Source organism: Cricetulus griseus, chromosome 2, assembly GCF_003668045.3.
Source record: "Cricetulus griseus strain 17A/GY chromosome 2, alternate assembly CriGri-PICRH-1.0, whole genome shotgun sequence".
NCBI lineage: Eukaryota > Metazoa > Chordata > Mammalia > Rodentia > Cricetidae > Cricetulus > Cricetulus griseus.
The window spans coordinates 156,142,834-156,214,922 of record NC_048595.1 but is presented as its reverse complement, the minus strand read 5'-3'; the positions used below and the strand labels follow the sequence as shown (position 1 = coordinate 156,214,922).

The window sequence follows — 72,089 nt, the reverse complement described above, 5'->3', positions numbered from 1 at the left end:
GCCAAATTCTTTGCACATACTCCGCCCAAATTTCTGGCAGATTCCTGACATACTCCTGTGTTGGGCAGATTCCAAGCAGCCACAGGTAGGCTAAAGGAACCTCTGTATGAGGCAGCCCACCAAGGAGGGATCAGGCTAACCAAACAAATAGCTCAACACTCTTTAGAGCAGTGGCTCTCAAACTTCCTAACGCAGAGACCCTTTAATGCAGTTCCTCATGTTATGCTGACCCCAACCATAAAATTATTTCATTGCTACTTCATAACTGCAATTTTACTACTGTTTTGAATCATAATGTAAATATCTGACATAACCAAATCACGAAATTACTAGAAACACAGTCAGTTGAACTGGCAAAAGGGTTCTGAAAATGGTGCACATGGAATGAACAACTAAATTTCAACATAGACAAAAGAAATTATTAAAAGATATGAAGGTTTGAAAGTTAAAAATATTTTACTTGAATGAGGCATTCCATAGGCTGGGGACGTGGCTCAGGAGAGAAGCTTGCCTTGTATGCATGTGACCTTGGCTTCTGTTCTCAGCACTGCAAACAGGTAAACGAGCCGAAATACTCCCCTAAGTATTCATTGAGAGCTACACAAAAGCCTGAAATTCTAAACCATGATTGCAAAGCACTGTTGCTGTGTGCATGGGTATAGGAGGTGAGAAGTGAAGTGTGGCTGTGCTGTGGGGAGTGCCTCCACTGGTGGCTCAATCGTCTTTGTCTACAAATAAAGGGAAAATTGGGCATGGTGAATGATAATATCAGAGGAAAGGGGTTGGAAGTTATGGATTGGATGAAAACTGAGAAAGGGCCATTAGAATTCAAAAGGGTATGTGGGATGGTTAAAAACTATAAACTTTTCAAAACTAAGGCAAGAAAAAGGGAGAATAACCTTTAAAGTCAGTAATACATATATAAGAATAAAACCAGAATCTAGGTGTAAAGGAGCTTAATTAACCCATTAAACATCAACGATGGTAAGTGAAATGTGGAAAACAAAAACAAAAACAGTTTTCTCCCCATCCCTCCCCTTTCCCTTCCTCACAGGTCTCTCCCCTCGTCTTGTTTTTCTTTTTCACTGAAAATAGATTTTTTTTTCCTCACATAATATATCCTGATTATGGTTTCCTCTCCCTTTACTTTTCCCAGTCCTTCCCACGTTTCCCCTTCTCCAGATCCACTTCCTTTCTGTCATTCGAAAGCAAACAGGCTTCTAAGGGATAATAGTAAAATAAAAAACAAAAACTAACACATCAGGATTGGACAAAACAAACAAACAGAAGGAAAAGAGCCCAAGAGGTCTGCCAGATGTGTAGTTGGTAAAAATCTTTTCACACTCTGAAGGCTACCACTCTGTCTAAATGATGGTGTCCTTTGTCATGCAGAAGCTTTTTAGTTTCTTGAGGTTACATTTAATAATTGTTGATCTTCGCGCCTGTGCTAATGGTGTTCTGTTCAGAAAGTCTTTTCTTGTGCTAGTGAATTCAAGACTATTCCTCACTTTCTCTTCTATAAGGTTCAGTGTATCTGGTTTTATGATGAGGTCTTTGATCCATCTGTAGTTCAGCTTTGTGCGGAGTGGTTAAGTGTTGACCAGCACTTTGTTGTTGAAGATGCTATCTTTTTTCTAGTGTGTACTTCTGGTTTCTTTATCAAAAACCAGGTTCCATAGGTATATCGATTTATGTCTGGGACTTCAACTACATTGACCAACAAGTCCAGTTTTGTGCTAATACCATGATTTTTTTTTATTACTAGAACTGAGTAGTACAAATTGAAATTGGGATGGTGATACCTCCAGCAGTTATTTTATTATTATTCAGGATTGCCTAAACTATCCATTTTTGTTGCTGTTGTTTTGTGTGTGCATGTTTCTGTATAAAGGTAAAAATTGTCCTTTAAAGGTCTGTGAATAATTGTGCTGGAATTTTGATGGGGATTGCATTGAATCTGTAGACTGCTTTTGGTAAGATAGCTGTTTTTATTATGTTAATTCTACCTATCTACGAACATAGGAGATCTTTCCATCTTCTGATATCTTCCTCAATTTCTTTCTTCAAAGAATCCAAGTTCTTGTCATACAGGTCTTTCACTTGCTTAATTATAGTTACTCCAAGATATTTTATATTATTTGTGGCTATTGTGAAGGGTGTTATTTCCCTCATTTCCTTCTCAGTCCTTTTGTATATATTTGTTTTTTAGTAACCTTGTGTCCTGCCACTTCACTGAAGAATGTTTATCAGCTCTAGGCGTTATCTGTGAGGTAGGGGAGGAGGAGACAGAGAGGGAGAGGGAGGGAAAGAGGGAGGGAGGGAGGGAGAGGTGGAAAAGAAAATTTGCTTATATGTTCATAAGGAAAATTCATCTACAATTCTCTTTTCTGGATCTTTGTACAATTTAGTTGTCAGGGTAAATGTGACCTCATAATATTTTGACACATTGACATTAACTCATCTGTGCTAAAACGGTCTGTCTGGCCCTGTTTTTTTTTTTTTTTTTTTTTTTTGCGGGGGGGGGGGGGGTGGGGGTGGGGGGGAGGAGAGACTTTTAATCACCGTTTTTATTTCGATAGGGGTTATAGATCTGCTTAAATTGTTCATCTGATCTTGATTTAACTTTGGTAAGTGATATGTATTGAGAAATTTATCCATTTCTTTTAGATTTTCTAACTTGGTGGAATACATGTTTTTTTTAAGTATGTCCTTAGGATTCTCTGGATTTCCTTGGTGTCTGTTGTTATGTCCCCTTTTAATCTCTTTGATAATTTCTGCCATTTAATTAATTTGGGTTTGTTAATAATACTGATTTTCTCAAAGAAGCAATTCTTTGTTTCATTGATTCTTTGTATTACCTTTTCTTTGTATTTTATTGATTTCAGTGATGTTTGGTTATTTCTTACCCTTTGGGCTTGATTTCTTCTTTTGTTCTAGAGTTTTCAGGTGTGCTGTTAAGTTACCTGTATGAGATCGTCCAGTTTTCTTTTATAAAGATACTTAGTGCTATGAACTTGCCTCTTAAAGCTGCCTTTATTGTGTCCCATATATTTGGGTATGTTGTGTATTCAATTTTGTTAACTTCTAGGAAATCTTTAATTTCTTTTTAAGTTAATTATCTTGATCCATTTTTCATTCAGTAGAGAGTTGTTCAGTTTTCATGATATGATTTTGTAAGCTTTCTGTTGTTTCCTTTGTTGATATTTAGCCTTAACCTATGGTTATCAGATAGGATACAGGGAGTTATTTCAATTTTTTTTCTTTTGTTGTATCCATTGAGACTTGCTTTGTGTTCCTGTATGTGATCAGTTTTGGAGAAAGTTCCCTGAGGCGCTGAGAAGAGGGTATATTGTACTTGGATGAGAAGTTCTGTAAATGTCTGTCAGGTCCATTTGGTCAGTTAGCTCAGCATTTATGTCTATTGGTGGGAGTGGGATACTGAAGTCTCCCATTATCAGTGTGTGAGGGTCAGTATGTGATTGAAGCTAAAGTAGTATTTCTTTTCCTTGAATGTCCTTGTGTTTGATGTATAAATATTAAGAATCATAATGTCCTCTTTGTGGATGCTTCCTTTGATGAGTGTGTAGCATCCTTTTCTACCTCTTCTGATTAGTTTTGGTTTGAAGTCTATTTTGTTAGGTATTAAAATGGCTACACTGGCTTTCTTCTTAGGTCCATTTGCTTGGAATATGTTTTCTTCCTTTGAACTCTGAGCTGATTTCTTATCCCTGATGTTAAAATATTCTTCTTGGATGCATCAGAAGGATGGATCCTGTTTTCACATTCCATTCTATTAGTTTGTGTCTTTTTATTGAGGAATTGAGAACATTGATGCTGAAAGATATCAATGAACAGTGTTTGTTGATTCCTATTATTGTGTTGTTGTTGTTGTGGTGGTGGTGGTGGTGGTGTGTGTGTATTGTGTTGTGTTGTGTTGTGTTGTGTTTCTCCTCTTTTGATTTGCTGGTTTGGGATTATTTATTCCTTGTGTTTCCTTTGATGTGGACTTTAGGTTGTAGTTTTTCTTCTACTACCTTCTGTAGGGCTGATTTGTAGATAGATACTGCTTACATTTGGTTTTATTATGGAAGATCTTATTTCCTCCATCTATCATTATTGAAATTTTTACACCCGGTGGTGCTGGCACATGCTTTTAATACCAGCACTAGGGAGGCAGAGGCAGGTGAATCTCTGTGAATTTGAGCCCAGTCTCGTCTACAAAGTGAGTTTCAGGTCAGCCAAGACTGTTTCACAGAGAAATCCTGTCTGGAAAAACAAACAACAACAACAGAAAAAAAAAAGGAAAGAAAAGAAAAGAAAAAAAATTGCTGGGTACTGTCATCTATGGTCTCTTAGTCTGTAAGACATATGTGAAGGCCCTTCTGGCTTTTTAGAGTCTCTATTGAGAAATCAGGTGTTACTCTAATAGATCTGCCTTTATACATTTTTTGTTTTCTTTGTGCTGTTTTTGTTTCAATTGTTTGATTATTATGTAGTGAGAGGACTTTCTTTTCTGGTCCAATCTATTTGGTGTTCTGTATGCTTCTTCTACCTTCATAGTCATCTCCTTGTTTAGGTTAGGAGAATTTTTCTTCTACGATTTTGTTGAAAATATAGTTATTAAGCAAGAGATGAGTTTATAGAGGGAACATACATTTTCCAAAAATGGCTAGAAAACATCTTAATTACTAAAGCCATCTCAGTTAACCTCAGGAATAAGACAACAGTGCTTATTGTCATTATTGTTTAATATTCTCTTGAATTGCCACAACTCCAGTGGAAGCTCCCTGTTCCACCAGAGGCACGTTGGTCACCAGAACCCCAAGTAGGCTGCTTGTCCCTGACTCTTTCAGTGCCTGTCTAACCTACTTCCAACCCGCCCTGCTCTCCTTATCACCATATGCTGCCCATCAACTCCAGCAGTGGTACAGGATGGACCAGAGGACATGCTGGCTGCCAGAACTCCAGCCTTCAACTTTGGCTGAAACTCTCTGCTCACCAGTGACCACCATGGCCATCAGATGTCCAGCCTCCAACTCAGGTGGAGACCCTCTACTCAACTACAGGCCACTCCAGCCAGAAGATGAGAGGAAACAGGAATCAAGAAACAAAACACCAATCCAACAAAGTCAAACACAGAAAGTGGCACCTATTCTACAATTATGCCAAATTCAGATGCCTAGACCACAGCATAAGAACATAATCAACAACATCTAAGGCACTATGTTACCATCAGATCCCAGCTATGCAATTACAGCAAGCCCTGAATATTCCAACCCAGCTGAAGCACAAGAAAATGACCTTAAAACCAATTTTATGAAGATGATAGAGGTACTCAAAGACAAAATGAATAAACCCTTTAAAGAAAGCAAAAAAAGAAGGCTGGAGACATGGCTCAGCGATTAAGAGCACTAGCCACTCTTGAGAGGTCCTCAGTTCAATTCCCAGCAACCACATGGTGGCTCACAGCCATCTGTAATGAGATCCAGTGCCCTCTTCTGGCCTGGAGGCAGAACACTGTATACATAATAAATAAATAAAGCTTAAAAAAAGAAAACCAAGAAAAAACAAATAGTTGAAGGAAATGAATAAAACTGTTCAAGAACTGAAAATGGAAATAGAAGCAATGAAGAAAACACAAACTGAGGGAAATATGGAAATGGAAAATCCAGGTAAATGAACAGGATTTACATATGTAATCATCACTAACAGAATACAAGAGATGGAAGAGAGACTCTCGGGCGTTGAAGATACAATAATCAAAATAGGATACATCAGTCAAAGCAAATGTTAAATCTAAAATATTCCTGATGCAACACACCCAAGAAATATGGGACACAATAAAAAGACAATACCTAAGAATAATAGGAATAGGAGGAGAAGAATTCTAGCTCAAAGGCCCAGAAAACATTTTTAGCAAAATCATAGAAGAAAGTTTTCCTAACCTCAAGGACATGCCTATAAAGATACAAGAAACTTACAGAATGCCCAGTAGATTGGACCAGAAAAGAAAGTCCCCTTGCCCCATAATAATCAAAACACTAAACATACAGAACATAGAATATTAAAAGCTGCAAGGGAAAAAGGCCAAGTAATATATAAAGGCAGACCTATTAGAATTACACCAGACTTCTCAGTGGAGATACCATAAGCCAGAAGGACCTGGACAAACGTGCTGCAGACTCTAAAAGACCATGGATGCCAACCTAGATTATTACACTCAGTATAACTTTCAATCACCATAGATGAAGAAAACAAGATATTCTGTGATAAAGTTAAATTTAAACAATATCCATCCACAAATCCAGCCTCGCAGAAGGTACTAGAAGGAAAACTCCAACCCAAGGAGGTTAACTACACCCATAAAAACACAGTAAAATAATTTCACATGAGCAAAACCAAAAAAGAAAGAAAGGGAAAAAAAGGAACAGGGGAGAACATACACACAACCAACGATAACAAAATAACAGGAATTAGAAATCATTGGCCACTGGTATTTCTCAATATCAATGGACTCAATTCCAAAATAAAAAAAAATACACAAACAATCACAGAATGGATGCCAAAACAGGACCCATACTTCTGCTGCATCTAAGAAATACACCTCAACATCAAAAATAGACATTACCTCAGAGTAAAGTGTTGGAAAAGATTTTCCAAGCAACTGGACCTAGGAAATAAGCTGGTGTAGCTATCCTAATATCCAACAAAATAGAATTCAAACCAAAATTAATCAAAAGAGATGGGGAAGGACACTTCATGCTCATCAAGGGAAAACTACATCAAATGATCTGTTAATTCGTAACATCTATGCCCAAATGCAAGGACATCCACATTTGTAAAGGAAACACTACTCAGGTTTAAATGACACATCCATACATCAACCCTCACATGCTGATAGAGGGAGACTTCAATACCCCATTCTCATCATTGGACAGGTCATCTATACAAAAACTAAACAGAGAAATACCAGGACAAAAAGATGTTACAAATCAAATGGACCTAGCATATGTACAGAACATTTCACCCAAACACAAAAGAATACACCTTTTCTTCAGCATCTCATATAAGATTCTTCAAAATTGACCACATACTTGGTCACAAAGCAAGTCTCAACAGATACAATAAAATTGAAGTAACCCCTTGTATTCTATCAGATCACCAGGGATTAAAACTGGATTTCAACAGCAACAAAAACAACAAAAGGTCTACAAACTCATGGAAATTGAACAACTCTTTACTGAATAACTACTAACTTAGGGCAGAAATAAAGAAAGAAATTAAAAACTTCCTAGAATTCAGTGATAATCAATGCACAATATACCCAAACTTACGGGACTCAATAAAAGTGGTGCTATGAGGAAAGTTGTAGCATTAAGTACCTCCAAGAAAAAAATAGAGATATTTCATACTAGTGACTTAACAGCATACCTGAACAAAAAGAAGCAGACACGTCTAAGAGGAGTAGGCTGCATGAAATAATCAAACTAAGGGCTGAAATCAATAAAGTAGAAAAAAGAGAACAATACAAAGAATCAATGAAACGAGTTGATTCTTTAATAATATCAACAAGGCAGGCAAACTCTTATTCAAACTAACTAAAAGATGGAGACAGAATATCCAAATTAGCAAAATCAGAAATGAAAAGGGGGACATACAAGAGACACTGACGACATCCAGAGAATCATTAGTTCATACTTCAAAAACCTATACTCCATAAAATTAGAATATCTAAAAGGAATGAATAATTTTCTCAATATATATCACTTATGAAAGTTAAATCAAGACCAGATAAACGATTTAAATGACCTATAGCCCCTAAAGGAATAGAAACAGCCAATCCAGTCATTAAAAGTCTTCCAACCAAAAAGGAGAGGGGAAGGGCCAAACAATTTCAGAGCAGAATTCTACTAGGCTTTCAAAGAAGAGCTACTGCCAATAGTCCTCATATTATTCCACAAAATAGAAACAGAAGGAACACTGATAAATTCATTTTATGAGGCCACAGTCACCCTCATACCCAAACCACACAAAGATTCAACAAAGAAAGAGAATTACAGACTAATTTCCCCCATGAACATAGATGCAAAAACACTCAATAAAACACTCAAAAAACTTAATCTAAGAACACATAAAAAGATCATACACCATGATTAAGTAGGATTCATCCCAGAAATACAGGGATGATTCAACATACAGAAATCTATCAATGTAATCCACCATACAAATAAACAGTAAGAAAACACAACACACACACACACACACACACACACACACACACACACACACACACACACGATCATCTCATTAGATGCTGTAAAAGCCTTTGACAAAATCCAACACCCCTTCATGACAAAGGTCTTGGAGAATCAGCAATACAAGGGGCATACCTAAGCATAATAAAGGCAATATACAGCAATATACAGCAAGCCAACAGCTAACATCAAACTAAATGGAGAGAAACTCAAAGAAATGCCACTGAAATCAGGAATAAGACAAGGCTGTCCACTCTCTCCATGTCTATTCAACATAAGGATTGAAGTTATAGCGGGAGCAATAAGACAACTGAAGGAGATCAAGGGGATACAACCTGGAAGGCAAGAAATCAAAGCATCACTATTTGTAGATAATATGATAGTCTATATAAGTGACCCTAAAAATTCTACCAGACAACTCCTAGAGCTGATAAGCATTCTTCAGTGAAGTGGCAGGACACAATGTTATAGTCCTCCTATGTACAAAATATGCAAAAGGACTGAGAAGGAAATCAGGGAAATAACACCCTTCACAATAGCCACAAATAATATAAAATATCTTGGGGTAACTATAATTAAGCAAGTGAAAGACCTGTATAACAAGAACTTGAATTCTTTGAAGAAGGAAATTGAGGAAGTTATCAGAAGATGGAAAGATCTCCCATGCTCATGGATAGGTAGAACTAACATAGTAAAAATGGCTATTTTACCAAAAGCAATCTACAGATTCAACAAACTCCCCATCAAAATTCCAGCACAATTCTTTACAGACCTTGAAAGGACAATACTCAAGTTTATGTGGGAAAACAAAGAACCTAGGATAGCCAAAACGATCCTGCTCAATAAAGGAATATCCAGAGGTAACACAATCCCTGATCTCAAGCTCTACTACAGAGCTATAGTAATAAAAGTTGCACATTATTAGCATAAAAATAAACAGGTGGATCAATGGAACCAAATCAAACACCCAGATGTTAACTGACCTATCGACACCTGATTTTTGATAAAGAAGCCAGAAATACACAATGGGAAAAAAAAAGTACCTTCAACAAATGATGCTGGTTTAACTGGATGTCAGCTTGTATAAGAATGAAAATTGATCCATATCTATTTGGACAAAACTGTTTGCATCCTGCACAAACTCAAGTCCAAGTGGATCAAAGATCTCAACATAAAACCAGATACACTGAACCTGGTAGAAGAGAAAGTGGGGAACAGCCTTTAATGCATTGGCATAGGAGACAACTTCCTAAACAGAACACTGATAGTACAGACACTAAAAACAAGTCAATAAATGGGGCCTCATGAAACTAAAAAGCTCTATAAGGCCAAGGACGTAGTCAATAGGACAAAACAGTAGCCTACAAAATGGGAAAAGATTTTTACCAACTGTACATCCAACAGATTGCTATATAGAATAAATTTTGTGGGTGGATTGGGGGCAGGTGAGGATGGGAACAGGAGAGATCAGGTGGGGGTTGGAGTAGGAGAGACAGAGGGAGGGAAGGAGAGAGAGAGAGAGAGAGAGAGAGAGAGAGAGAGAGAGAGAGAGAGAGAGAGAGAGAGAGAGAGAGAGAGTACTGGGAGAGATGATTGGAATTGGGGGACATCTGAATATTTGGGTGATATAGAAACCTAGTGCAGTGGAAACTCCCTGGAATTTACAAGAGTGGCCCTAGTGAAGTCTCCTAGTAATGGGAGACACTGAGCCCGAAATGATCATCTTCTATAAGCAGGCAAGGCTTGTAGCAGTGGGAGCCTACTACAAAACATTCGACCTACAATCTGTTCTGCCTACAAGAGGCGTTGGGGCAATGGTGGTGCAGAACTTGAGCAAGAGACCAATCAATGACAGGCCCATCTTGAGGCCCACACCAGGAGAGGGAATCCACACCTGACACTGTGTGGATGGCTAGAGATCATAGGCAGAACAGCCTACAGACCCAGGATAAAACCAAACAGGACTGGCAAAAAATGTCAATGAAATGATTCTTAATGATATTCTGCTATACTCATGGATCCGTGCCTAGCCCAATTGTCATCAGAGAGGCTTCATCCAGAAACTGATGGGAACAGATACAGAGACCCACAGCCAAACACTAGGCAGAGCCAGGGGAACCTGCAGAAGAGGGGGAGGAGAGATTATAGGACCCAGAGGAACTGAGGACATCATGAGAACATGGCCTACAGAATCAACTAAGAAGGGTTCACAGGGGCTCACAGAGACTAAAGTGACAGTCACTAAAGTGACAGTCATGGACCTTTTCTGTGTCTGAGCTAGGTCCTCTGCAAATGTGTTATGACTGTGTATCTTGGTGTTCTTGTGGGACTTCTAACAGTGGGAGCAGGGGCTGTCTCTGACTCTTTTGCCTGCACCTGGGACCCTTTTCCTCCTACTGGGTCACCTTGTTCAGGTGAGGGTTTGTGCCTTGTCTAACTGTAACTAGTTATGGTGTGTTGGGATGATATCCCTGGGAGCCTGTGTTGTGGATTATTACATTATTTATGTAAAGATGTATTATATTTGTTTATGTTGCATTTGCCTAACAATGTAAAGATGTGTTTCTTGTCTAAGGCACCTGAATATTATAATAAAAAGCTGAGTGGCAGCTGGGTGGTCATGGCACATGCCTTTAATCCCAGCACTTGGGAGGCAGAGGAAGGTGGATTTCTTTGAGTTTGAGGCCAGCCTGGTCTATAGAGCACCAAGGCTACACAGAGAAATTCTGTCTTGAAAAGCAAACAAACAAAACCAAAAAACAAACAAACAAAAAAGCTGAATGGCCAGTAGCTGGATAGGCAGGACTGGCAGGCACAGAGAATAAATAGGAAGAGAGAACATGAGAGGGAGAGAATGAGAGAAAAAAGAGGGGCTAGCCAGCCAGGCAGCTGACAGATAGACACAGAGTAGGACATACAGAATGAAAGAAAGGTAAAAAGCCCCAAGGCAAAATGTAGATGAAGAGAAAGAGGTTAATTTAAGTTATAAGAGTTAGTGGGACAAGGATTAAGATAAGGCTGATCATTTATAATTGATAATAAGTCTCCGTATCTTGATTTGGGAGCTGGTTGGCAGCCCCAAAGAGCCTGTTACAGGCCTGCTCTCTCTCTCTCTCTCTCTCTCTCTCTCTCTCTCTCTCATCTATGTCTCTGTCTCTCTCTCTCTCTTGAAGGGAAATGGAGGAAGAGTGGATCTGGGGGTGAGGAGAGGTGGTGGAGGGACTGGGAAGAGTTGAGGGAGGGGAAACTGTAGTTGGGTTGTAATATGAGAGAAAAATTTAAAAAATATTTTTTTGTATTTGAGTCAATATATTAAAACAGGAATATGAAAAGAATGACATGGATTTAGAAGATACACAAAGGATCACTTCAAAGACAGAAATACTCATTTTCAGTAAGTGGAACAGAGGGACTAAAAACCCAATTAAAATACTTATTCAAATTTGCCGAATCATTCAACAACTGACTGCTTTTTAATGTTTTAGTAATGAGAATATATATGAAAAACAAAATAAATTTAAACTACATCAAAGAAAGACAGCAAGTGGATACAGAGAATCTGTGATATTTAAAGTCATCAAACAAAAAAGGAATGGAGAGGTCTCCTCATAGTTTTGGCTATTGATTAACCCACTATGTACTTCTCATAAAGCGAGCATCTAAATATGATTGCCACAGTTGAGGAAAAACAGAGAGTTTGTTCCCATATTGAATAACATATTCTTAAAGTTCTTAGGTTGCATAAATGTCCATGACCACAGGTGAGAAAACTATAAAAAGAACTGCAGAAAGTGGGTTTGCCACCCTAGCTCTGAGATCCTAGCTACAGACTCAGTAAGGTAAGGATTTTTAAGTATAACAATGGATAGAAGTATAGGGAACCCAGGACTAGATGCCAGTTTACCTACGTCAGTAAATGATCAGAGCTGAAGGTGGAATAGACAGCAGCGGGACTCATAAACTGGTCAGCCATTGATGCCAGCACTCCTGTTTGCTCTTCTGGAAGGCATTAAAAGTCTATCTGCATATTACACTTGACATAAAAACAAATAAGTTTAAATATAAAAGTGGAAACAAAAGTAATCTCATAACAAAATGTGAAGCTAGGCAGACACAGATGATTTCCAACTGAGAAAATCTTTTCTGGGCCCGTGTCCCATATAATAATGCCTGCAACTCTAGAGCCATAGGAATGCATATAACCAGCTATGATTAAATAGAAATTTAAAGCGCTAGGGGATGGAGAGACGACTCTGTGGTCAATAGCACTTGATGCTCTTCCAGAGGACCTGGGTTCAATTTTCAACACCCACATAATGGGCAACAACTATCTGTAATTACAGTTGAAGAGGGATCTGGCGCCCTCTTCTGGTCTCTGAAGGCACTGTGTGCATGTGCTGCACATATATGCTGGCAAAACACCCATACACACAAAACAAAAATAAATATTAAAGAAAAAAAGAGAGTCTATAACTCTAAAAATGGGTTCTATGTTATCTTTTAATGCCAAACACAGAAAATAATATTGCTGGAAAATTCAGGATGCAGATGGCAGATGATCAATTTCTCTATAAGAAAAATTGTATGAATAAATCAGGAGCAAATATGAAAATGAGAGAAGGGTACATAGACAGGTCACAGATGCATAAACAAATGCCATCAAATATAAAAACTGATGCTTAAATTAATAGTTCAAAGATATGAGGATCAATGTAATAACAGGAATACCTCTTTGTTTCCCATTACACTGGCAAAAGCCAACAGGAAGCATCGGTGGTTCTTCCTTACGGGGGGGGGGGGGCAAGTGCAGACATCAACTAAAACACAATGTGGACATTCCTGAGCAGGTTTTCCTTGGTCAGCCTATTTGAAGCAGGAAGACCCACCCTAAATGTGGATGATAGCTCCTGGCAGCAGCTCAGATAAAAAGACAATGAAGAAGGGAACTCGGTTTCTTGCCTACCCTTTCTCAGTTGTGCTGCCAAGTTCATCTGTCCTGCTGCCCAGGCTTTCCTTCAGTGATGTTAGCATCTGCTTCCTCAGGATGCCAACACAGGCTGAAGACCTCAGCTCTTCAGGCTACAATGGGACTGCTGAGACACCCAACTTCATGGACTGAGCAATTGTCAGGTTTTCAGTCTCTCTCTTGTGAGACAGCCATTGTTGGACTATTTGAACCATAGTGTGTAAGTCCATCTAATAAATTCCTCTGTAGTATATATTCATTCTATTGATTCTGTTGCTCTAGAGAACCCCAATACAACCTGTAATCTCCATTCACATTATTTCCCCAAATTCCTTGGAAATTTCAAGATCTTAATGATGAAGAAAGTGACATCCTTCTGGGAAGAATAAGCATCTATAAATAGCAACTTTAGAACAAACTCATTTTTCCGAAAGTGAAATAAATGTCCATTGATGCTGATGCTATGCAGGGCAATCTGTCAGTGTCAGCCACAATTTAAGAGGTCTGAAGAAATCAAAATTCTTTCATGTTCTTTAAATTACCTTAATATTTTTGTGGGGGAGTTAGTAGGTTTTTATATCTTATGGACTTTTCAAAATTGATCACTATGCAATTACTGAACTCCATACACGTGTGATTCATGGCAGTTTCCTTCTGCATGGGGTTAGCCATGTGTGGTGTCACCCCCTCCCCTTCTATATAGTTGTATTGAAGGCTCAGGAGTTTACAGCCCAGAACCTTATCAAGACCTTATCCTGGATTTGGGAACTGCAGAATGATGATAGTATGTGGGGTCAAGGTTGAATGTGAAAAAGAGTAGCTTCTGTGCTACCACTTTCCAGTTTCCACAGTGATGTGATCCCTTTACAACCAGAACTTCTTTTCCTCCCCCAGATAATGGTTGTTAGTATTCAGGCATCTGTACTGGCATGTCCTTGGGATTCTGACAGGATATGTCCTCAACTGCAGCCACTAAGATCATTGCCTGTGCACAACACATTCACTACGTTCCCTTTTAAAAGGTCCCTGACCACCTCCTTCCTTCCTTCCTTCCTTCCTTCCTTCCTTCCTTCCTTCCTTCCTTCCTTCCTTCCTATGAATATGTGTCTCTTGAAAGACTCAGATTTCCAGTGCAACAGAGTTCAGAGGTTGGGATTTAGTGCTCTGAGTTTATCAGGGTCAAAGCATTTAAGAAGCATGTTCTAAACCTTCTATTTGCCCTTCATCCATCAACTCTGACGGAATTTTCCAAGTTTTTATGCAATTTTTTTTTTTTTTAGATTTCTCTATTTGTGTATGAGTGTTTTGCTCAAATGTATGCTCCTGTTTCATGTGTGTGCCTGGTGCTTGTGGAGGTAAGATGGGGGCATCAGATCCCCTGGAACTAGAGTTATGGACGGTTGTGAGCCAACGTGTGGGTGCTGGGAATTGAACTTTAGTCCTCTTAAAGAACCAGAAGTACTCTTAACAGCTGGGCTCTTTTTCCAGCCCAATTTTCTAACTCTTAACTCCTTATCATATTATGTGGGTTCATGTGTCTCCAAAAGGCTTACAGTGTGGTCGTTACTCTTTTTCTCTGTGTGGTAGGAACTTTATGTGGAACCCCCAGACACTTTCATGATTATCAAATGTATTTGAGAACATGCATATTACTTTGAAGAATACTTTTTCCTAGAAAATTCTCAATAATTAGATTAAATTAAGAGTTTTTGGTGTCATTGTTTACCAATTATCTTCTGCTGCTATGGTTCAAGTCGAAAATGTCCTCTATAGACTGATGCGTTGTTACACTTGGTCCGCAGCCAGTGGTACCATTTGGGAGGTTGCAGAGCTGCAGGATGTAGTACCTGCCTAGAGGAAGTAGAACACTGGGAGTAGGTCCATGGGGTGTATTACCCCTGGCATGATTTCTGCTTCCCAGTTGGCCAAAATCCACTGAGAGCTCCTGTCACCATGCTTCCCTGCCAAGGTGTATTGATGTCTCCGAAACCATAAACCACAACAAACCCCTCTTCCCTTGTTACTGTCAGGTATCTTGTCACAGTGGGGGCTAATGCACCCACTTTCAGGAGCTGAATGCATTGATTGTATTTTTGCATCTGTGATTTGTTCGTATTTCTCAACTAAAATGTCCAATGTGTTTTCAGAATTCTTAGGTGCCTGAACCCACCTTTTGCTTGACCATCTGTTTGATGCCTGCATTTGAAAATGTTCCAATATTTCCATCCCTTCTGTTTCGGCTAAGGCCGACACACATTTGCTTTTAAATGGCAAATATAATGAATGTATAGATCTTTGCCTTTATCTTCACAATTTGGAGCTGAGATCCCACAGATCTTTTGAAGTACAGTCACAAGATCTTCAAAGACTCCATTTTGCTGAAATCTGTAGTGGAAGTGTTGAGTAATTTCTGTCTGAAGAGGTGGGGCAAAGATGCAGAACTTGCTTTGATGCAGAATGCTAGAACAAGAGGTAGTTTTGAAAAAAAAAGAGGTAGTTTTGAGTAAGATCACAAGATTTGAAGTTGTAGGGAACAAAAATTTCTATTTCAGGTCAAAGTTATTTTGCTATTTTCTAGATTCAAGTTTGAAAGGATAGATTCTTTTAGAGTACTAAATCTTAACATGGATGAGTCTTTTAGGTGAGAATTGTTATTTGCCTTTGATCCAAAAGGTAGATGCCAGTTATCTGCCCCAAGCTCAGAACTAGACAGCTTTACCCTCAGGTACTTGGACTGTGCGGCATCTGAAGCTTAAATGACAGGTAATATCTGGTGGGAAAGTTAAGTTATCATCCAGTGGGGGAGACCAGATGCATCTTTAGAAGATACCGTTAGATGGTGGAAAATGAGCCAGATTTCAGGATGTAGAATTCGGGGCAGAAGAAATGAATGAATACATATACCCCAGGGAAAGAGAACAGGCTATCTGAAGGCAAAATGGTGGGAAAGCACAGTGTCTATAATAATGACCAGGGAGAGGAAGGCTGAAGCTTCAGGCCCAGAACAGCAGCATTAGAGGGAGGCCAGCGCTTCAGGTCTGGAGCCGAATCAGTGAGAGGCCTGAATTCCAGCCCAGAAGCAGCATCCGAGGAAGGCTACAAGCTTCAGATCCAAAGCAGCATCAGAGGGAGGCCAGAGCTTCAGGCCAAAACAAAAAGTTCCCTCACTATATAATAATCAAAACAGTAAACATACAGACTAAAGAAAGAATATTAAGAGCTGCAAAGGAGAAAGGCCAGGTAACATATAAAGGCAGACCTATCAGAATTACATCTGACTTCTCAATGAAAACAATGAAAGCCAGAAGGTTCTGGTCAGCCCAGACTACTTTACCCAGTAAAACTTTCAATAACTATAGATGGAGAAAACAAGATATTCCATGATAAAACCAAATTTAAACAATACCTGTCCACAAACCCAGCCCTACAAAAAGTATTAGAGAGAAAATGCCAACCCAAGGAAATCACCCATGTCCACAGGGAATAGATGAGCTTACAGCAGCAAACTCCAAAGAAGGGAATTGAACACACAATGCCATCACCAACAACAAAAACAAAAATAATAGGAACTAGAAATCACTGGTTATTAATATCCATTAACATAAATGGTCTTGATTCATTTATAAAAAGACACAGGCTAACAGATTGGATACGAATCCATCCTTCTGATGCACACAAAAAACATACCTCAAACTCACAGACATGCATTACCTCAGAGTAAAGGCTTGGGAAAAAAATTTCCAATCAAATGGCCCTAAGAAACAAGCTAGTGTAATTAACCCAACAACCAACATCAAACTAAATGGAGAGACACTTAAAGCAATCCCACTGGAATCAGGAACAAGACAAGGCTGTCCATTGTCCATATCAATTCAACATAATACTTGAAGTTCTAGCTATAGCAATAAGACAACAAAAGGACATCAAAGGGATACAAACTGGAAAACAGGTCAAACTCTTGCTATTTGCTGATGATACGATAGTTTACATAAGTGACCCCAGAAAGTCTACCAGAGAACTCTTACAACTGATAAACATCTTCAGTAATGTAGCAGGATACAAGATTAACTAAAAAAAATCAGTAGCCCTCCTATATCCAGATGGCAAACAGACTGAGAAGGAAATCAGAGAAACATCACCCTTTACAATAGCCACAAATAACATAAAATATTTTGGGGTACTCTAACCAAACTAATGAAAGACCTGTATGACAAGTCTTTAAACAAAGAAATTAAGGAAGATATCAGAAAATGAAGGATCTCCCATGCTCTTGGATAGGTGGGATCAACATAGTAAAAAATGGCAATCCTACCAAAAGTAATCTACAGATTCAATGCAATCCCCTTCAAAATGCCTAGCACAATTCTTCACAGACCTTGAAAGAACAATACTCAACTTCATATGGAAAACCAAAAAACCCAGGACAGCCAAAACAATCCTGTAAAATAAAGGATCATCTGGAGGCATCACCAATCGTGATTTCAAGCTCTACTATAGAGCTATAGTAATGAAAACAGCTTGGTTTTGGCATAAAAACAGACAGGTGTACCAGTGTAATGGAATGAAGACCTGGGTATCAACCCTCACACCTAATTTTTGACAAAGAAGCTAAAAATAGAAAATGGAAAATAGAAAACATATTTAACAAATGGTGCTGGTATAACTGGCTGTCAACAAGTAGAAGAATGCAAATATATCCGTATCTATTGTCATGCACAAAACTCAAGTCCAAGTGAATCAAAGACCTCAATATAAATCATTCACATTGAATGTTAGAGAAGAGAAAGTTGGAAATACATTTGGACACACAGGCACAGGAGACCACTTCTTAAATAGAATACCAGTAGCACAGACACTGAGAGCAACAATTAATAAATGGGACCTCCTGAACCTGAGAAGCTTCTGTAAAGCAAAAAACATAGTCAACAAGATAAAAAATGGGAAAAGATTTTCACCAACTCCACATCTTACAGAGGTCTGATCTCAAAAATATACACAAAACTCAAGAAACTAGAAATCAAACTACCAAATAATCCAATTAAAAAATGGGGTACAGATCTAAACAGAGCAGTCTCAACGGAACAATCTCAAATTGGTGGAAAGACACTTAAGGAAATGCTCAACATCCTTAGTCATCAGGGAAATGCAAATCAAAACAACTCTGAGATTCCATCTTACACCAGTCAGAATGGCTAAGATCAAAAACACCAATACAGCTTATGCTGGAGAGGATGTGGAGAAAGGGGACACTCCTCCATTGCTGGTGGGAGTGCAAACTTCTACAGTTACTGTGGAAATCAGTATGGCAGTTTCTCAGAAAATTAGGGACCAACCTACCTGAAGACCCTGCAATACCACTGTTGGGCATATAAGGCACATTCACACCACAAGGACATTTGCTCAACTATGTTCATAGCAACATTATTTGTAATAACCAGATCTTGGAAACAGCCTAGATGCCCCTCAACTGAAGAACAGATAAAGAAAATGTGGTATATTTACACAATGGAGTACTACTCAGTGGTAAGAAACAATGACATCCTAAAATTTGCAGGCAAATGGACAGAAGTAGAAAAAGCCATCCTGAGTGAAGTAACGCAAAACCAGAATGACAAATATAGTATGTACTCACTCATTAGTGGATACCAGACATAAAGCAAAAGATACCCAGCCTACAATTCATAACCCCAGAGAAGCTAGAACCCTCTTCCAGAAACAGATAGAAGCAGATGAAGAAATCCACAACTAAACCATGGGCCAAGCTCCTGGAGTACAATCAAAGTGAGGGAGGAATGATGATATGAACAAAGGAGTCAAGACCATGATGGAGAAACCCACAGAATTAGCTGACCTGAGCTAGTGAGAGATCACTGACTCAGTTCTGACAACTGAGGAACCTGCACAAGAGTGAACTAGACTCCCTTAATATTGGTGACAATGGTGGGACTGGGACAATATATGAGGCCACTGGCAGTGGGTCCAAGATCTAACTCTAATGCAGAAACTGACTTAGTGGATGGAGCTATATGGAGCTATATATTCTATATGGAGAGATACCTTGCCCAGTCTAGACACTGGGGTGTGTGGGGTGGAGAGGTGCCTTGGTCCTTCTCAATGAGATGATGAGACAGAGTTAGTAGACTTCCTAGGGGAGGCCTTACACTCTCCAAGGAGCAGATGGAAGGAGGGGGAGGGGAGTAGGGGGAGCGGGAGGAGAGGAGGGAGGGGGTTGGAATGTAAAAAATAAATTAATAATAATAAAAAAAGACCAGGGGTTTGGGACCAGGTGAATCCCACAGAAACAGCTGACCTGAAGAAAGGGGAGCACATGGACCCCAGACTGCTGTCTGGGAGGCCATCATTGAACTGATCCAGACCCCTGAAAGTGATGTCAACGATGAGGCCTCAGCACCCTATGGGGCCTCTGGTAGTGGATCAGTATTTTTCCCTGGTGTAAGATGGGACTTTGAGAGCCTCTCTCGGCCTGGACACATGGGGGAGGGCCTAAGCCCGGCCCAGGATGATGTTGTGGAATTTGGGGAGTCCCCTTGGAGGGCCCAACCCTTTATGGGGAGTGGAGGGGGGAGGGAGCTGGTGGGGAGTTAGGGGGGAGGGGGAAGAGGGAGAAGGGATTGACATGTGAAATTACAATTTTGTAAAAATTAAAAAAAGGGGGGGCTGGAGAGATGGCTCAGAGGTTAAGAGCACTGACTGTTCCTCCAGAGGTCCTGAGCTCAATTCCCAGCAACCACATGGTGGCTCACAACTGTCCCTTATGAGATCTGTTGCCCTCTTCTGGTGTGCAGATATACATGGAAGCAGAATGTTGTATACATAGTAAATAAATAAATCTTAAAAAAATTAAAAGACCAGGGAGTTACCCTATGAAATGACAGAAAAATTACAGAACACTAGAGAGGAGAAATGGGCAGACATTGCTAAGAATGAAAAGGAAATTCTGGACTTATTTAAATCACTAACTTGATACTTTGTCAACAAAGCTATAGTTTAGGAAGACACAGAGTCATATTCTACAGAAGGATTTATGACAGAAAATTTGCTTCACTCCTAAGTAGTTCTTTACCGTTGCAAAAGGCATTGGGATTTCGTTAAACTCACCTTCCTCAAGTCTTCAAAAACAATTTCAGAGTTTGTGCTTGTCTCAATCCTTGGTTCACTCCAGGGTAGGGAGGCAGCCATGTCCTAAAATCTTTCCACAGGGCACCAGAGCTGAGGCACTGAACTACTCAGACAAAGAGCATTCCCAGAGGATGAAAAGCACTTACAGGAACATGCTTAAGAAACGCCACCAGCTGTGTGTGAATACTAATTGGAGAGAATTTTGTTTTAGAAACAGCAGTTTGATGATGTGTTCCAGTAAGATTATCAATGACACCGACTAGATTTTGAAATGATCCTCAAGGAATATTAAAGTTCTGTAACAATAATGCTATAAATCAAAAGTAGAATCTTCTGGAAATTTAATATTATAAACTGAATGTCTCTGCATCTTTCACTCTCAAAGACCCGGGATCTTGACTGTGATGTTCATTACTACTTATGCATGTGTGTGAGGTGTGTGCATGTTGAATGTGCATGCCCATGCTCACACATGCAGAGGTCAGATATAGATATCAGGTGTCCCTGCTGTCTTATAGTCTTGAGACAGGTCTCTGGCTGAGGCTGAATCTCTTCAATACAGCTGTGCTGACCAGTTACTGAGCTCTCAGAATCTGTTGTCTCCACCTACTACTGTTGGGGTTACAGGCACAAGCAGTTAGGCTGCTTTTTTTTTTTTTTTAAATGACGGTGAACTCACCTCCTCACGCCTTTACAGCACATTTACGTACTCTGCTATCTCCTCAGCCCCTCTGACTATAGTGTTGTAATGAGTGACATTGGTGTTCATTCCAAGTACACCTCTACTTAGAAAGCAAGGCTAGCCTGTTCATATTTTTAAAAAATTTCTTATTAAGAGAAAAACCGTTTAAACTTGTAGCCTATGATCAGCACAAAAAATAATTCTAAGGATTCCGTTGTGGGTACAACCTCCTCCAAACACTGTGTCTTATGTGTTTTCTAAAGGCAGATCCTGAGAATTGATGTATTATGCCATTAGCTATTAAAGTCTCCATTCCCTTCACTAAAGGTCTCCTCTAAAGAGTGACAGTTAAAGCCAGCTGTAATAGGGGTCTAGAGAAAAACAAATGCATTGGGTTGTGGTTAAGGAACTGGCTCACTTTGGGGACTGCAAGTACTAATTTTAGGGCAGGCAAGCAGGATGGAGAGTCAAGGAAGAGCTGATATTCCAGCTTGAGGCTCATGGCTGTCCAGGAGCAGAATTCTCTTACTTCTGAGAATTCACGATTTTTCCTTTGCCTTTGAATGATTAGAATAGAACCACCAAAATCACGAAGTGCAATTTGCTTCACACCAAGTCTACTAATTTAAATATTAACTACATCTAAAAAAATGTTCAAAGGGACATCTAGACTGCTTGACCAGAGACCTGCTACCAAGCCTTGTCAAATTGACTAGTGAGTGACTCCATGATTTCTTTGTGGAATAGGACACAGTTGAAGTGAAGATATTTTGATGTTTTTTGTTTTAGATTGAAATTGTAAATACTTAACTACTTTTGCTCTAGGGGAAAAAATAGATAGCTCAGAATGGCTCAAAACAATGTTTGGGCCTTGGTTTCAATGAAGACACTGCCACTACCTGCCTCAGATACTTTACCAGACAACATGTTTCTCCTTTTAATCAAGCTGTCTTCTTTGGAGTTCCAGGAATGGCAAAGCAGTGTGCCCTTGTCCTTAGGGTGTGTATTGAGTAAATGTTACTTAAGAAGACCTGCAGCCTAGCTCAAGCTACACAACTACACTGAACTTTTCCTCCTAATGATGAGCCATGACTATGAATTTCTCATCTAGCTCTAAAGATGTGAAAATAAGAAAACTACAGATCTAATGATATTTTCACAGAGCTCATACCTAAAACAAACTAATCTTAAATGTCCTTTCTCAGAGTATTCTCCTCTTGGGTATTATAAAAAGCCACAATTTCTCTCTCTAAGTCATCCTTAAAGCACTTTACATTATCAGATTTACGTAGGAATGTATCTAGTGTTAATTCTAAGCGTTAATGTGGATACTTTCATATTTGTGGGCTAAGTGAAAAACTGAATTACAAACATGAGAGCCCCCATTTCCTTTACCTGGTCAAAGCCCATGGAAAAGTGATTGTAAGACACATCATGTTACTTCCATAACTGGCTTCTGGAAAGGTGTTAATTACATTTGCAGAATTGTCATCTTTACTGGAAGCTGCTTTCTTGACTACCATGTTTTTAGGTGAAATGATGATGCACGTGGTAACCATTCTGGCTTATTTGAATTGTCAAAACTTGATTTAGTAAAATTGGTAGTGAATCAACCAACCTCAGAGGAACTTGTGAAAAGATAATTCCTATGGCTGGGAATAATGTGCTAAAAGAAGTCTTGATGTCAATTTCATCTTTTTTAAAAAATAATTTGTTTAAGTTTATTTTATGTGCTTTGGTATAAAGGTGTTGGATCCCCTAGAACTGGAGTTGCAGACAGTTATAAGCTGCCATGTGGGTGCTGGGAATTGAATCTAGGTCCTCTAGAAGAAAAGTCAGTGCTCTTAACCACTGTTCCATCTCTCCAGCCCCGTCAATTCCATCTTAATGCAAATAACTACTCGAACAGCATTTGTGAATTCTAAACTCAGTTACATTCAGGTTTTGACATTTTGACTTTTTGTGTGTGTGTGAACCTAGAGGCCAAAGGAGGTTGATATTAGGGGCCTTCCTTAACTAATCCCCACTTCTGAGACAGTGTCTGTCACTGAACTTGGAGCACACTGATTGGCTAGACTGAGGACTAGTGAGCTCCAGGTTTTCTCCTGTCTCTGCTTGTTTTTTGGGATTGAAGTCAGGCTCTCAAGTTTGCCTAGCAGGTACTTCCCTGACTGAGCCAGCTCCCCAGCCCTTGAAGCTTTGAGTTTAAAAATAAAACACTCTGGGCCCTTCCTCTAAAAGCTCAAAAGTCTTTTAGAACTGTTTTGCTCACATGCATGTCTTTGCACCACATGTGTTCATGGTGCTTGTGGAGGTCCTAGAAGGGCACCAGATCCCCTAAAACTTGAATTATAGACAACTGTGAGCCACTGTTTGAGTGCTGGGAATGGAACCTGGCCCTCTGCAAGAAAAAGTAATCTTGACAGTTGAGCCATAGCTCCAGCCTCTCCCAAAGCTCCAAAGTCTCACATTTCCAGGAACCTGCAATTTCATTCATAAAACAAATGGCCTTCTGGGGGCTGCAGTTCCAGTCTGATATTAGCAAATCAAAAAAGATATGCAGCAGTTGTAGGTGGCCCATGCTCCTCCATCCGTGAGTTAGTTATATGGACCACACAAAATGGACTCCAAGGGTTATTAAAAAACAAAAGGTCATGAAGTTGGGAGAGGGTGGGGAATGGTTCTGGGAAAAGTGAGGGGTAAATATGCTCAAATAATTATATATGTATGTAAATCCTCAAAGAATTAATATTGCCTATAAACAGTAGAAGAAACATGTTACAGTAAAGTGCCATCTGCGAGGATTGGGGAGGATCTGTATTATCTCCAGCATTCTGTACTTCTATTCATATATTCCGGGGAATTCATAAACCTTTTTCCTTACAACAGGTACCACTGCAGACCATAAAAAGCTGCAGTGATAACTAGGAGCGAGTGAGGATTTAGGCGTGGGTATCCTGACAAGCAGCAGCCTGCTTCTTGGATGTGAGTTTCTAAAGTACAGTATCACTGCAGTCTCATGATGTGAAGCTGCATTACAGAAGGCACGCACACAAAGATGACCTTTGTCTATATTTTATACAAATACAACAGTAGTTTGTGAATACATTTTAAGTACATGATATACACGATAAGCCACTTGATTTTCCAATATCACAGAATAGCAATTTAAAATGCAATAAAAATATACAAAATTCAGTCTGGAATGCAGATTTTTTCATTTCTATTTGACTCAAAACTTTACCATTAGAACATGTTTAGAGTACTAGTCCAAACACTTTTTCATTAGTTAAAAATACAATTTCAGCAGTCAGCTTATGTTCAGGCATGATGCAATCCATTTTCGAATGGATTCCCAGTTTTTGTTAAATTCAAAGGGCTGTTAGTAACCTACAGCATGTTCTTCACTCCACACCCTATGTCAAGCCCACTTTCCATTCTGAGTTACAGTCACCTTGTGGACAAAAGCTGGGTTTGTTCTGGTAACATTTGCACATCCAAGATCTCCTTTTGCAAGCGCACATGAATACATTGTGGTGGTGTAAGTTTGTTAATGACAAATTAAGTCACAGTATAAAAATATATTGTACACTTTTACACCTATGTAGTCCTTTTCCTATGGATAAAAAAATACAACTGAATGAGACAGAAGTTTGTAGCACCATGAAGAGTTGTATCCCAAGTGACAGTAGCAGCATGATCCCATATAATGTTGAAGGAGGGTTTCTGAGAAGATAGACATTCATTCTGGTTTGTCTGTACCAACTGAAGCTTATACAAAGAAGTGTCTTATACATTAGCAATAATTCTGTATTATCTGCAGAGCTAGATAACCTATCCAAAGATACTGCCTTCCATTCCTAGGGGCTGCTAACATTGGAGAAAGGCGTACTGGTGATTTGGGTGCTGTTACTGAGGCTGGTAGCATTATCTTGCATACAATTTCAAAGGAGCCCTCTGTAAGTACAATACAGCTTAGGCGTTTATGTAGACAGACCTACAGAATCAAGATATAAGGTGTTATAGACTGGCTGCTGACAGCGTGAATAAAACAAGACAGACTCACTGAGGGATTCATTAGTCAGAAAACCAGTCTGCCTTCACTAAGGACGAATATCAACATTGAAAAGATTTCCTCCAATGTCACATGGATCTCAGTAGGCTAGAAGTAACTTGGGTGAACTGGTATCTTTTAACTTACTTACGGACTGGGAAGACAGTGTGCTTTGAGATACGTAAACCTTGTAAAAAAATAAACCATTGTAAAACCATATGAAAAGACACACACTGATTCTGTGCAATATAGCAAATCGATAAGAAAACACTGTAAAAATGTACCTGTTTAAAATACCATCTACCATTTTTTTTTGTACACAAAGCATTATATATCAAAGGCCTACATATATATCACCTAATGGCACTTGAAACGAATATAATAAGTCTTAAAATAAAAGGCATAACCTATAATAAGAAAGTTTCTGTAGAAGTTTAGGTTCATTTTGAAAGTGCTATATCTTGTAGTACGTGAAGTATAGAGGTTGAGCAAGCTCTATTTTTTGAATTGGCCTATGTGTGTACTGCTCACTAGATGAAAGATCCTGAAATACGTACTCTATAACATTCATTAATAAAGCAATCAGCTCTGGCTCATGTTTCAGTCAGTAAATGGTTTTAAAAAACCGTCACTGTCCAAATTAACACAATATATCACTATATTCCACAAAGGACTAGAAAAATAAAGCACAAGCAACAAATAGGCAAAAACACACAGCTTGAAAGAAATGCCAACTGAAATGAAAAAGTGGCATACAGAATGGTTCGTGAACCACCAGATCCGCCAAGACAACTCAACTTCTAGAAAACTGAACTAGGTAATATGATTTTAAATGAAAGCTTAACAGTGACCAATAACTACACAGGTGGTATTGGTAAATATCAATGGATTATATTGCTTACAGTGCCTCGGTCCTTCCACCATCATGCTCCTGCAGCTGCTGATAAAGTCTGCACACACATGTGGAAGTCAAATTGAATGAGGCTCGGTATCTTGTCTGAGGTCCAAATTTTACACTACACTATTTTAGTTAATGTTAATCCCTTTTCTTTCAGCCAATCTAAGGCACTATCAGAAATTCCAAGGACGACGACTGACCACTAGTGAATGAAAACAGCATTGGCAAGAACTACTCCTAATCATTCCTACGTCAAATAAAAACAAGTGACAGTATTTTCTAGGGGAAAAAGCCAATTCTGTGTTACATCCTTGTTAAAACATTGTGCAATTAAATTAAAAGCTGCCTGATTTTTAATAGAAAATCTATCAAGAAAGGGTTTAGTGACCACTGCAGTCAATTAAAAAACAAAACAAAACAAACAAACAAACAAAAAAAACCCAACCCAACTTGCTGAATTCCCTCTTACTTTGAAGTGTTATTCAAGTCTGTGGGGGCAGCAATAGGCAAAGAGGTGTACATACGAAGAAAATTAAGACTCTACGTTTTAACACTGGTACCCTGGAGGATGTGTCTTAGAGTTCTGTGCAGGGCAAGAATTAGGATAAAGATATATTTATATATATACATATATGGCGCCATTCCCATTTCAAAATTCTTTATTTCATATATCCTGGTACTCCCTTTTTTTCAATTAGCAGTGAAATACAGCCTATGAAGGCCAATGTCTCAGGTCATTTAATGTGACTTCTTAGCAAATTTCAGATAGGATAAACTAGTGCTTTCATATGTGGTATTTGTGACCAACCTCTACATAAAAATAGGTTTTCTATTTACTTGTGCTCTGTCACCAAGTTTCTTTTCCTTTCTAAATGGTGATTAAAGCAATATTGAACATTAATCATTCAACTAGAGCTTTAGGTAAGCGATCTGTTTCATAGAAACTAAGGAAGCAGTCTTAAGCAGAGTGAAGAGCCCACTTGGAGAATGAGTGTGCTCCCAACCACAGCTCAGGAGCAGCTTGAAGAGTTAGACATGTATTCCTTATTAACATATATCATTTTAATGCCTTTGGAACACTTTTTTAATAAAATGTAATTTTTCATAATAAAAATTTAAATACATAAGTATAAAAACTATTGCTCCAGGGTTAAAACCAGGAGCCAGAGCTCTCCAGAGAGTAACTCTGATTCTACGAAGTGCGCTAGACGTGTGTGTAACATATAATAAAGCCCCATTCACGTGACATTTTACACTTCTCCTCAATTTATACTACTCCCAGGTATTTTAAATAATGCATAATATTCAATAATCTATACTCATGTTTAGAATTATTGGTAAACAACAAATCTGCAATGATAGTTGGCCCCCCAAAAGGGAATGAGTTTCCCCATATAGGGCTAATAAGAGTGCTCAGAAAATCAGGAGTATTTTCTTCTTCCTTTTTTTTTTCCTTTTTTTTTTTTTTTAAAAAGAGAGATACATACTCTTCTGTAAATTTTCCCCTACTCATGCCCCAACAGAAGGGGGCCTGAAACAAGTGCTTAACAGATCCATCTTATGGGTTGATGCCACAAGCAATCCTTAGGAAAATTTACACGGAACCTTTGATCAGAGCCCTGGCTGGTGTGAGGAAGCCCATCACGACCATGTCAGTGAGCACCACATCCTTGGTGCTTTCACACTAATTTGGTGTCTGCTTTATTTTACTCTGTTTCCTCTATAAATTCAACTTATTTGTAGCATTCCTCCCATTTCCTAAGACGTGGAAAGGGTTTTTTTTTACTGTTTTGGGTTGTGTAAAACTTTGTGGAAACTCCTCAAGTAGCCTTTTAATGTGTTTAAGTTCTCCATCCAAACACAGCAGGGGAAGATGGATGGGCACTGAGCAAGAGAGCACAGGGGGTAGACTGCTGTTTTACAAGTGGTGGGACAGGCTTTTAGTTTGCCCCCAAAGAGTCCAGTTTTCAGTTCTGGCAACAGTGGAAATTCTCTAGACAAGTTCTGAGGTTTGGCTGTATGTTTTACATCCATCTTCCTGTTGAGGAGTCTATCACCCTGGCAATTGAGGCAGCCTACTCTGGGTTTCACATATTTACTACTGTCCCACAATGGCTCTAAGACTCTGGACTAACTATGGGCCAACATGCAGCATAAGAATGCTGGTATACCGAAGCCATCCTGGGTATGAAAGGTGAAGGATGTAAAACAGAACATTTCTACACTGATCCCAAAGGCTGATATCCCACACTGTTACCATAAGTAAACATGGGGTTGAAATGTGGCAAAACAGCCTAAGGGCCAGTGCTAACACAGAACACCCTGTGACCTCTCTAGGTTTCTTTTAGATACAGATACTGAAACTTTCTCTGTATCTCTCTTTATCATATGCTCATAATATTTTAGCCAGACAATAGCAGTCTTCAAAATATATTGATCTGAAGTGATGGTATATTTAAGAAACCACTATAATCTCCCCAAACTGGATTCTTAGTTCATTTAAAACACTTGATCATGAATCCATTTAGTGGCTAGTAAAAAAATATAAAACACTTCAGTTATTCACACACATGTCATAAGATTTACATTGTACTGCATATTTGAAAAAAATGAGCCAAATGTCCAATGCCCATTGCTATTAGACAAAAATGAAAATTTTAAGGTCTAATAGTAATTTGGACACAGGACTTGTAGAATTTAGTGATAATGGCGCTCCTATATGAAATAAAACTCTGAGACTATGACAACTGGCAGTAAATCAGGAGAAACAGCAAATGTAAATAAAAATGAATGGTTTCAAAGCTTATTGAAGAGGCTAATTCCTATTATTTACTGGCTTCATGAAACCTGGTATTATACAAAAGCAGAAGTTTTTGTATTGTCTTAAAGTAGGCACTAAAATAAAAATGGTCTTCGAAGGTGGGGCTACACACACACCTCCCTATCAAACCCGTGGCCCAGACCCTACTGAAATGCCTGGTGGAAACGGGGCAGGGTGGTGCTTGTGCTTAGGCTGCTGGTGAAAGCTGCTGAGAGCGAGTGCAGAGAACCAAGACCCACAGTGTTCGCAGGATCCTGGAGATCCTGTGCTTGTGTGGGCAGCTGAGAAACAGAAGAATGTGCTTCATCTTGGGAATAGCTCATCCCAAGGCTCCCCACTGAAAGGGGATTATAAGGAGGACCATTTAATGGTATGAAATTGAACAACTGAGAAAAATCCAATGCTGGTGTGTTGAGGGGGTCACTGATAGAAATAGAGCTCTTTGACAGGGAGAGGTCACCTGCACCATCATCTAGGGACCCACTCTGAGGATCTAACCCTAACTTAGATGATGATGCTTGAGAATCCTGGGATGAAGAGGGTGCACCACCTTGTAATTCCATCAGATAACTCTCAATTTCCCCCTTTAATGGCTGTTCTTTTTCAGGAATAGAGATTGCATATGAGGTAGAACTGAATGGGCATTTGAAAGCAAGATGGTGAGAGGGGTGGACAGCATCCATATCTATGGGGCATGTCATTCCCAAAGGTAAAGTTGTGATCATTTGGTGAGCAGACCCAGAGCTCTGCATGGACTGAAATGGAGTGTTGTAGAGGTTTAACTGTAACGTGTTTGTGAATGGCTTTGACAAGAGTTCACTGGAAGGTAAGGACATCACCGGCAGGAGTTCATCCTTTATAGGCACAGACATGTTACAGGTAAATGGGTCCAGGAAATCTACTGGTTCAGTTTTAACCTTCAGAAGCTCTTGATTGTGACTCTTCTTCATATGTCGAGTGAGGTGATCCTTTCTCCCAAATCTCTGTGCACAGTACTGACAGAGGAAGTCCTTTCTTCCTGTGTGCACCACCATGTGTCTCCGGACATCCTTCCGGGTGTAGAACCTGCGCTCGCAGTGCTCACACTGGTGCTTTTTCTCCTTCACGCCCCCGGATGACTTGCCTGCATGAGATTTCAGGTGCTCCAGGAGCACACCTGTGCTTTCAAAAGTCTGCAAACACACCTTGCAGGTGAGGTCACCACTGGTTGCAGCATGCAAGGCCAAATGTCGCTTAAAGCCAAGCTTGGTGTTGTAGCTCTTGCCACACTCTTCGCATTTAAAGGTCTCTTTGTTGGGGTCGTGTGTATGCAGGTGATTCTTCAAATGGTCTTTCCGGTGAAACATTTTCTCACAATAATTACACTTGTGGGTTTTCTCAGGAGAGTGAGTAGCCATGTGCCTTTAAACATAGATATATTCTGTGAGTGGTCATCTTAGCAGAAAGGTACATAGTCACTTTTCAAACGGGAAGCTAAACTACTAATGCTAACACACAGCTCTCTTAGTAAAGGGTCTACCTAACTAACACACACCACAGCATAGTTAACACACTGCAAAACTTGAGCCATCTAAGTTGCCACTTCAGTGTTGACTGGTTTTTAGCTCTCACTACAAAAGTAAACAAGCAAGACTGAACACATTCATGTAATGTCCACACCCTTTTCATGTAGAAATTTCTCTTTACAAATGGAAATTCTACTCTCATTAAGCATTTACTTTAGAAAAAAATCCAGACACTAACATAGACGTATGTGATTTAGAGTACTTCAAGCTAGCCAATGTCTAATCTACTTAACATTTCCTGTCTGCAAATCAGCCGAGCAATGTGTATACAGATACACACACTTACAATGGCTTCAGATGGCCAACACAAGAGAAAGTATAATCTGAAAGACAAATAGAGTGTAGTACCTTTGTAATTTGTACTTAGAAACAAAGGCCTTGGTGCAGTCTTGTTGTGTGCACTTGTAGGGCCTCTCTCCTGTGTGAGAGTAGGAGTGAACCTTTAATTTCTCAACACTGTTAAAGGCCTTGTCACACAGTTGGCAAGGGAAGTTTTTTCTTGGTTTGGTTTCACCACGCTTACGTTTCCCTGAAGGGGCTTTCTGGGTATCTCTTACTTCTGACAAATCACCAGGAATGACAGTGGCCATCGCAGCCTAAACCAGGCCTTCTTGTTGGACACCTGGGAACTGCCCAACTCCACTAAGTGATATAGCTTTAGGTGGCTTCTCAAGTTTCATGTGGTCGTAAAAGAAAGCAAAAAGGGACTGGAAAAAAAAAATAAGAAACAACTAGTTTGTAACTAAACTCAATTAAAAATTATTTGCTTTGTGATGTTTTTGAATTAAAAAAGAAACCATAAAATGGATTCAGCTGGTCCAATGTAATATCTGTAGGTTTCTTTGTATTTTCCAAAACAGATAGATATAAATACATTGCTCAGAATGAACAGTTCATACATACCCTGAAGTTGCACCTGACAAATGCTGGACTTAGGCAGAACAGTAGTGAACTCAGGAACACTCAGAGCATGACTCTAAAGGTGGCATCAGAAACTTCAGTTTTCAGAAGGGATTAGAAAACACATCTACAGATCAACAGCCACTGCACTCTGAGCACATCACTCTATGCACATGGGTTACATGAACACATAAGCACTTGGAGCACTTGGCACTTTGCAAACCACTGAGTCCATGGGTAAAGCACATGAAACCCAAATACTATAGGGAAGAGTTAAAAGCACCACCCTGAGTGAAAACTGACCCTTTAAACCAGTGTTAGAATATTCTAAGGAGTGTCTGAGTCAAGGGCAGAAATGATTTATCTTCATAACAAACATCATCGAAATAGTAAAGCCTTTTGATATGACCTGAGGTGAAAACTGCACATCTTTGTCTTTTGGGGAAGTATGGTTAGTTTCCCTCAACTGTCTCTACATCATAGAGAAGATTAGTCTTACTGGGTGCGCTGATATTAATAATAAGCCAGAGCCATTACGCCTCCAAAGAGCTGAAGCAATCAGCCTTAGACACAACTGAACCCGAGTGTGGTACACCTGTTGAGAGTTCTCAGTGTACAACATCTGTACAAGAATGCATCATCACAGAGGTGTTTCACCCTGAGTTTCAATTCATGATCAGTGGTGAGAAAAAATGACATATACGTGTGCAACGAAGAGAAGTATGTCCTCAAGTTTAAACAAAGTAATTAAAACTAAATAGAAACTTCCATAGATAAGAAATAGTTCATGTAGTTAACTCTATTTCTCAGAGTAGGAAAATCAACTCCTCAAAGACTTTACTGCTGTGTAAGTTAAATCAGTGGTTCTCAACCTTCCTAATGCTGCAACCCTTTAATACAGTTCCTCATGTTGTGGTGACCCCAACCATAAAATCATTTTGTTACTACTTTATAATTTTGCTACTTCTGTGAATCATAATGTGAACATCTGATATGGGACACTTGTGGGGTCATGACCCACAGGTTGAGAACCACTGAGTTAAATGTTTCCTCAAGGTTTCTTAAGGTAATTAGAGGGGTTCTTCCAAGAGACCACAAAAATGGTAGCACCTGGAATGTCTTTTAAAAGAATCTGATTATTATCAATAGTTAAATGAGTTTGCCATCCTCTTGTATATTTTAAAGGGAGGAAGCAACTTCCTTATTTCGTCTGTTTTGGTAGTAGAGTGACATATGCCTCTTTACAAAATTTGGTGTGGTACACTCACTTTCACAGATTCCTGTTAGATTTTATTTTTTTTAGGAATTCAAAACACCTATGTTTTTGTTAACACTTAAGTATGTCACATCTTTTTGTACTTTAGCATAGAGGCTGTCCCTGAGCCACTATTTTGATTAAAGCAATACAGCATTCAAGAAAGCTCGGCACATACAGTTTCTTCTTTGTAAGACAGATGCAGGCCTTTGCATTGCGCTAAGTATTAGCAAGTTCCTCTTTGCAGTTTACAAATGATATTAATATGATGCAACCAGTATCACAGTGCTGATGCTGCTGTTAGCTCTAATATTATGACACTGATGCAGCTGTTAGCTCTGACATCATAGCATTGATGCAGCTGTTAGCTCTGACAGCACTGATATAGCTGTTAGCTCTGACATCACAGCATGGTTGCAGCTGTTAGCTCTGGTATCATAGCATGGTTGCAGCTATTATCTCTGACATCATAGCACTGATGCAGCTGTTAGCACTGATGCAGCTGTTAACTCTGACATCATAGCACTGATGCATTGTTAGTGCTGACATCACAGCACTGATGCAGCTGTTAGTGCTGACATCACAGCACTGATGCAACTGTTAGCACTGGCATCACAACACTGATGCAGCTATTAACTCTGACATCATAGCACTGATGCATTGTTAGTGCTGATATCACAGCACTGATGCAGCTGTTAGCTCTGACATCATAGCACTGATGTAGTTGCTAGCTCTGGTATCACTGATGCAGCTGTTAGCTCTGATAGCATGGCACTGATGCAGCTGTTAGCTCTGGTATCACAGCACGATTGCAGCTGTTAGCTCTGACATCATAGCACTGATGCATTGTTAGTGCTGACATCACAGCACTGATGCAGCTGTTAGCTCTGACATCATAGCACTGATGCATTGTTAGTGCTGACATCACAGCACTGATGCAGCTGTTAGCTCTGGTACCAAAGCACTGATGAAGCTATTAGCTATGGCTGTGGATTTTCTGAAGCTCAAAGACTTGTTCCTTTCCTGTTACGAGCTCATTCAATGGATAGGTGCTTTGCCTCCCTCCATGTTAGAGGTAAATAGCTACTCTGCAGACCAGTAATGACAGTAAATTAGAATAAAGCTTTAATTTTCACTGTGATTTCCTCACTTGATGCTTTCATAGACCTATTCAGACTATGAACAAGTCAATCATTTTCCAACTGCAGAATCGAAAGGGAATGCAAGGTGTCTACACAACTAGGTCTGAAAAACTGACCATAATCACCACTGTAACATTACTGCTGTGATGCTGAGAATTCCAGAAGAGAAAAGCAACTTTATTGTAACCCTCCCTGCCAAAACCTTAAGGGCACCACGAAGCAACACACAAGTATTTGATCAGATTACACTGGTGATACTCAATATGAAGTAACAAATGGATGTTTCTGTATGTACATACTGAGCAATGAGGAAGTGCACTGATACCAAATATTACACTTTACTAAGACCAGCTGAAATTTTTCATGGCTGATAATGCTTTTATATTATATCATATTATATTATATGTAATTCATTATGAAATTCAAATTACTTATCATTGGTACATTTAAAATTTTAGGACAAATACGAATATAAAGTTGTAAACTTAATATCGAATAAAGATTATATTCATAATATGTTTATCAACCAAATACTTTAAAGGCACATGCATAGAACTAGTGATTTTTGTTTAATGCATACCTGATTAAGGATGGGAAAAGCCTCAGATTTTGATCTTAGCCAGTTCCATTAACTCTTCGTGGAAGAGAGCAGAATCCAGCCCTTCCCATTTTGGCCAATCTATGAAGAAGTAAAAACAGAATGGATTATAGTATAAATGAAACTAGAGTGTAAATGACAGAAAATAAAGCATAAACGAACTGCGATCTCATAGCGCATGCTACATTCCACTCTGTTGATGAGTCGTGCATTAATTGCCACCAACTGCTTGTTTTGATTAGTTGTAAGCACATTTTACATGACCAAATAAATGCACAAATAAAAAAAGAAAAATAGTATTACCTAGAAATAGTGCCAATTTCTGATGCTGAATGATTCCCCACTTGTTAATAAAAAAGAAAACTAAGAGAAATGGCTATTAGAGTTACTGACTAAATGAAATTGGTGATTATTAAGCTTAATATAATGGAAGACACAAACTTGGTTTCCTCCAGGAGAGAGCCTCTGGAAACCCGATCTTAGCACTGCCACCCACACTGCCCATGCTTGTGACTGGACTACTTGCAGAAGTGCCAATTTAAACTAAAGAATGGGGTAAGGATGCCTGGAATGTAGAAACCATTCTGCTGTTCAGATTCCAGGTACATGTGAGGGAAGTTAAATACAGGTTTGCTACAAGATGCAGGTATCAAGGAAAAGGTGTATTTGCTGCATGAGACCATTGTTGAAAAACCTTAAGATATCTTAAAGATGTCTATTAGTAGCAAGGTCTTTAGCAGACTGACAGCATACCTACAAACTGTGTTAATATTTATGAATGAAAGAAAAGGCAAGAATAACAATAGTATAAAGTAAAAAAGACCTATTAATTATTACAAAGAATACAAGGCAAACGGTGGTTAGTAAGCTGTAATTATTTTTAATTAAGTACTCAGAAGTATTAATTAGAAGAACTTGAGAGATATAATAAAAATCAAATACTTAAAAATCAGTAACAAAAGGATATGTCAATGACAGGTTAGGATAAAAAACTTTTAAAGTTGTATAACAATCTATTAATATTTCTTAAAATAAAATTCTCACACACTTTCAGAATTTGATGATATGTAAAGATGACATACAAAGAAATTATTTAATAGAGGACAATCAAGCATCATTACAAAATTACTAAGGGTATATAAGAAACCAGTATTATTCTAGACAAATAAATGTATCTTTAAAAGCTCAAGCAAAAGCTCCATTTTTATAAAGCATAGGACATGCATAATTGGAAGAACATAAAAATTGCAAAATTAGTTTTGTCAATACTTACTTGATCAGGACACACATTGAATATTTGGTGGGCAATTATGAATATAAAAGATCATTTTATGTTCTTTTATCTGAATAATATACTTTATAGAGTATTTTCATCTTTATCCTGCCCCTGAAGTCAATGACCCAAGATGGTTGCATGTTATCACCACTGCTACTGAACTATGTGATGGTGTCTGTGTGGACAAGATGGGATTTATGTCCCCAGACTGCTATTTCATTTACATTCTACTGTGATCTATGATAGGGCATGTTAGCAAGGCAACTTGCATGTGGATAAATCCTGTCATTACCCTTCAGAGTTCAGAAAAAGGATCAGTGCTATCTTTTTTCTATGAGAACTGCCAAAGAAAATCTCCAAAAGGAAGCAAGAATTAAGAAAAAAAGTTTAAAAGACAATTTGCAAGGTAATTTTTTAAATAATTAATTGTTAAAATAATGAGCAATTCTGAGTGCATGATTTGAGTAGAATCGAATCTAAAACCAAAGTTATACTAACAAATAATAAAATTGTGTATTTTTGTTATAAATATTACTGCCTTCTAAACATACTCATAAAATTCTAGCTATGTTTAACCATAGAGTAGCATTTTATACCAGAAATGCTATAGTAGCAAGTATTTCAAACAGTCCACAAATATAACTGTCTACAAATTATCCCACTGTACATCTTATAAGCAGAAATAAAATTGTAAAGAAAGCCACCATGTTAATTTAGCTTATCTTAAAATATAACTCCTAAATTGTAGTTAATTTCTCTAAATTTTACCCTACTTTGAATTTTTATTAGTTGCCAAATACTTTCAAAGAACTGTCCATTATTTCCCCAAATGATGGAAATCAGGAGTTGATTAGAACTATTTGGACTGACAGAATAAACATAAAAAATAAATACAGCTTATATTTATGTACTCCTAACTAAATTGTTAACTAAACTTATTTGAGTGTTCTCTTTTATGGACCCAAGGGGGGGAAAAGCAGTATTATTACTGCTCTAAAAAGTCTGTAACCAGAAAACTTAAATTTGTGGTTTTCTTTTCTAGTTAAAATAATTTATCAGAGATTGGTTACATTATTTGAAGTGATGCATTCCTTTTTGCCTTTGTCCGAGGAATTGCAAAAGAAGGTGGAGAATACATATACCCATGCTACACTGCCCTACAGTGAACCATTTCAGAACACACTCCCTGCTTTGGATGGTGCCCAAGCAGACACACCTCCTCTACCCCTACTCCAAAAGCAATGCTGCATTCAATAGTAGCAGTTAGGGGAAAGCTTACATGCTTGAGCACAAAGGTTCATCTTCTTATGTTTTATTTTATTCTTAGGAAATACTGGCTCATGAAGAAATAACGGGCAGACAAATCACACATCAGAGGGTTTACTGAAATTGATTTTTATGGGATGCTGAAACCCGAGAGTTGCTCTGTTAACAGTTACAAAGCTTGAGCGACACTTACCTGCATTAATAATTTTTCATTTTAAAGTCAGATTTTGCTAAGAGCGGATGCTATTAGTCATCAAAGCTGTGCTCTCACTTATACTAATCATAACAAACCATTAGTTCACAATTCAGAAAGATGTCAACATGTGCTTAACACATTTTCTATAGAGAATAAGTAGGGTAGATCACAGAAGGAAACTCAGCAGTGATAATAGTTTATATGTATGCAACACTAATAAAACATTGAATAAGAAGAAGGAGCTGAACTAGATCACATAGCTGAATACAACTTTGAAGGAGGTATACAACCGTATTTGGAGCATTGCTTTAAAATGTCATTAATCCTATATAACTTGGAAATTCTTATCAGTCAGCTCTCAGTCTATAGAGTCCCTTGTAGTGAAGAATAAAAAGTATCTTGCAATTACAAAAACTTAAGAAAGGGTAAAGGAGTGAGTATAATCAAAATGCATTCTATACATATATTATAAACTGTCAAAAATTTAAATTATAAAGAGAAAACAAATGCAAAAATCAAACAAACAAAAAAGACCTTCAGAGAATGAACAATCAACTGTAGGCAGCTCAGGGCAGGGTCAGGCCAGTTTTACTCACTGCTGTTCCCATAAATGACAGTAAAGTAACTGTTGAATGAACAAGAAAAATTAAAACAGGGTAAGTGCTTACCACTGACATAACAACCCACAGACTTGCTCATCATCATAGCAGACAGAAGACAGTAAATACATAGTCCAGTCCAAGATAAATACTAGCACTTATAATAACTGAAAACCTGTTCAAAACATTCGTTTGCCAGCATGCTCTGCCTGATGCTATTCTTACAGAATTAACTGCCATGAGTAGACAGCATCAATCCAGCCTCACACTTAGTAAAAATTCCTAAAGTGGAAACATGCTGGGTACCTGTGCTACCTGGCCTGAAGCAGGAAAGAGGGTCAGACACATGGGTGGGGTTAATTATATCTACAGGGAACAGAGGAGCAGAAAGCCCACTGCAAAGCAGAAAGCACAGCCAAGATATGTACTTATTAACTCACCTGAATTTTAGGTTCTCAAGAATTCAGTACTGAGACTTAGACAAAATCACAGTATTTAATTAAGGATCCCTTTTGAATATTTTCTACATTTGACTTTTTCTATTTGAGTAATTTGCTAAAATGTAGTTCTATCATAATCATTTTCAACTTTATCACAAAATTAGCCCTAATTATATCTAGAAGTATCTTATATTAAAATAGAGCAAAAACTTAGAAGTGAAAGAAATGGCTTATCTTTTTGTTTTTTGCTTGCCACCCCCCCCCCCTTTTTCCCCCCTTGAGACAGGGTTTCTCTGTGGCTTTGGAGGCTGTCCTGGAACTCGCTCTTGTAGACCAGGCTGGTCTCAAACTCACAGAGATCCGCCTGCCTCTGCCTCCTGAGTGCTGGGATAAAAGGCGTGCGCCACCACCATCCACTATTTTTTTGTTTTTTTAAGGACAAGTAGGGAAATGTCCACAGATTTCAAACTTGGCACACCCTACCCCCACCAAGTTCCCAGAAACTCTACCACTAGTCTTCAATGCTTGCTTTCGGCTCACACATGCTCCAGAGGGCCCACACAGAACACCAGCCGCCCAGGAACATGGGCAAATCAAACAAATGTGATTTTCCAATGCACAAAACTTGCTTTGGTTATTTATATTATAGAGCAAAAAGATCAGTGAGTTTAAGAGGATTAATGGGCTGTAACTTAGGAGTCAGCACGTGTATATTACGTGTATGGGAGATGCTCTTTATGAAAACGAAAAGCAAGACACACAGAGCACACTAGGCATCTATCTTTGTGTAAAAAAACTGGGACTTGCAAACAGGAAACAAAAGAGGAACTGTGAAAGAGGAAGTGATAATGACAAGCAGGAGGAGCATATAACTGCAATGTAACAATGCAAAGTAAGTGTTCAATCAATACTAGTAACTATCTTTAGAGGATTTTTTGGGCGTCTAAAAATACATAAAACATTTCCATATTTGCCATGCAGCTACACTAGAAAGGAGGTGGCCCACAGGTCACTTTCCTGATGTGATGAACTCATAACGACCATTAACTGTATAAGTTGCTGAGGTGGGTACTGATAGAATACCATAACACATTTACATCCTTAAACACTCAGAGTACGCCTCTAGAGTGAGTAGTTACCTAATGCAATTCAAATCTCAGAAACAGAGTCCAGGTTTCATATCTGAACTCTCAGACTCTCACACCAAATATGTAGATAAGCTCAGGAAAAGGTGGTAATCAGATGGAATGGAAGAAAAGTGCTAAGTAAAATCTTAGTTTCAAAAGTTCATGTGGAAAATCAGTTTTAAGGTATGTAAAAGTAGCATACATTCTAGGTGTAGGCCTGTGCAGTATGAGAAGGTATAGCAACTGCCCAACCTGCATGCTGATACAGGAAACATGCATAGACATAGAATCCAGTCCTCAGGGAAGGCTCTGCACCTGCCATTAGCCTGTCCACCCTGTGCCACACTGTGCTAACTGTCAAGGTTAAAATCACATCTAGAAACAAGACTTCTTTTACTTACACATCTCTGAGGTAAACAGGATTAGTTTTAGGCAACATTGTCAAGAGACCTGATAGTTGTATTCCTTGACCAATCACAATATGGATGAGCTTGAAAACCACCTTTATGACTGAATCCTTTACTGCAGAGGCTCAACGGTTATTTTTGTACCCTCAGCACCTAGCCAGTGTCCTGCCACTCAGTAGCCACCTGCTAAACTTTATTTATTTATTTGTTTGCTTGTTTGTGTGACAGGGTTTCTCTATGTAATAGTCTTGGCTGTCCTGTTTGTAGACCACGCTGGCCTCCAACTTACAGAGATCTGAGTGCTAGGAGGCATGTGCTGCTACTGCCTGGCTCTATCTGGTAAACATTTGTTAAGAAGAACTGTAGTCCCTGGTAATGGGGTTTCAAGACTCAAAACAATTGGGGAAATATGTTGTGAGCTCTGGAAACCTCAACCAGCTGTAAAGCACCACCAGAGAAAACCTAATGCAGTTAAATGGTTAGTGTGGTCTGGCGGAAGGGTGAGCTTGATGTGCCCAGGATGACCAATCCAAGGATGGCCACTGGCCATCAGGGAGCCATACTGCTTCTGCAATCCAGCAGGTGGCCCAGAGAGTTAAGAAACCAGGGGACTCAGGCACATGCTACCCAGACCAGACAGGCTTGAGACAAAATGGTGGGCATTCCAGACATAGTCCTTACATGTTCTGCCTGAATAACCCCATAAGGACACGTGCCCTGTACTGATCAAAATGCATTGTTTGGAAATAAATGTTATGGAAGGAAAAATCATTTAAAGCAAAATTCTAAACCCTTTAAAGAGAGTATTCTTGATGTAAGGTTAAGATATGAGGACGACACTGAAAATAATCAGAGAAAAAAAATTAACTGATTACAGTACAGGAAAGTAAAAAAAAAAATGTAAAATTTGTGTAAATAGAGTGTGATTCAGAAAAGAAGTATTTTTCCTTTCTCTAGCTACTGTAAGTAGCTCCATACTAATTGGACTCAATGGGTCCAATAACAGATAATTCCAAAACGAGAACATGAGGTAGGGAAGGAGATGTGATTCAAAGTCCTAAGGGGAACTGGAACTGGGGGTGACAGGTGATGTGGTACATTCGGTACATGTACGAAATTTAAAAAAAACAAATAAAAACTAAACAGCCCTATCATTATCAATAAAAACTACGTTCATTAATAACAGTTTAAAAGATAAGCTCACAAACTAAAACAATTACTAAGAACTTTATTAAAAATATCTGCAGTATAGAGTTGGCTAAAATTTTATGCTAACTCAGTTTTAAGTGTTTATTCTTCAAAGAATGTTGTATTTACTAAGGTGAGTTTATGCCCCTTCAATTTGATTATAGACTGTTTTCATGTTTCTGAGAGGCTCTGTTTAGCTCTCAGTCCTAAGCCTAGCTTCCCCAAGGGGTGCATTGGCCATAGATGACCAGCTTAGGCCTTTGAGCCTGCTGAGTAACCACTTTTGCTTTTCCAGGCTCCTTATCCTGGAGTTCTGGGGTCCCAGCCTCTAAACACCAGCCTTGTGCTTAAGGTCCTGCTGACAGACTTACCTGGCTCAAATCCATTTGTGCTTGGGTTTCCAAATATTGCTAACCCCCGATTGTGTGCCACCAAGTTATACTATAGTTGGGAAATGTAGATGTTTTTATCTGTTCTCTTCCCAACAATGGTAGGAAGCTGCTCTGGTCACACTGGCCCTGTACTCTAGCATCTGCTGCATTCCAGGGGCAGACCTATCTGCTTCTCCACCTACCTCAGCAGATGGAACACACAGGGGTTCTGTGGGGTACTTTACCCATCTGTGGGCTCTCTGAGAGGAGAAAACATATACACTGCACAGAAGCTATGCATTCTGAAGCAAGAAAGCTGTTCTTTGCCTTGTACTGAACACAGGTTTACTGAAGTCATGCAGATCACAGTGTATACTGTGAGCCCTAAGATCCTAAGTGGCATGCTTATTATGTGGCATGCTTTTCAAAGATTTTCTATTATAGCTTACATAATTAAGGATTGGGAATAACTGCTCACTTTGAAAATCATGCCATATAATGATAAAAGCCACCTACCTGAGGCCCTGTTCCAAACTCTAGCAAGGCCACCTTATTAATAGACCATCACAGAATGAAGCATTCTGGGTGCCCAATCCCACCAAGGCAGCACGAGAGGCAACCTAGGAAGAAAAGAAGAATTAGTTTGAAATTCCAAATGTCAGCCTCAATCTGCTTAACGGCACACGGACCAGATTATTTTTCACTCATTATCACTTATTCTTCGTATTTGGTTGTGGGGGAGGATCAGTCTTAAATCCTGCTGGAGGCAGTGAGAAACAAAATATAATATATTGGAAAGTGAAAAGTAAATAAATAAGTATCTACAACTTATATATTTCCCTTTGAACCACAGTTATCCAGAATATTTATATTTCATTTAGTTATATAAGTTTGATGGTGTTTTTCAAATTGATCATTTATTTATTTTCTTTTTATATTCTAAACACATTGCTCTTCACCATAACATTGTCATGCTTTTCTTTCCTTTTTTTTTTTAAGATCTAAGAGGTCAATTTTTAAAAAAGTTTTTATTTATTTATTTATTATGTATACAATGTTCTGCCTCCAAGTATGCCTGCAGGCTGGAAGAGGGCACCAGATCTCATTATAGATGGCTGTAAGCCACCATGTGGTTGCTGGGAATTGAACTCAGGACCTCTGGAAGAGCAGTTAGTGCTCTTAACCTCTGAGCCATCTCTCCAGCCTGTCATGCTTTCCTTGTTCTGAGCAAAGACTACGAAGAATCATGTCCTGTGAGTGATCTCACAATGGGTACGAACTGCTGACAGCCAATGGTGGAGGCAGAACAGGGACACATGCTCCTTCTCAACACATCTCCAGACTAGTATGTGTTTTAAGGGAGTTGCTCGGGCCGGACCCACCTTCAACAATATAGGAAGAAAAATCAAAATGTGTTCTCAAGTGTACCATATATACAGTCAGCCTTGGAATCCCAGGGTTGCAAATCATGAAGACAGACAAGACCTCTAGGAGTATAATCAAGATTCTTGGGAAGCAGAGGCAGGCAGGTCTCTGGGAGTTTGAGGCCAGTCTGATCTACAGAATGAGTTCCAGGATAGCAAGGATTGTTACACAGAGAAAGCCTGTCTCAAAAAACTAAAGAATCAAAACACACACACACACACACACACACACACACACACACACACACCAAAAAACCCCAAACAAACAAAACACCAGAAAAGAAAAAAGACATTAGGAGGTATTTCCTCATGAAAATATATATAACTGGGCCTGGAGAGATGAATCAGTCATGAAGAGCACTTTTTGCTCTTGCAAAGACTGTAAGTCTGGTTCCCAGCACCCACACAACTGTCTGTAACTCCAGCTCTGGGAGATCTTGTGCCCTCTTCTGACCCCTGTGGTCACTGCACTCACATGCATATAACTATCCATAAATAAACACATATACAGATAATTGAAAATAAAATATTATTTTTTAAAAAGGAAAAATATACAGATGGCAAAAACTAACCCGACATGAGTAGCTGTTTGGCATCACTGGCTATTGGGGAAATGCAAATTAACAGCGGTGAGATCATTCCATGGGTCATAAGTGGCTGACTGGGTTTGGCAGCTATTGTGCAACAGGCCTCTATGAAATTGTATCACACAGTGGGCACACCCATAATGAAAAGAAGGTAACAATGATGCAATTCACTTGGAGAACAGTTGCGTTTCTTAAAAAGTCAAACATGCGTCTGCCATGTGACAGCCATTTTATTTATCTACTTATGCAAGAGATAAAAGCAGACATCTTTACACAGACTTGAACATGGATAGCCAAAGCAGCTTTGTTTTAATAGTCAAAATAATATACAAACCAAATGCCTATCAATGTGGGCACAATCCGCTAGTTAGCAGCAATAAGGAATGAACAACAGATATTTGCAGAAACATGAATAAATCTCAAAATAGTTAATTGTGCTTGTTGAAACAAGCCAGGTCAGGAAAGGCACATATTGTGTGGCTCCATTCATATTAACAGATGTCTAGGAAATGTGAAATACACTACATGACAAGGTAGGACGTAGACAGGGAAGGATCAATCGACAAAGGCTGTAAATAAGCCAGTAGGAATGGTAGATACATTCAGTATGAGCTGCAGTGAGGGCTTTGCAGTGGTCCAAATGGTAGACTGTATGCTTCATATCTGTCTACTTCATAGACACCAACTACACTGTAAGAAAGCTACAAGAACAGGATGGCAGTTTTTGTACTGAAAATATCAGTGAAGAGAAAAAAACAAATCATGGACAATCTGGAATCTTTACAAGGACAATGGCTCAAAATGACTAAAATCTCTCCTTCCCATTCAGAGGGGGAGACAATGTGAGGAAATTCAGTGTAGCTGTGAGAAGCCTTCAGCCCTGAGTAGGAAGGACACACATCTAAGTAGTGTTAGAGCCACATTCTCAGCTGTTCTACTTGGAGGAGCCAGGACGGCTCACCTGTTGCTTACGAATCACCGTATCACACCACATGACTTAAAGGCTCCAGGAATGCACTTGAACTGGAACTGAGACCAGTGGATAATAAATAGTTCCAGGATCTGTTCATGTACTAAATACTAAGTAAGTGTCTGCTGCTGAGTCTGGGTGCAGCTTCTACACTGCTGTTTTCATTACTAACTGTCTTGGACGTCCGACGACTATTTCATTTGATTTTTTAAAACTTCATACTTGTACAAAGGTGAACCCATACAACCCTGACTTTACTTTCAGCATTTGATCAATGACATCATTATAAAACTGGCTTTGCAAAACAAACAAACAAACAAACAAACAAACAAACAAACCTGGTTTTGTTTTTGGTAATCCTGCTCAGTGCAGACTGATGTAATGGCTAATGTGATGCATGGTAGATAAGGCATAATAAATACATTTTCTGCCACATTGAAACCCATTACTTTGTATGCTAACATAAAAATAAATTTGAAAAACAAATTTTTAACGTGTAGGGCTAAAAAAGCATCAACCTAAATCTTACAATAGGCTTTAGACTGTGGCCCATTCACTGCAGGACCTAAAGCATGTGTGTGCTCATTAGCAACAGCCTTCCAAGGAAAGACATCCACGCCTACCGGTAGACACATTCCACAATATGTGATGTGTAATGTTCCTGAATTATACTTCTATCATTTTTAATTTTGAATAACACTAGAGCCTGGACGTGTGTGACCCAAAAAACAAGTGTGAGCTGAAAAGGAACACAAAGTGTAGTACAGGTATCCAGGGTCTCTCCCTACAGTGAGCCATACATGAGCAGGTATTCCAGAGCTAAGACAAGTGTTACCCAAAGAACAAGTGTGAGCCATACATGGCAGGTATTCCAGGTAGGAGGAATTAGAAGCAGGGCTAGGTCACTGCAGGAGATATGTTATAGTTTAAGCAAAGTGTAAGAGTTGGAGCCTGGAGCTATGAGAACAGATGGCTAAAGGGGTCACGTTACCAGACACCGGACATTTGAAAATTATCCTGATCAATTATAAACTGCTCCAAACGAAGATGCCCGCCCAGCTTCCTCTTGACATTTGTATACTGTCCCCATGCTCAGAACGTTGAGAAGGAGCCAATCTTTACATGCCTCTGTTGCTTTCTGAAACAGAATCAACTGGTCATTACCTTCTGGTTTCTAACTAACAGCTTTTTTTTTTTTTTTTTTTTTTAGAAACAACTTTCTTAAGTTATAAAACTATAAACTCACTTTGTTGTATTTGCTGACAGGTGATAATCAAAGGGGAGTCAAACTCACCAACTAAAGCTTAGGGCTGTAGCAGTTAAGGCAGCCTCCCCCTCCCCCTTCCACCACCTTAAAACTCTTCAGTTTGCTCCATACCTCTGAGCCCTTTTCCTACTGTAACATGGGGGCATGTGGTAAAGATTATTTCATAATCTTAGATGGCAAATGTCTGGTACTCACTCACCTTTGCACACTGCTCTTTTAAAAGCTTATATGGAGAAGGGCCCAACAAAAAATCCTGCCCAATCAACGTAACTTTGGACAGTTTATTCTCTCTTAAAAATCGTATGTATGTATGTATGTATGTATGTATGTATGTATGTATGTATGTATGTATGTGATACTTGTGAAGGTCAGAGGTCAGCTTGTGGGGGTTGGTTCCTTCCTTTCACCATGTGTGTCTTGGGAGGGAACTGAACCTAGATCATCAGGATTGGTGGAAGCCATGGAAAGCTTAATGTAGTCTTTAGCATCGTCCTGAGAGCAATATACAAAGCTATTGCATTTAGTGTGCTACTCAGCAAACAGTGCTGTCCCACAATGTCCTGACATGTATATGACGAGGTGGCCAGTGAGTATAATGGCGTTTGCTGAGCTCAGTCCCTAGATACTATGTAAAAGGTAGCAGAGGATCAACTCTACAAAGTTGTCCTCTGACCTCCACATATGTCATGATACATGTATGAGACCTCTCCCAAATCATACACACATTCACACAATAATGCTAAATTATAAAAATAAGGACTGACCCCCCTTCCTCCAGTACAGGCTCTTATACAGATCACAGTCAACAGAGACAAAAAGAACATTTCATATAAAAGGCTTATGCACTCAAAGGGTAAAGTGGTATCTGGTGAAGTAGCATGCTTATGATCACGTCTGTAGACAGGAAGGGTATATCTTGTTTTTTTTTTTATGGTAATTGCCATCACAGATAAACCCAAATCACAACTAAAGAAACTGTTTTTTGTTTGTTTGTTTTGTTTTTTGTAAAATGGAATGGCAACTTGGGTGATAGTTTTGCCTATTCAGAGATGAACTGACCCTTGCTTATAGCTTAACTGTGGCTGGTAGAGGACTATTATGCCCTTTAAAATATGTACAACTGAAGTGACTCTCTTTCACATAGGCCAGTGGTTGTCAACCTTCCTAAGGCTAGGACCCTTTAATACAGTACCACATGTTGTGGTAGCCCCAGCCATAAAATTATTTTCATTGCTACTTCATAACTGTAATTTTGCTAGTTATGAATTACAATGCAAAAATCTGAAATGCAGGATAGTCTTAGGTGGCCCCTGTGAAAGGACCATTCATCCCCAAAGGGGTTGGGACCCCACAAGTTGAGAACCACTGACAAAGTCCATCATTCCCTCCTCACTCTGGTTGATTACCCATGGTTACCCTGTGACTAAGGCAAGGGTTGGCCAGAGTTGTGTGGAGTTAACTCCCATCCAGCACAGTGAGGCTGCCAGGGGTGACATATGGAGGGAAGTCATAGGGAGAAGTGGGGTCCAATACTGGAAAAGTGTGAATTTTCAGTGAAGACTTCTACCATGAAGAGTTGTTCTACCAGGAAATAATTTATAGTTTTCAAACAGGTGGCATGTGACATTCGATGCTTCTATTCAAACAGATGATCATGTATGACATTTGATGTTTCTAAATTATACTTTTATTATTTTTACATTTTTGTTTACTCCTTGCAAAAGACATTTCTAAACTAGATGTAATTTTAGCTAAGTTTATATTAGCTCTTCCTTGTCAAAAATTCACTTTTAATACCAACAGTGTATGTCAAATCTATAACATCTCTACATATTGGCCCTATTTCTGGTCTTCTTTATCTTCTGAAATAGTTTTACTGGCACTGATCATAAAGAAATGCTATGTGAACCTCAGCATTTCTATATATTTATATCTGCATAATACTGAATGTAACATTGGGTGCTTCTAAAGTTGTAAGGAACACATTGATGATTCCTTACTAAGTGGGTAAACAGGAAGTAGAAAAAGCAACAGATAATCATGAATAAATCAAAATTAATCAATGACTGACAGTGATTGGTAGTTCTTTTGCAGGCTGAATGAAAACTGGTGTAGAAATATAAACGTATGGTTTGATTCAGCTTGGGGAAGACAGAAAACAATAGCTTCAGAAGTAACAAGAAATAGCAAAGACGCTCTTGGGTCTATCCGTAATGTTTTCAGTTGGCTCTAGGGATGGTCACAGAATATAAGTTCTATCAGAACAGCATCTTGCCTTTTACTTCCCATTTCTTCATATTCAACATTTAGAATATGGATTCATATAGGAGACACTCAAGTATTTTTTTTTTTTAAATAGAAATGAGGAAGAGGAAGGGGAAGAGGAGGGCCCTTTCCACCCTGTTGGCCCACCAGATGATGAAGAAAACAGTTGTCTCTACAAATGACTGAGAATTGAAAACTTGGAAATTCTCTGGACTGTCCATTGCATATCTAGCATTTAAGGAGATAAGGCCTTTTTCTTGTCTTCGTCCATTCTCAATGAATACCAGGAAGCTGTAGTCACTGTGCCACCTTGTGGTCATGACTAGAAAGTTCATTTTTCCTTAATGGACCAGACAGTCCCCTACTCTTACTTACACAAAGGTACCAACGAATACATTGGAAGCGTCTTAGAGACAAATGTCTATCATCCCTCTTAAGTTTTAAAGTGTCACTGGGAACACAACACTCTATAGTCTACAGGACAAGACGTGTCAAAGGAGTACTGATGATTTATCATTACTGATAACCAAAGACAGAAGGTAGAAAACACCATAAAATAAATACAGTTTAGGTACAAAGAAAATTCACAGGGAGAACAGATCTAGGGGGTGAGTGCTCCTAAGAAGAGGTACAGTGGAGCAGGACCAGAGCTGAGCAGGGTGAGTCATAGGAAAGGAGCGTCAAGCGAGGCAGCAAAGGCTTCAGCAGAAGCAGCAGCTAGGTTGGTGGTGTGAAAGCAATCTCATCTGGGGCAATCAGGGGACTGTGGTCTGGGTAACGGGTTCAGCTTTTTTCAGCTTTAGTAGGTAGATCACAGCCTACTGGCCTGTTGTGTGCAATAAGTGACAGTGGATAGGAAGTACATCCTATAATAAGGAGCAGTAACAGCCAGTAGAATTTTACATAAGTTGAGCAAAAGTTAGTAAGGTGAAGACACCGAATGGCAACTTATTTAGTAGATCCTGGGAAACCAGCAAAGTTAATTTGTAAATGCTGTAAATTCCTTTACTGTTATGTCTCCTACTTGTATCAATCCTAAATCATGCCCCAGTCTTTCATTTCCTAACCCTCTCCCCAAAAGGTGCTACCTCCTTCCCAGGCAATTGAGTGAGGGCAAGACTACAGGCTGGCCTCATCTTTGGCCCAGCCTCTTAACAGCCAGGGAGACATGGTGGCAGGGAGACATGGTGGCAGGAAGACATGGCGACAACAAGACATGGTGACAGATGGATAGCATGGGGGCCTGAGAAGATCAAGAAAAGTAGTATACTCTAGGCTGAGTGCTGTTTCTCTGGACCTGGTCCCTTGTCCTGAGGAGGTCTCCCCCTCTACTCTTGTAGGACCTGAAGGGAGCAGAGGAGCCACAGGGGCTTCTCAGAGCAGTTAGGGGGTGTAGTGTGTACCTTCTCCTTCCTGTTGGATCAACATGCTGGGGCCATGTTGATCCTTACTCAGGATCCCCTAGCAGGAACTTGATGCTGAAACCCTTCCTGGATGGCTGTGGAATCCTGGGTGGCCAATAGGGTTGGCCAGGGAGCACAAAGGGGCTCGGGTTGTGGCAAAAGCTGTGTGTGTGCCTCAGGTCTGCCATTGCCGGCACAAGGCACATCTGCTGGGATCAGCCTCATGTCCACTACCCAGAAGCTGCCCTTAACCTTGGACACCATAAGGACGCAGAGGTTCGAGGAAAAGTGGCCGATGGAGTCCCTGAAGGAGAACATCACTTAGACCTGATGGATAGTCTGGGCCAGCTTCAGCCTGTGGATGGGAGGATGATGCTTGAACTACCAAGGTGATCCTAGTCAATTAGGTGTAGGGGGGTTGTCAGGAAACTGCTTTTGGGGCCTCTGGTGAAGTTATAAGTCTCCATGCAAGGGAGGCAGCTCTGGGTTGGGACCTGGCCTAGCAGAGGGGCAGCCAGACCATGTGTGTTGGGGGGAGGCGGCATTGGGTTCTAACCTGAGACCATGCTACCATCAAAGGTTTAAAGAGCAGGCTAAGGGCTAGGCTCATTGGTAAGATGCTTGCCTAGCATGGATGAGATTCTGCATTCAATAGCCAGTGCCACAAAAAATATATAACATAATAAGAATAAACAAAGTTCAGCGTGAGCATGGAGAAGGGTGGTGGCAGAGAGACTTAAGACAGCAGGAGCGAGGGAAGAAACCCAATGCTGTGAGCAAACAGGACAGACAGACAGGCAAGAAGGTGCAAGGAGGGCTACTGGACAGGGTGAAGCCCAAGAGGCTGCCCTGCCTCAGAGGAAAAAGGGCACATGTCAAGAAGGAACCGCTCTGCGGCTTCCCTCAGAGTTTGCTCACTCCTTGCCACCAAACTGGCTCTGGCTACTGTTCCAGATGTTCCATTCCAGCAGTAGTCCTTTCTTCTCCCCACCCCGGAAGATCCTTCCCTCCTCCTTTGCTTTTCTTGGCCCTCCAGAGCTTTTAGTAATCTTGGAAAGAGTTTTCTTTAGGGGAACAGGAGAGTCCAGCCCAGAGAGGGGAGAGAATGTTCTGGGCAGAGCTGGGGAGTTCCTCAGGCCCAAATCCTGACAGCACTGGACTCACTGTCACTTAGTATTTGCTGCTTTTGTATCGTCTAGTAATGTCACTGTCCTCAGTTACAGGCTGGGGGTCGGGGGTGGCACAAGAAAAGCAAAGGTGGGAGAGGTCTCCCAGGCAGGGAACAGTGAGGGCGCAAAGGAAGTGTCACGTCAATGTGTGGTCTGTTAGTAGGATTGCAACTTGAGAGCACCTTGATCACGACTTGTGAACAGTCCTGATACTTCAGATTCCTCAACTGAAATCTTTCAGATAGCTGAAGTGCCAATTTAAATTACTATTTTCAAATGATTATTTGGTAATATGTAAATCTCTTTTTAGTTTGCTTTGACAGGTGAGTCCTTTTCTACCTTAACATGAACCTGTAATGTCAATGTACACGGGTTCTGAGAAGCCAAGCATGTCACCAGTGCACACATATCCAGCACTGCAGTGTTAAAGCATGCACCATGCACTTTCTGAGTCAGTCTTTTGAGCAAAAATAGTAAGTTGGACAATGGGATTTGGGGTACAGAGAAGATTAGCAGGTCCAGATCAGTGGCAAATGTAACAATACCAAGGTGTCTGTTAAGATACAGGAGAAAAAGCAAAGCATAAACAATTTGGATGTTGTTGGAAATTTATAGACATTCTCATGTCCTACTTGGTCACTGAGGGTCTTTCCTAGGGGTCCAAATGACCATGTGACTGACATGTTAACTCATTTTTAAATTTTTTTTATTACATGTTAACTCATTTTATAGCTAAGATTTAATTGAAGAAAATCATGACAGGTAAACAATGATTTATGCACACAACCACTTAGAAACCATAAACCTACCTAGGCAACAACTGGGACAATCATGCTTATTCACAAAGCTCTAACTTTTGAGAAACCAAAGAAGAAACACACACAGATACAAGACACTAACTTTATACAATGTGTAGTTTGGTTTTGCTTTTTAAAAGTGTATTACACAACAGAAGAATGTAATTCAGTTTTTAAAACTATTATAGGCTTTTAAAGAAAAATGAAAAGAAATGTCCATTCACATTTTACATGCACTGTATGATAGGATCCCAGCGATGCACTAGGAATAAGATATTCATATTTATGGTATCCTGATTGCTTATGTCATTTAACTCAACATGACCTCTTCTAATTCATCCTCTTAAACTTTTCCCCCCTAAGAGATTACTGGGAAACACAAAATAGCCTCTGAATTTTACTAACATAGATGAGCCATCACAGTGTGTCAAAAAACCCCACCACAAACCAATGAACAAAATCCAGAAGTATTGGAAATGCTTCAGGGCAAAACCAAAAACATAACTTCAACAAATATTAAGGGGGATGATGGGGAAGGAGTAATGTGTGGGCCAAAAGTGACAAGGGGATTATCAGCTAACTGTAGGCCTGGGCTTTACTAGATTCAAAGCATGCAATTGCTAAAAGGATTAAACACTAGCCACAAAGATATGAATTTGGTGAGATTAAAGCTATTTGGTGAGATTGAGGAATTCCTGTTTTCTTCAGGATGTAGCAGTTGCATTGTAATCATGCCTTTAGAGTCTGTACTTTTGGGAAATGCCAAAACCAATATATAAACAACATGAAACAATCTCCTATCAAATGGTCTCCAAGAGAGGGTTGTATTTGGGTGGGGCATGGTTGAAGCAAGCCTAACTGTTGCACTGCTGTCAAAACTGGTTATGGGCACAAGAATTAATTCTACTACTTTCTCAACTGTTGTCTATCTGTAAAATGGCCTACAATAATCTGTAAAGGCAGCATTCTCCTTAATACTGTACAGGGAACCTTTGTGTCTATATGCTACGAACATTGTGGTTTTGTCCTGTAGGTTATGGACAGTGACAAAGACAATTTACATACAATGCACGATAGTCACGGCTTCCAGGAGCTAAGAAATGCACATAACCAGTTTTGAGACTTTGACCCTGCTGTGAGGAATTCAGGCCAGTCACCTGATATTCTGCTCTACTGAGGCTAAACACTTGTTTTCTTAGAGATGGTTATACAAGTAACATTGTAATACACAATTTCAGCAGTCATGGCCTTCTTCCAAACATAGCTTTTGGTGTGTGTGTGTGTGGGGGCAATAATTATTCCTGGGGATGCCTTCCTGGGCAAATGACTTTTATCACATAGCTCCTAACTGCTACACATGGTTTGCTCAATTTTCTTCATCACAACTGATCATCTATATTGCACCAGACATTCACTATATGTGCAGTTCTCAAAGAAAGAAAAGATAAAGCTGGCATAGATGCCCTACCCTCTAATGCCAGCTCAGGAGGAAAACTGGATACACACAGGTTGAGACTGAGCTCCTGGGGGTAACAATGTGGCTGTACATGAGGCCATATCACTACAGCTCAAAGAACAGGCCAGGGATACAGAAGAGGGGCTCACTTATCTCAAGGAGCTGTGCTTCTCATGGGGTCATTCCTGAAGTGTAGCTTTCAAGGCACCCCTGCCCTCTAGTCACAGGGCAGAAGACAAGATGAGTAAGAAGACACAGTCATCTTGCAAAGGGTAACCTACATATGGCTCAGGAGGTCTGCTTACCTTTGGCTGGCAGTCCCCAAGGAGAGCACAAAGCTTTCAGGAAGGTAGCTCTCTAGCTAGACCCCTAACTTTTTCCCTTTGTCTCCAGTGTTTGAAGTTGCCCCTAACTAGAGCAGGACTGCTGTCTATTTATCCCGCCAGGTTTTTTCAGGCTGTCCCTCATTATTCAGGTGACTATACAAAGATTCTTTTGTATTTGCTGCTGTCTCCAAGGGTCCTTGTTCATCCAGCCCCTCAGAAGTATTCACCCTTGGATTCCTTCTTGCTGTCTTCCTACCACCTGCCAATCTGAGGAAGGCCTTCTTACAGTCTGAGGAGAGGCTCTCATGTAGCACTTGACTCAAAGCAGGCACTGTACAGTCTGCAGTCTGCATAAAACCCAGGAGGCAAACACTGAGATGGAGGGAGTTGGCTTATATAGAAAAAAAAACATCGAGTACCATGAGAGAGATAGAGATAGAAGCTGCTCATGAAAAGTATCATGGTGAGGAACCTGGTACTCAGTGATCATGCATGCATGTGTATAGAGAGGTAGGAGATCAAAGAACCTGCAAGTGTCAGAAAATGCCACCATGCTGGTGAGCAAGGACAGTGCAAAGGAAGTGATAGGACAGCAGGAGACAGAAAAGCAAGGGGCTAGAATTTGCAGAGTGATGGCACTAAAGATCAGCCCCAAGGTGATGATAAAAAGATGCCACTGGATTTGGCTTCTGGGGGAGGGGTGCTGTTTTCTTTCATGGTAGGCTGGATGACAACAGATGGGGAGGTAAAGGAACGAGACCACATACAATACACAAAATGTTTACTCATGAGGTTGGCATTGCCAAGGAAAAAAGATACTGGGGGTGGGGCAGTTGGAATGAAGGTTAAGATTTGGGTTTTGCTTTTTTGATGGAAGAAAAAATGAGCAGTTATAGGCAGAGAGGAAGAATGGAAAATTCCAGTATGGGAGGGGTAGCCTAAATTGGGCTGGTATAACAGGTTGTCTCCAGCAGCTCACCTCATGCCATGCATAGCCATATGGTACAGCCACCTCAACTAGATAGCTAAACAGCTAGATATATTCTCCCCAGGACTCTGAAGAAGTGGTGGGCAACAGTACAGAAATCCAGAAGCAAAGGGATGCCAGACAGGGCACGGTCTGCTTTGGACAGGCGCAGGACACCTGTGAGTCTGAGGCAGAGGTGTCAGCAGAAGTCAAGGGTGGAGACTACAGGGAGAGGGTTGAGCTCAGGGACTGAGTACCATTACATTAACAAAGATCCAGCTTGAGACTCAGTGAGTCTCTCTCCCAACTAGGACAAAAACCCATTGAAGACATGATACAGCACAGCCCTTGTCTCATTGGCTATCCTCTCGAATTTCCTGCCCACTGCCATCCTGATACTCAGCCACAGAACAGAACTCCATAGAGCTATGTACCCTTGCTCTAGGACTACTCCTCTGTGAACCTGGGTCTCTTGTCCTTTCTCCACATGTCTACTGTGACTATGGCCCTACAACAGAGGTGCAAAACTGTAAGTCTTGTTCCAAGTGAGTCATCGTGGGTAGTTTTATGATTAGAAGCCTGAGTCCTGGCTGATGTCTAAACTGAAAGTTGTAAGGGTGCTGAGAACCAGGCATTATTGAAAATAAATGCCCAGAACTTCCTGGTGAACATGCACCCAAGGGGGACTATCTGAACCTTCCATATAGCAGAGACTCTCATGTCATAGCAGGAGTATGTACCATAGCTTTCTGTTCAAGGTATTCTGGATTAAGAGGCACCTTAAGTTTTCTAACTCCAAATTGCCCGCTTGAACATCTCCAAGATTTCTATAGCACATGGAGCAAACCATGAGGCTGGCCATGAGGGCCTGCCCTGGTCAGACCCCAGAATACCCATTTCCTCTTGCCTTGCACAGCTCCCTCAGAAAGAGCTCTCCAGTATGGTTATCTTGGTGCACCATTCAGGAAGCTCATTTCTGTCTTCCACTCCTGTTTTAACCATTTCTTTCACTGGAATGTCATTCCCTCATTTTCTTGCCTCTTTCTAATGCATGCTTTTTCCAAGGCCCATTTCATTTCCCTTCTCTCTCCATTGAGTACTGTAGTATTTGATATCTATATTATCCTCTGAACATTTAAAAATATACTACCTTTGTGTTCCTTTTGTACCTTCACCCATCTAAATGGCACTTTTAAAAGCAATCAAAAGCTAAGGCAGTGAATACAGGTACCCTACAAGAGAGTGGCTCCCACTTAGCACAAAAATAAAGTTTAGTTGTCAGGATGTAAAGTAAAAATAAAGCCCATTTTGTTTCTCACTACAGAATGGATGAATGTCAGATAACAATGATCAATCCTGAGCAGTGGCATGGCTCTCTGCACTTGAGTGAAGGCAAGAAAGCTTCAGTCTTTATTTTAAAATAGTGTAAAATCTTGTGATATTAGGTAAAACTGTACAACTGTCGCTTTGTTAAAATAAGGTCAGCTGATGCAGTCTTATCTTGAGGTTGCTATGAAGAGTGATAAACGAGAAGCAAATAATTTTTTAGGTTTCTTTAAAGGTGATCATACTCCAATATTGATTCAAAATTTAATCACATTTTCATGTCAGTTATGTTTTTAAAAACTTAAAATGATATTTACTGACCTGAAAGAAATTCCCAAACCCTTCAACATGGGGACCTTTAGAGGACTAACAAAGTGAAGCTCTTGCACTTGGCCTTTTAGTCAGGAACCCCACATACACTGTAGTGATTCCTTTTACATCCCCAGGGAGGGAAGGGCCATCAATACACTTTGGTTTTAGAAGCTCAGTATCTAAAATTAACCAACCTAAGCAATACTTTCCACGGCTACCATATAGAATTACAATGTTTACTAAAGCAAAACCATTCTAAACTTCTGAAAGAAACGGTGACCATTCAGAAATCAGGTGGCTTGGCCATAAATCTGACTTAAAGCAACTGTGTCTGAGATCCTTCCTGTAAAACAAAGTTTAGATTTATAATATTTTAAAATCTCCTTTAAGTTAGAAAACAGATACATTTCCCACTAATTCCATATACATATGAATGTAAATATATAGCTTAATAAACATTCATACAACAGTGAGTTAACTCAAGTTAATCAGTGTAAACTTTAAGCCTAAAATTTTAATTCTTGCAACAAATTTATCACTTCATTAAATATGTTAATCTTGGTATTGGCATAACTTAGGTATATACTAACAAATTAATTTAAAATCAGCTTTTATAGGCTGTTCATGTTCAGGATTACTTAATGCTTGTTGTACCCCCACTATGTCTGTACTTCCTATCTCACAGACTGCCCTGAAAATGAAGTAAGACAGGTAAAAGCAAATGAATAATGCTGTGATCCAACCAAAGTGTTTTATGGCTGAAGCACAGCATTAATACTTAAATACGATGATGATATAATTTAAAAGTCATGTTGGTCAGTGATTCACAGAATTTAGCCAATCAAGTTAAGTTTCCTTTCTTTTTAAGCAGAAACAGTCTCTTTTTGTGTGATCGTTTTTGGTTTTGCTTTTACTAGGAAGAACTTGTAATTATAACTTGGCTAAAATAAGAAATCTTATGACTTTTTTTCATCTTTACATGCTCAGAACCTCTGCTTTCTTACTTGACCAGTTTCGAGCCACATTTGAAGAGCCAGTTCAACACTGCTTTCTTTTAGTAAAACGGCAGATTGAACAGACAACAGCATTTACCTTTAAAGTTTTTCCAAATTTTCACTTTTGGCAGCTGACTATGGTACTTGTGAGCTGCATAGCTTTTGAAAAACCTAGCTGGAGCACAGCACCACACACAGAGGCAGAGCACACACAACAGCGTCTGCGCTCATCTCACTGCACGCTCCTTTTCCACGGGTGCTCCAGAACCTCAGCACTTGATAACACAGCAACAGTGTGCCTGGCGCAGCGGCACTACCATACACAGGGTGGCAGCACTGAGAGCTGAGCAGAGCAGAGCCAAGCAGCAAGCACACTTGGATGCCAATGGGAGCACACCAGTGTGTCTGAAGCCTGATTAGGAAAAAAGTTCGTAGACACACGGGCATTTTGGTTTTAATTAACAAGTTCCTTTTCATTCTGGCAGAGGAATCGTGGACTGCAGAAAGGCATTATGACTCAGCCTCAGAACGGGATCCCGTTATACTCTTTTAAGCTGCTGTCTCCTATTCTTGCTGTGACCAATAAAGGGTGAATTGAGTATCATTTCATTCAAGTATGACGCTGGGCCAATGTGGAGCAGAGCAGTCATATCTGCAGTGCCGATTTTGAGATAACCTGAGCTACGGCTAAAGGTACTTCAGAACAGGACTTTCTTTTAAGAACAGCATGCTGTGAGAACAGGGGCATGCCTAAGAAATAAGAGTAGGCACGGAGAGCTTCAATAAAACTGAATTAAGTTATAATATCCACAAAGAGGACTTCTGAAGAAAACATTCATAGTAGTACTTTTACAAAACCCTGAAGTAGCCCTGTCAGTAAACACATAATAATTAAAGCTCCCAAACACAACAGACTTGCAGCTGAATAGTAGGCTATCTGTTACCACTTTTCTTTAAAAAACAACCAATATAACTGAAGATACTAAGATCTTTGATGTAATTTTGGTCATTTAAAATCTGTTTATGAACCGTCAAAGGACAAATGCTTAAGACCCTTTGCAGAGTGCCAGACTTTATTTTATTTTAACAATTACTTTGTTTACAAACTTCTGTGACTTAAAAACAGATTCAGAAACAAAAACAATTCTTCCGGTTAAAATTCTGTCTATTTCAACAGTATATCAATTTATTCAGTTAAATATTTAAGTCTCTCTTTTTTCCAATTAAATTTATTATTTGATGGTTCATTTTCACCTCAATTTGGGTCAACAATTATGGCAATACATCTTCACATCCAGTCTATTAAAATATGATCCATGACAAATTATTTTTGAGGAATGCCTTACTCTTTTTTTCTTAGAAGTCTGAGAAGGCTAACACACACACTGTCAACAGAGCAGAATGAAATCGGTTATCATCTGCATGACATCAGTTCTGAGGGTGCACCGGCTTTGTTAAGAGAAAGCAGAGCACACACTGTCACCAGTCCTACAGATGTGCACTGTACTCACCCGGACTTTCATTCTTTGAAAACCTCTAAATCTTCAAGGAAGAACCAGCAGGGCTGCTTCCACCACTCCTGGTATAACTATTTTATTGTCCGTCCAATTCTATCTTAATGCTGAGATCACATGCCTTTCCAACAATTTTCAAATAAAATACTAATAAGATAGAAATTTACTCAATTAAATTACTCCAGACAATAAAAATTTACCAAGACACAGGAAAAACATTTTCTAACATTTATTTTAGCAATTTTAAAGGTAGTAGGAGAACAAATTTATGTCTGAGGTTGAGCTTGCAATCAGGTATACTGGACATACCAGTGCTTATTTTAAAGATACAACAGGTCTTACCCATCATTTATAAAGTAATGAACTTTCCATAAATTTATTAAAATTATAGTAAGTTTCATGTCAAAGTTAATAGAGCTAATTTCCCTTCTCTAGAATGGAACACTCACAGAAACTGTACTTAGAAAATGAAAAGGTAACCCAAGGAAGGAAATGCATTTATAGAAATGCTACTTTACTTCATTGCTTTAAGATGGTAAATAGAATCTTTATTATAACTCCTTTGGGCATGAGGAGAACTAATTTGGGCTCTGTAATTATAGCATTAAGACAATACAAGAAAATAAAACTGATTTACTGAGAAAACCTAGCAGACTAAAATTCAACTGGTGCTGTTTTGAACTTGCAAAGTTAAACAACCTTAAGCTTCCAGCTTTAGTTTCTTAAAATTCTCTTCATCCAGAACAATCAATTGATGAATCTTCAAAGAAACAGAACTGACAGTTACACTTTCTGATTCTGCCTTTTAGACAAAAGATTTATCGTTCTCATTTAAAAACTGATTTTTAGTTTCCAAAAAATATATTTCAAAGATTCTACTGCCCACTGATCAGACATGAAATGTGTTTTATGATGTCAGGTGGCAGCTCTTTAAGTTTGCGAATATTCTCTTACTCAGAAACTGTAACACAGAAAATCACAAACAACTTACATGCAGTACACCAACACTAGTATGGGACAATAATTTAAATATCAGTAACTGAAAAGCTTAAAAAGAGACTCTAATTCTCAAAAAAAGGTGGAGTTCAAGGGTGTGCAATGCTCTCTCACCCACCACTGGAAAGGACTCCTGCAGACTCAGAGTAGGCTGCAAAACTAAAGATAAATCCTGCCAGATAGCACAACAGCAGATTTCAATTCTCCTTTGGAAAATTAATTGCTAATTCGTAAATGAGAAAGAGAAATGACTTTAATCAGCAGCACACACCTTAAACTAGCCTGAAAATTAGCTGTCTTAGTAATGAAATACTCTTATCTGTATCTTGTAAAACCTTTTAAAGTATTATTAAGACTGTAAAAAATTATTCAAATTGCCCTTAAAAATTCACAGAACAAAACTATTCTTAGAATGAGGCTTCAAAATTTATTTTGCTAACCTAAAAAAGAAGTTTTAAGCTTTCCAATAAACAACAAGGAAGGCAATTTTCAATGATTCCTAAGGCTGTCAGACATTTCACATAACTATATATTTAAATTCTTTTTAAAATCTTGTTTAAAAACAGGAGAAAATGACTTTCTCCTTTTCCTTCTGCTAAAAAAAGAATTTCAGATCATCACTACAAATCATTCTTAGAATTTAGTTTAATCCAAATCTAAAGAGAGAAGGAGCAGAGGTTCTGGAGGTCTAATTTTAAAAAGGTGGTTACAAATCCAGCAATTTACACTAAAAATATTCTCTGATAAAATTTCCTAAATTAAAATTCAGATATCTTTTTTTGCAAACTTGTGATTTTGCTTCATGATTAGCTATTCTTCATTCACATAAGTTGAATTTTATATTTATCATAATTACTACTTCATTCTGAAGTTCTTATTTCCCCAGTCTCTCATCATTATTTTTGAACATTTTAGTTTACACTGGTGTTGTAGTACACTTCTATTGTTCAAAAGTCTTATATTTAAAAGGCACCGAAACCACAGTTTTGTTCTCTAACATGTTCACATTTCTAGGTTTTCTATGATTTTAAATTAGAAAAGAGTTCCACTTAAAAACAAGGCAAACACGGCTTTTAACAAACTGTTTTTCCTATGAATCTAGGCTATAAGTGCAGAAGCCCACTCCACACATATGCATACATTTCATAGGTAGTCATCTCAAATTTCCAACACACACTGTGCTTAGTTTTAAAACCAGGGTCCTGCAGTGACTCTGTTTACAAGACATGCAGGGACTTTTAAACACTAACAATTTCAATGCAATATCACAGTACTTCACTTTTTAAAAGTGAGATATTTTCTTAGTAATATTTTTGTACGTTGATATGCATTAAAAAGTAAGCTCCTTAAGAATAACAAACACCAATACATATACAAAATCAGACACAAAAACATTCAAATGTCTATAATAGTATTACCATGTCCTCTTGGTCAGTTCTCCCCTGTAAGGAGGACACACAGACAGGAGGACACACTAGGTAGAATGTTAACCTCAGGGAGATAGGCCACTAATTTGGAAAGCAAAAATCAATCTATGCCTCTGTAATAATTTCTATTAGGCATATATATATATATATATATGTATATATATATATATTCTCATAATGTCAAATGTTAACAACTACATACCAACCTTTCATAAAAATTCTAGAAATACTCATTTACCTACTCAAATTAACCCGAAATTAAATCTTCAAATGAGTTATAAAAGTTGCCCTGATGTGAGGAAAAAGCAGTAATAGTAGATTTCAGATTTGAGACTTTCAAAAAAGTTAGCAATGATATGGTTACAAAAAAAGCAACAATACAATAAATCACTTCTGAAGTGTCTTTGTGTTGTGATGGAAAGGAGCTCTTCTGCATGAGTTCTGAAATCACAGGGAACCATGTACCCTGCCCTCGAATTGAACTTGTTTGTAAACACTTTCCTAAGGCTACCTAAACACTTACTAATTGCTTAAATATGCTGCCTACATTAATTCCTGTTAAAATTAAAGCAATAAAGGGCTACCTTTGTTTCTGAGCAATGACTGACATGCTTTCAACATATTCAGTGTTTCAGAAAAGGTGTTTACCAGGTTCTTAAAACACTTTAAATGATGGCTCATGAACAGATCCACTTGCTTAGCTCCTGCTCAACACATACATTTTTCTTCTTCTGAAATTCTCCCCTCATGTGTAACAGGTTAATCTTTTACAAGTTAAATTCCCAAAGAACAAAATCACAAATAATAATATTAAAACATTCCCAGAAGGATGAACATTTTGATAATACAACTTCAGAAAAATGATTATCGAAGCAAACTTCAAAGACAGCCCCAGACATAGGTTTTAGTTGTCTGTCTTTTAAAATCCCAGTTACAATAGGTACATGACATTTAATTTAGAAAACAATAATTTAATCCTTAGATAAATTTTCAATATACCATATAAAAATGTATTTAATAACAATAAAGATTATGATAATAATGAAGGAAAATTCCCATATTTGATTGATATTAAAACATAAACAGCATTCTTAAAATTTCCAACTATATTGATAAAGGCAAACTTACTACTACTTTAGCTACAAAATGTTTGTTTATGAAAATATTTTGCTTATAATAAAAACACAGATATGGAGTTTTATTAATACTAGCCCACACTCACTAAATCATCCACCACAGCAGAAAAATTCTTTCTAGAATTTTGAATAGCAACACTGGGCATCTAAATCTCAGATAGGAATCTAAATCGTCGAGGTTTCTCTGACTTTGAGTAAAGTAAAAATGTGGAGCAGAGATATCCTTAGATGATTTCTGTATATTGGTATAACTGAATAGGACTTCCAGACAAAGGAAGTTCAACAGGTAGGATTTCAAAGGCATCAAAAAACCTCATACAACCAATTCAAACCAGCTATGGGGTGCCCCTATCTAAACAAGACTCTAAGAGGTACAGGCTTGAATCTGGGCATTCTAAGAACATTTTCTAATTAAGAAAAGTAGCTGGTTGCACAAAACCCAAACACAAAGTTTATATCACTCTATATGAGAAAAAAAATAACCTTTAATAGGAGAACTTCTGTTGAGGTTGACAATAAAGAATGGAATCCTATTTTTAAGTGCCCAAACAACTTAAATAGCTCAGTGAGCTAACAACTAAAATCAAAACTTGCCTTGGCTTTGACTGACATTGAATTTATTGGTATTAGTATTTGGTTTGTCAAAGTGGCAACTGTTCAGTATCGGAAAGTGTCATGTATTTTAAGCACAAAACATAATCCTGACTATTTACGTCAAAGCAACTATCTTAAGCCAAAAACACAATGAAAATGCAAAATAAACTTCAGAGGTCTTATAAGTAATGTTGGAATTCAGAAACCTTTGGACAGAAGGTTATAGTGGGGAGGGGTTATCTTCTTCATTGATACTTTAATCTCCTTCCATCCCATTATGATTTAATAGTGTTTTGTTTCACTGTGTTTTCTTTAGTGACTTCTTAGAAAGCTGTAGCTGTTTCCAAAGTGGGAAACCACAGGATGATGTGCTCACAGGACACTGGTAGTGTTCTCTTGGAGGTATTTACAAAAAGGTGCCGAGAAAAGTTCAGTTAGAAACAGGAACTAACACACAATGGACTTTAAAATAATAATTTTTATACAGTGTGGCAAAAGAGAGCATTGCCTAAGAAGCCTAAAAATTCAGTTCTAACTCTGATCCATTTGTACAAATTGTAAAAACAAAGCAAAATAGATTTATTTCCCAAACTCCATATGCCTCTGGAAACTGAATGCAAGTTGTTTCCATTCCAGATCCGTCTTAAACTCAAATACAGTACAGTTAACAATGTACACATTTTACCTTTTGAAAATATTGTGGACATCTAAGACACCAAGAGCCAAGAGTAGCTAATGATTAGTAAACATTTCCTGTTTACTAATCACAAATCACTTCAGCTGAAAAGATGCAAATCGGCAGGTTTCAGGATTTTCAAGCATTTTCATTTCCAAAGTGTAAAGTTACACCATATGCATAGGGTGGACTTTAAAAATGGATGTATATGTAAACTTTTCCATGGTCTTCATGAGAGCCACTCCTGCCTCCCCAGAAATGTCTACTGCTTACAATGTTAAGGAATCTTCACCACTCTGCCTGTAATTTTCAACCAGAAGTCCTCAATGTACCTGAAGCCAAATGGAATATTAGGTATTTTACAAAATGGCTGTAAACCCCCATTATGGGCATACATGGCTCTTTGATCTCACTGCACAGAATTCATAACTGTTCAATAATGCTATACCATTACACCACACACCTTCAACTATTTCCATTTTTCCACAATTCCTTCCAAAATCAGCTTCCAGAGCAAAGCAATGTAACATGAAAAGTTTCTGGGAGGGCTTGTTACATAAAAGAACAGCGTGGATGAAAACTAAGCCACACACACATCCATCTTCTGCTGGGCTTGTTTAGCCCTCCTCTCCCTCCATCACTCCTAAACGTGGGTGCACTTGAGTAATGGAAAGAGAAGGCTCTTCCATCACCACACACTTCCAGTACCTCTGCCTTTGGTCCTCAGACAGTAAGTCTGCGTAGGTGATGAAAACCCTAAGAAAAGAGAAGCTGTCCCTTTAAAATGCCCTGCTCTGTCCCAGATCCCACGTGGAACCAACATCAGCAGCACTTTCCCACTAACATCAATGTGATGCAAGAGGCACCATCCTTTTATATACATAAAACCAGAAAACCTCAGTCCAACATTCCTTAGTGAGGGCGAACAGGTGAAGCAAACGTGTCAGGAAGGGAGAAGCCAAACAACTCCCCACCCCTCCCCAGAAGGTTCGCCAGTCTCGCCCTCCAGTCTCTCTGGGCAACAGCACCTTTCCACCCCTCCTCTGGAGAGCCCAGTTTAAAGAAAGGAGGGAGCCACTAACAAAACCCGAGGCATAAATGCAACGAAAATGCAATCTAAAGCCGCAAAGGTTTATTCTTCCAATCACACACATTAACTCTATTAAGAAAATGGCATCACTTTTTTCCTACCAAAAAAAGCAAACCCCGCAAAGATCATTAAAAGGGAGTTATAAAATAGCAAATATAGTGTTTATCTTATCTCAGATCAGTCCACATTACCAATAAGTTTAGCAGTTTCTGCACTACCACCTCCCCCTCCCTCCCCCTGCTTCTCTTGCATTGGATTTTCACGTTTTCTCATTGTCGGTGGAGTTATAAAAGGCTTTTGCCCTTCGAAAGTTTTAAAAAATAAATAAATATTAACTCCTTGGTCCCTGCAAAGTCAAAATGGACTTCAGGGGAAAGGCGGTTCACACTTTTACCTTTAGCGAGAAAGGGGGGAGCATCCCGGATTTTTAGGGATTTTTTGCGATTTTTTAACAATTTTTATTTGGTTATATGCCTGAGTTCTCCCTCCATTTTGGTTGTTTATGATACTGACAACAAGCTGTCCCTGCTCCGTCCCGATCTCCTGCTTTCATTTAGCACCCCCTCCCCCTACGCCCCCGCCGCCACCCTGCTGGGTCCGGCGCCCCGCGGACCCCGCACCCCGACTCGGCTATCCCACCTGGGCAGAGGGCAAAAACAAATGCATTTCTCCAGAAAAGAAAAACCTCTTCGGTAAAGGGGGCAAAGTTACCCCAAGTCACTCCCAGTGCCCCCCAAATATTGCCGACCGCGGGTCTCTGCCAGGCCCTTTGGGAAGCGACCTTCCCCCGGGATGTTTTGGTGGAAAATGCGGAGAGTTTCCTCTCAAAACCGAATTTATATTAATTTTTCCCTTATTTTTCGGGTCTCTAATGTCTTCCGCTCTCGCTGCTGCCGCTGCCGCTGTCACAATATTCACAGCACCAGAGAGGAGGAGGAGGAGGAGGAGGAGGAAAACTTTTCAAACTTTCCAGACCCTGAATAAAAGGTTTTTTTTTTTCCCACCGACCTCACCTTCGGGTCCCCAGCCGCGTCGCCCCCTGCCCTGTCAGCAGCGACCTCGGGAGTCCTCGCAGCCCCGCCGCACGATTTTATTTGATTTTTTATTATTATTTTTCTCTCTGGGGTCCTGAGCAGGGGCTGGGAGTAGCACAAACTTTTCCTCCTCCTGCCGCCGCCGCGGCTCCTCTGCCCCCTCGGCTAGTCCCATAATTTAAATAACCCTGATATTCCTCCCGCTAAACGCCTCCCCGCCGTCCCGGACCCCGGGAGAACTCACCGCGGGGCTTTAACATTTCCTCCCTCCTGGGTTTCCCGCCTTTCCCGCCGCGCTCTTCAACACGCCGCCCGTCGCGCCCACTGCCGCCTCCCCCCGCCCGCTCGGCCGCCGCCCCCGCCCCTCGCCCGCCCGCCGGCCCGCCCTGGCCCCGCCGCCGCGGTGCCCGCCCCCTTCACGCTCCGCCCCGGGCCCGGCCAGTCCGTGCGGTCGCCGCCAGGCTTCGGCGGGCCCATTGGTTGGCACGGCTGCCCGTCAGGCAGAAGTGTTAAGAGTGAGGCTGCAGGGCGGGGGGCGCGGCGGGGCGGAGCGAGGGCGGAGTCTCACAGCGTCCCACCCACTCCTCCTGCCTGGGCCCTCCTCCCGCTGCCCGGGGGCGGAGCTAACAGGGCCCGCCTCCAGCGCACAGGGTCCCGCGCGCCTGTCAATCAGGCAGCAGCGCGCTTGGATTGGACAGGCTGAAACGGGGGGCGCGGGGGCAGCACGTTGGGGTGCGCGCTACTTAAGGTCTTGCTGCGTGAGCCACTGACGTGTTTGGAGCTGGAGCCGGCTCGGGTGTTGGTGGAGTGGCGACCGGTGGTGAGTGGTCTCCGGGCTCCTCCCTCCCTCCCCGGCAGGCCCCAGACAACACTAGCCGAGGAGCCCGACCCTAGTTCGTGCCGTCAGATCGTCCGCGGCGCGCCCCGCGGTCGCTGCTCGCGCTACGCGATTCTTCGGGCCAGGGCAGCGGAAGGTGACCCCATGCAGGTCTGGGCACCCCGGATTGTGTCACTCCTCGTCCTGCCCTCCTCGGCTCCCCGCGCTCTGCTGCCCTCCCCGCCTCTGTGTTGTGTTCACCTGTGCCCGTTGTCCGCTGTCTCATACTTGGGAGCGGCACCCCGGAAGGCGATGCGGTCCCGGAGTCGCATCCTTTGGGATTCTCCCCCGACCTCCTAGCTCCCTTGACTTTTTGTCCCTGGTCCTCTGCACCCAGGTTTACGGTGTGGTGTTTCTGCTTCCGGATTTAACACTCACACCAGACTGTGAGCAGCCTGGGGGCCTGGTCGTGTTTAGTAACGTGCCCTTCCCCCACTACGGATCAAAGCTACGAGGAGAGTGAAAATCAGGAACTTCTTTGGTAAGCAGTTTGCCCCTTAGAGTAGATTTTAGAGTTATTCCTCAGATGTGCTGTAGGTTTGCAGCCTTCCCTCAAATCTATGATTTTCTTTATGAATATCCTCTTGGAAGTAGTAGAGCGTTGTAACAGTTGTTCACTCCAGAATCTTCAAAGAGTAAGCAGATAAGGCCTCTTTAGCGGGGCACTCCATCATGCCCTTCAGCCCCACTCCTCCATGTAAATTGACATTTCCTCTTCCTGAACAGTTAACACGGGTATTCATGTTTAGAGTGACTTGTTTTTAGAATCCAGAACAAAAGACAATAAAATGGGAATAGTTTGAAACAGCAGACTTGATGCCTCTGTTGTGTAGGTATTTTTAAAGAATTTCTGGCTGATGATAATGAAATAGAACAGAATTCCTTCATAATTAGGACACAGCTTGAATTATGTGTCTGATTGTTGCTGAGATTATTATAAGTCTAATGTATGAACAATCAAGCAGAGTTCTGTGAAGACATGACAGGATAGATATTAAACAGAAGGTTATACAAATTCTTAGTCCCATTATTTCTCTTAGGAAAAGGCAATCCTGTAAAATCCTGTCTTCCGAGGACAAAAGGCTTCTAGGTACAGTTGGACTGTGTACTGAGTTTCTGTCAAGATGCTTCTGTTGGCTGGATATTTTCAATGAAAGTCATGAAATAAAATAATTATTTAGTGATTACTGCAAGTTAAAGCACTGCAGAATAATCAGAATCATCCTTTGTATCCCATGGAAGAGATGGGTTCCTTTGGCCTGCTCATCCTGATCTTTCTCAGAAGGAACTGGATAGGGTGACCATTGACTGAGAATACATTCACTTATCAGGAGTTCATGGGCTTGATTTAGTTACTTTTTATGAATATACATTATTTCTTTTAACATTTTTGTGAGATTTCATACAAAAATTCTGACTTCTCTGAAAAGGCCCGTGTATTTTTTTTTAATTCAGTGGAGGTGTGTACATTATACTGTCTTATTTCTCTGGATTCTATTTTGATTTTTAGGTAGAAAAATGATTAAACTAGAGCAGGATTTGGGCGTGTAAGCCAAATCAGCCCCTTAGGCTTAGTATAGGGATTTTTTTTAAAGACAGTGGTTGGCTCATCAATGTGATATCAATAGATTGAAACAAATAAAGACCATTCTGAAATAACTGTGACTTTTGCTTTTTACACCCTGCCCCCTTCTTTGAAGATAATTGTCCTCAGTTTCACTTGAACTGGAGTTTGAGGAACAGTTGTCCTGAACCAGGGCTTAGAGACTGCATGAGTGTATTCCTTGATTTGGAAGAACTAACTGGCTCTTAAGGAAATGTGGTCTCTTTAATCAATAAAGACATTTTGCACAACTGTATTTTTAAAACTCAAATTGGAAAATTACTGAACTACACTAGCATACCCTGATTCCCTTCAACCCAGGGAAGTGTTATTTAAGTAGAAGGTAGTGCTGGAATAAAACTTGTAATTGTTTTTTAAACTGTGGCCTTTCAGAACATTAGCTAGGCAGTAACTTGGCTTTTTGATACACCCACTGTGTTCCATTGTTTCCTGGACTACCTTCTACTTTGAGAATTAAGTTTTCTATGCTTGTGAGATGATAACATTTTCTGATCATTTCCTTCTGACCTGTTTCTCTTCCCATCTCTCTTCAGTGAGAAGACAAGATGCCCATAGTCACACGGCGGCTGAGAGATCCAGACATAAACCCTTGCTTGTCGGTAGGGTGGTTTGCTTTTCATTGTCATGAGTGTTAACTTGGGAAAACCACTCTTAATTTTGTGGGCATCTGTTTTATACAGTTACTGAATAAAGTATTATTCTGTGAAAAAGATATTCCTGGCCAGTGTATTTTATTTCACTCTTAGCATTTTTAAATGACCAAAATGTAGCTAACAAAGACTCTTTTCTTCAGTTTTGCTTAGTTGTGAAAGAAGCAGTGTTTGGTTGTCACTGTAAAACTTGACAAGCATATGTAATGCTAAGGAAAATCCTGAGTCTAAACATGGCACAAATACAGCAAATTTAAAAACAATGGGTTTAATCACAGCAATTATTTAATCTGATTTGAGACAACCTGGCTGAGTCATGGGTTGACAGTGCGATTAGCTTATTTTAAGCTTAATGATTCTCACATTAAAGGTATCTTATAAACAACATTGTGTTGCAATAGTAAGCGTTTGTTGACATTAATTTGGCATAGCGTGCAACACTTTGTTGTGGCCTTGCCACTTCTGAGAAATACAATGTTAAAATTTATATTGTTGCCATGCAGAGTACCAATCCAATAATCTTTATGGATTTTTCAAAAATACACATTATACAGTATATATCCATTGGTCTGTATATTCTGTTTTCAACAGCTTTATTAAGTATTGTTTCGATAAGGAATGTTTCTTAGCTTTGTGAAACAGATTCCCTGTCTATTTGAAACTTTATTTTAGATAACTTTTCATAGTCATACCTTTCACTTGGAAGCTTGCTATCCAAACTGCTTCTAGTTCAGACAGCTTAAGTTTAATTACTGGTGGTACCTACTTCATTTTAAAACTCATGGCCCTGTGTTGCTAACTTTCTTTTTGAAGTCACATTAATGATAACTATTAAAATTGCATATGTAATAGTATGCTTGCATAATGGAGTGAACGATAGCCAAAAATGCATCTAGATGAATGCTGTTAATTTAGGTTGCCTTGATGTAGATCACTTACTCGTGTAATTTACTTGGAATGTCAAAATGAGCATTAAGATCAAACATCAAGTGGAAATGAGAACTGGGGAAAGCCAGGAGATGTGCACTGGGAACTGGGAGCTGATAGACAAGTTTCTCCCACTTGCTGTGGAGCAGTACTCAGAATGGTATATCTTGCTCCAACTTCTGGAACAAATGACCACAATCAGTGCTTTGCCTCAAACTTGTGTGATCAGATACTTAGAAAACTGGCCCAGGCTGGAAAAAAGATGGCTTTTTAAGTTGAGTGATTTCTGGAATAGTTGACTATATTATTTGGGTTTTATAAGTCTACCCACTAAAATGAACAAAAATAAACCATTTCACATCTGCTCAGAGGGGAAGCAGCTTCAGAAGCCTTTGTGTTTGGGTCTTTCTCAGATCACATTCCACATTTTAAATGGTGGCTCTCTTACATATTTAAGGAATCTGATGCGTCTACCAGATGTATGGATGAAAATAACTATGACAGGGAGAGATGTTCCAATTACTTCTTGAAGTACAAAAACTGCCGGCGATTCTGGGTAAGCCCATTTTGGCACACTTCTTGTAAAACTCTGCTCTTGTCTCTTGCCTGAAGCTGGTATCAATCAATAACCCACAGTCTTCCCAATGATGGCCATAGGGAAATTTAACCTTCATCCTCATCTTCTGTGTGGTATTTCAACTCCATGGGGTCCTTGAGAGATTGTTTCATTCTAAGGGTTAATGCTTCAGTTTTAATATAAATCAGTCTTCCTAGGGAAGTATCTTTAGTCATACAATAGCCTTGTGATAAATTTGTATTTCCTGAAGAAGAGGAGAAAGTTCAGGTTACTCTGACATCATACATCTCCTTAGACTTCTGTTTCTGTTGCCTTCCTCACAGGCAGTCACAGTTGTTAAAATGTGTCGAACACATTGATAATTCACTTTTGCTTCCCTGAGTACCTTATCTAGGTCCTTCTCCTTTTCTGATAATTAGTCTCACTTAATAATCATGCATAGTTTTTGTTAGTGGACCTTATATACTATTGTATATATGCTTCATGAGATATTCCTATCACAATTCCTGCTAATGTTTCCTGTGGGGATAATTACTAAAGTGTAAATGTTAGTAGATTGAACCATCTGGAGTTCCAGAAATAGGATTTGGAGTTTTAAAACTTAGGTTTTAGAATTTCCTTTTTTAATCAAAAATCACTGGTAAATTATTGCGACTTAATACATGACTGATTTTGATGTTTTCTTTTATGCCCATACATAGAATTCTGTCATGATCCAAAGAAGACAAAATGGAGTTCAGCCATCTATGCCTACAGCAGCAGAAAGAGATGAAATCTTGAGAGCAATGCAAAAGATGCCCTATTGAGTATTTGTATTAAAATTGTTTCTATAACTTGAAGCAGATGGAGTTTTTTTTTTATATATATATATATATCAATGATTGCTGAAATCTTAACACTTCACTGGTTTCATCCAGGCAATTTTGAGTTGTACAAGGTAAGACAGAATTCAGTTAGCCTTAAGTCTTTGGTGTTTGCTTTCAGTGCAGTGACAAGAATATGTTATTACCATGCTGTCCTTCATAGAAGGACAGCAGTGTTAGGAAGGGCTGTGGGAATTGTTGGGCCTAGAAAGAGACAGCCTGAGAACAGACTCTTGGGACTGTTAACAAAGGTAGTGTTTCTGAGGAAGGAAATGATGCAAGCAACTCTATGATGGATGGAAAGGGAACTGTGATTATGCTGAAGAATATCCTGTGTTTAAAATGAGTGGAGATGAGGTGGAGAGACACTTGGCAAAGTGAGTTGTGGGTAGATGTGTGGTAGCTGCAGACCTGGGCAATCCAACAGGAGGAAAAGAGTCTCAAGAGTAGGCAAAAGAACCAGAGACTATTGGGAGTCTCACAAGAACACCAAGTCAACAGCCATAACATATATGCATAGAACATAATGCAGACCCATGTAAGCCCTGTGCTTGCCATTTTAGTCTCTGTGAACCAGTGTAAGCCCATGTGAGCCCTGCGTAGTCAATTTGGTGAGGCATGTTCTCTAGGTGTCCTCCATCCTCTCTAACTACTACAATCTTTTCTCCCCCTTTTCTACAGGGTTTACTCATCTCTGAGGGAAGGAACCTGATGGGGATCTCCAATATGGATTCTCTCCATAATGTGTGGCTATGGGTCTCTACACCTGCTCCCATTTGCTGCCAGAGGAAGCCTCTTTGATGATGACTAGACAAGGCACCAATCCTAGGTCTCTGGGGTATCCAGTCTCTGCTTCCTGGCCTTCCAGGCAGTGTAGGACATAAGCTCCCTCTCCTGGTATGGGCCTCAAGTTAAACTAAACATTTGTTGGCCACTCCCACAAGTTCCGCACTACAAAATATTTTCAATCTATGTTATTCAGATAGAATCGCATCCAACAATCAGGTCAAGTAAGATGTAATGGCTCACATGTTATCCCAGTGTTTAGGAAGCTGAGATGTGAAGACCACCAAGCCCTGGTCAGTCTGGTCATGTTCACTTTGGACTCTCCCAGATGTCTCTGCCTCTGGCTATACTCTCCCTTTTCTCCTCCATTCTGCACAATCATGTCTTCTCTTTTTTATTTCTTTTTTTTTTTCATTCATCTGGCGATGAAACCTAGGAGTTGTATAAATGAGTTCCTTTCCAAGGGCCTCAGCCTCTCCAAACCAAGCTACTGATTTGACTCTTAAGTGGTACATATGGATCATTTATTTCCACTGGCTTCTGTAACCCACAAAATTTGGTTCCAAATTCTAGAGTCCAGTTCTTCAGTTTCTGCTTCCCTCTACCTATTTTCTAACCATTTGTCTCTTGTCTAAGTGTCTCTCTGGCCTGCTATGCCCTCCATGTGGTTACCTACATGTTTCTCCTGCTCCTGAAACCTGCTGTGACTCTGGCCTACTACACCCATGTGGATATCTCCCTTTCTCCTGTTTCCTCTCTCCTTTTCTACTGGATAAGTGTGGTGATATATTGTTTATGATTTAATAAAGCCACTGGAGATCAGAATGCAAAGTTAGCCACACCAGTTAGCTATAGAAGCTGGGCAGTGGTGGCACACACCTTTAATTCCAGGACTCAGGAGACAGAAG

At 39.7% G+C, this 72,089-nt stretch overlaps 2 protein-coding genes across 9 annotated transcripts; one reads left to right on the top strand and one right to left on the bottom strand.

Moving 5' to 3' along the window:
* Nucleotides 1-24,102: 24,102 nt before the first annotated feature.
* On the bottom strand, nt 24,103-42,068 carry Plag1 (PLAG1 zinc finger). 6 transcript variants are annotated; one of them, XM_027398914.2, is made up of 5 exons: nt 41,663-42,068; nt 37,549-37,639; nt 34,259-34,357; nt 30,730-31,088; nt 24,103-30,217 (listed from the first exon to the last, which is right to left on the bottom strand). In XM_027398914.2, exons 4-5 carry the CDS (start codon nt 30,969-30,971, stop codon nt 28,960-28,962), a joined length of 1,500 nt encoding a protein of 499 aa, XP_027254715.1. In that variant the 5' UTR covers nt 30,972-31,088; nt 34,259-34,357; nt 37,549-37,639; nt 41,663-42,068; the 3' UTR covers nt 24,103-28,959. The 6 variants fall into 6 exon arrangements, with proteins under 6 accessions (XP_027254715.1, XP_027254718.1, XP_027254716.1 ...); XM_027398917.2 differs by lacking the exon at nt 30,730-31,088; XM_027398915.2 differs by lacking the exon at nt 37,549-37,639.
* Nucleotides 42,069-65,589: 23,521 nt separating this feature from the next.
* Nucleotides 65,590-70,371, top strand: Chchd7 (coiled-coil-helix-coiled-coil-helix domain containing 7). 3 transcript variants are annotated; one of them, XM_027398913.2, is made up of 6 exons: nt 65,630-65,865; nt 66,092-66,235; nt 66,795-66,844; nt 67,912-67,977; nt 69,413-69,511; nt 70,234-70,371. In XM_027398913.2, exons 4-6 carry the CDS (start codon nt 67,924-67,926, stop codon nt 70,336-70,338), a joined length of 258 nt encoding a protein of 85 aa, XP_027254714.1. In that variant the 5' UTR covers nt 65,630-65,865; nt 66,092-66,235; nt 66,795-66,844; nt 67,912-67,923; the 3' UTR covers nt 70,339-70,371. The 3 variants fall into 3 exon arrangements, with proteins under 3 accessions (XP_035295919.1, XP_027254714.1, XP_027254713.1); XM_035440028.1 differs by lacking the exon at nt 66,795-66,844 and having other exon boundaries at nt 65,590-65,697; XM_027398912.2 differs by lacking the exon at nt 66,795-66,844 and having other exon boundaries at nt 65,632-65,865.
* The last annotated feature ends 1,718 nt before the right edge of the window (nt 70,372-72,089 follow it).

Coding starts and splice junctions, on each gene's coding strand:
- Chchd7 (XM_035440028.1), top strand. CDS start 67,924: ATGCCCATAGTCACACGGCGGCTGAGAGATCCAGACATAAACCCTTGC. Junction 67,978..69,412: donor ACATAAACCCTTGCTTGTCG/GTAGGGTGGTTT, acceptor TACATATTTAAG/GAATCTGATGCGTCTACCAG. Junction 69,512..70,233: donor AAAACTGCCGGCGATTCTGG/GTAAGCCCATTT, acceptor GCCCATACATAG/AATTCTGTCATGATCCAAAG.
- Plag1 (XM_027398914.2), bottom strand. CDS start 30,971: ATGGCCACTGTCATTCCTGGTGATTTGTCAGAAGTAAGAGATACCCAG. Junction 30,218..30,729: donor TCTAAGTACAAATTACAAAG/GTACTACACTCT, acceptor CTATGTTTAAAG/GCACATGGCTACTCACTCTC.